This window comes from Seriola lalandi, unplaced genomic scaffold (genome assembly GCF_002814215.2).
Source record: "Seriola lalandi dorsalis isolate HSWRI2012SDOR001 ecotype SW California unplaced genomic scaffold, Sedor1 jcf7180002054216, whole genome shotgun sequence".
Lineage (NCBI taxonomy): Eukaryota > Metazoa > Chordata > Actinopteri > Carangiformes > Carangidae > Seriola > Seriola lalandi.
This window is the reverse complement of record NW_019524769.1, coordinates 10,263-82,351: the sequence shown is the minus strand read 5'-3', so window position 1 is coordinate 82,351 and position 72,089 is coordinate 10,263. Positions and strand designations below refer to the sequence as shown.

Here is a 72,089-nt window from a genome sequence, read left to right as displayed (position 1 = left end):
AAGTGTTTTTTTTAAATATTGTTCATTTTTTTCTACGTACTGTATGTGTATGTGTCTCATTCTCTCTTTCTCACAAACTTCCTGTGAAAACATCCATAAACATTCCTCTGAATGACTCACATCCCCCCCCCCCTCTCTCTGCATCCCTCTCTTTCTTAATCCATGCCTTCTCTCGCTTGGCGTTCTTCACTTCCTTCCGATCTTGCTAACACACTGAGCAGAAAACACATGCTTGGTCTCCCTCACTCACAATAATCTTGTCGGCCTTTCTCCTCCCTAACTTGGTTGATTCATTGGCTCACCGTCTTAAAAACACTCACATGGTCAGTCAGTAGGTCAGACTACAGTACACGCTGACTCACCCTCAATCAAACAGGAAAAGAACTGTGTGTTCATCTAGAACCACATGTAAGCTATTAACACGATGTGTGTGTGTCCATGTCTGTGTGTGTGTGTGTGTGTGTGGGGTGTTTACAAAGACACACTGGGGTCTTTCACTCGCGCTGTGTAACAACCACTCTTTGTAGTCACCCTCTTATGCATCCTGAGTGAAACAGGGTAATACTGATTGGTATTCAGACCTTTAAGTATAAGGTTTAAGCAAATGTTGCACAGTCTACTTGTGTGTTTTTCTGTGTGTCCTATCTCAGCATGAAGGAGGAGTGAAGGAGGCCAACTTAATCCATCAGCGGCAAAGCTATGAAATTACAGCTGTTCCCACAGTTAGGCTTCCCCTAACCCGCTTCCCCTAACCCACTTCTCTCCGAGGACTCGCACAGACACACAACACCAGGATGCCTCACTTCTTTAACCGTGCGTTGTTGACGACAACAACAGACTCAAAGTGAAAATGAGGCAACACAATTAAGTAATAAGCAAAGTTCCTCATAGCGACTACCGTAAATACGGCCAGAAGAGCGTGTACTATCCAGTACAATATGTTTGTGCAGTATGTGCTAAATAATGAACAGGGCATTTAAATTCCTATATAATCCTACATGGATTTGGTGGAGATTTATTTTTAGTACAGATGAACATTTGTTACTTTTTTTTTGCGATGTTAACATGTTTTAATGGTAGTAAATGAGTTTTTAATGTTGAATTTGCACACTCTCTGTGTTTTAACTAAATGCTTAGTGATTGTGATTGTTATTTAACTGTTACTTAACTGTATGTATGTGTTGCACTTCAGCTAGTATTATTTCCCGTTTCACTGTGGACTTTCTATTTGTCTTTGCCTTTGTTTACTTCAGGTGTCTCCTCTCTATAGCGAATGTGATGTTAAGTTACCTTAAGCACACATAAAGTGATATTTGATATTTTTAGATTTTGGAGCTAATGTTTTATTTATTTTTATTCATGAATTTGTTAATTAGAGGAGATGTTTATGTTCACTACGCAACACAACACTGTACACTTGCATACTGTATTTTTATAGACCTAATCAGCATTTGCTCAGATGTTGGGACACTGTGGAAAATTCCAAACACCACCATAAAAATCCAACAGCTGATTAATGACAACATAAAGACGAAATTGCAAAATGGAGTGATATAATTTGATATGATCTTTGGTATTTAACTGACACTTACAAACACAGTGACAAAGGAGTTAGCAGATCAACAATCACATTTCATTTTCGTGGTGAAAAACTGCTCCTCTTTGACTAACCTGAAGCCAAACACTGTTAAAGAGGATATATGCTATACATGTGGCGAATCCCAGAGTGATGACTTGTTTATGGTGTGACTATAAAGGCGGGATTGAAAAACTCAGAATAAACTGTCTTCTTGGTGATAGAAACAAATTTTCTGTTTTACAACACCTTCAGCTCAAACTGTCAGAAGTCACTGAACTGTTTTCAGTAACTGATCAAGAGCTGAAAAGGGAACCTTTGCGCCTGTCATTGTATTTTCTTGGTGTATATAGCAGGGGACACATGTTACAAAAACACTTTCTCCTCTCTGACATCCCTGCCTACTCCTACTACATTTTCCCTCTTCTCTTGCCATCCCCTCGAGTTTTTTTTCCTTCCCTTCCTCCGTTCATTGCATTCCTGCTCACCAATCCTGCCTCTGTTCTCACTCCTATCCCCATCTGTGTGTGTGTGTGTGTGTGTGTGTGTGTGTGTGTGTGTGTGTGTGTGTGTGTGTGTGTTTGTGTGTGTGTGTCTGTGTGGCCACGTAGGACCCTGGAGTTTGGGGATTGGTCCGCCCACTCGCTCCACTGTTAACTATGTAGCTACTGGTTAGCTCCAGTGTACTACGAGCGGAAAACACAGCAAACCAGGAGAAAATAAATCTCTTTACTGACAAATAAACTTTTAACAGCCCAGTTACCATGGGAATGGTACCAAGACTGGAGTGAAATTTAATCATTTTACTAGAAGCGGAGTTGTGGACTTGATAAGTGAAACCCCCATTTTGCTTTTCCCTAGAGCGAGCTCAAATGCACTTAGCACCTTATATACAAAGCCAGTAATAGAGTGGGGGCTCTATAACAACAGAGAAAGTGTGTACAACTTAAACAAACATCCATCCTTAAAGAAACACCCCCACTCCCTTTTGGTATGTGCCACATAACACTCCCAAATCCTTACATTTGCTGCCGCTTTAGTGTTTGTACTTTTAAACTAACTCAGTTTATAGTTGGGTTTAAAACCTAAACTGTGAGATGGATGAGAATTGTGGGATTTGGAGGCTCTATTGAAACAGATGTATCAGATTAAAGTGTTTCTTCATCAACAGTCACCACCAGTCTTGTTCCAAATGTATTCATTTGAATTTGTTTTAAAGTGGATGTCATCTAACAAAAATGGATATTGTTACAATACAATCGATCTGTCAGCATTGAGGTAAGTTTGTTTTAGCTTGCAATACTACAAGTGCCAGAAGCTAAATAATTCAACCTTTTTTCCATTACTTTTAGCTAATTAGTTCAACTGTTTATTCATTACTTTTAGCTAGCCTATATCTATTTCAACCATTCATCTATCGCTTGTAGCTGACTGTTTCCACTTAGTTTTCAACATCGGGTATTTACGTTACACTTGAGTCAGTAGAATGTTAAATATATATCCATCTCTTAAGTCAATTTATTTATTTTTTTTAATTTTCAACCTACTCCAAATTTTATTTTAAAAAAAAGTACCTACAAACAAGTGCAGAAGTAGCCCCTGGGGTATTATTAGCACTGTTTGGGCACGTAACAAAACCAGGAGGTGTTTCTATAACAAAGCAAATGGCATTTTAACATCAGTCTCTGCTAATATAATAACTGAATGGCTCTGATTATAATCCAAAGTAAAATACAGGGGCTTTTTGGATATGATGCAATTTCACTGAGCTTTCTTTGGCGAAATGGACCCGAGCCCTTTTTTTCCACTGCATGGTTAACCAACATAAACATTTGACAATCCTTGTTGCCATGGAATCATATGAAGGTTCAGCTCCTCACTATTAACCATAGCAACTCTGACTGATAGGCCGACTAAGTGGCTGGATGAATATCTGACAAGCTGCCTGGCAGCAACGACCGGCTGACTTCTTGTAGCGTGTTTAAAGGGATTATATGAATGAGAAAATAGCTCATTATGAAGTCCCCGTTGAACAAACTCCATGCGGTTTTATTAATAGCTGAAATATGCATCCATGAAAGGAGAGAGAGAAAAAGAGAGACTGATATATAGGAAATAATGTGACAAATGAAAATATGAATTATGATGAGTCAGAACAAAATGAGACACATGGAAATAAAAAGGCAAGAAAGAAAAAGGCAAAGATCAAGCGAGGAAGGTGAAAGAAAAAAAGGAGTAAAACCCAAGCCACGTGCTCCTCGTCTTTGTCAGTGAACAGGGTTATCCCAGTTCCCGCTCTGCTCCCTGACCGGCTAAAGCTGCCTCTCCAGTTACACTGTTTAGCAGCACGTGCTCCACATTTCGCTGTCTAAATGAGCCCAATGTGTCTCCATCAGTGAACCGACTGTAAATTAATCTCTTTGTTGTCTAACAGCCGAGGCAGGGACGGGGTCCGGACAATGAAAAGGAGGAACGACTGTGGAAGAACGTCATCTTTAGAGACGAGTGAGGAATGTGCGTCCGAAACTGTGAAATAAAATCATTAATTTCTCATTTACACATGTACAACCTGGAATACCTGTGATCTGACCACAATGACTCTCCGGTCTCACTATAAAGAAACAACAGATACCGTCACCATGCGCCCATTTCTTCTTGGACTCTTTGTGACCCTGTTAAAGCAGACTCACAATACACCATCAGTGCATTAAAGCATGCATGACTGAAAGACTGAGTGGATAAGTGACTGAAGGCAAGATGGGGGAATGAATGAATGAATCTACATTTAGAAAGAGAAATACCTGTCCTTGAAATTTCAGATTGTCTCCTATTGATCGCTGGGATCGATAAGATTATAAATAAGATCTAAAAAGACACGTATTTCCAAACCACTTTGATTGTCTTCTGTTGAATTATAAAAAACTCATACTCGAGCACAGGACTGCAAAGTTTTTCCCCTGAACGCATTTAGTCATACTTTTTTTGGACTCCACACAGCGTTGATGCATAGCATATTAATCCATTATTGGCAGACAATCAAAGCAGACTGATTTTAAAATCCTCTGCAGGCCGTTTAATCACCTCTGCTGGCATCTGAGTCTCTGTTGTATCCCTGCTACTTTATTATCAGCATCTCACGGGATATCCCACCAACTGCCATAAAAACCTCAATGAAATTAGCATAGAAAGTTAGGAGAGACAAATGTGGGAGAGACTATGATCTAGTTTTCTTACACCACATGATAAGAGAGGTATCAGTTTTTAGCCTCACACTCTTTGTGAACTGTGGATTGGAATAATATCTGGTTACACTTCAGTCACAGTCTGTCAGTGGATTGGATTTTAAACTTTCAGGTGTAAACGTGGAGACAAGCAGACCCCTGAAGACTCTCACACAGTAAATTTGCATTACTTTTTTACGCTGTAGCTACAAAAAAACAAAACAAACTTTATTCAAGTAAAACCCTGTTGTGAGTATGTGTGATTGTGCTTCCAGCGACCAGCCTCCTTCGCGCCCCGTCTTTTCTCTCCATTAGCCTACTAGGAATTCTCCAAACCTGTTAAGTCGTTGTATTCCTCACGCTAGGAATAGAATGTGGGTCAATGCCAGCTCAGTAGACTCCACATGAGCTTACCTACTACTGACGGCAGCAGCTACACCACAGCTGCCGCCAGGTTACATTATAACTGCACGGCCCCCCATGTGTCACCATGACCAGGGGTTTGATGTGTGATGGTGCAGAGGGACTCTAAAGTTAGCTACACCACACCTGGTGGTAATGCACAGTCATCGCTGCAGCCAGGGGGTTCAGGCCTGACAAGATGTATGACTGGACCCCCTACCCAGATGCATCAGTCTCACCCCATTTGTCTCCTGTGTGCCCCCCACCACCCCTGCCCGATGACAGTGACTCACTCACCCTCACTCAGCTTTTTCTTTATTTAAAAGTTTGCAAGTAAGAGAGAGAGGAAAGTTGGGAGGGGGCAAGCAACAAGGGTCCCATAAACCAAAGACACAAACAGACACAAGTCTCTTGATTTTCTTTAAATTTCTACATTACATTATTACTATTTTATTAATAAAAAAAGTGATTCTGCTATTTTTCTAACCAAAACAGCTCTCAAACAGCAGCTAAACAAAGTCTTTTACGACTAAAGTATGACATAAGTGTTAATTTCCAGTCAGCCATTAATATTGGATTAGATTCATTCACAGGTGTGCTTTAAAACAGCTTCAGCCAATCAGAGCACAGAGCTTAGGCTGTCCATTTCATGATTAGGCTATAAAGCTGCAAATGCTACATTTAGCCTACCTGTGAGTGGAGGACTGAAGTTTAACCACAAGGCTTTAATCTAACTGATGTAAATGTCTGACATTATTTCATCACTTCATCACTTAGTATTCACGTTGTTTCCTAATTTTCTGCGCTCACTAGCTGATCTACTTGCATATGGCCCGAATACTATAGGCTATAGAAGAAGCGAAGCTAGGCCAAAAGCACCGACAAAGGGCCCATTAATGTTTCTTTGTCAAGTTTGATTTAGGACTAGACACAAAGACGAGCCCCAGAGCTGATAAACTGACTTATTAGACTATACTGTAGAGCCCTATTACTTAGCACAGCCGCCTAATCAATACGTTCGATCGGTTTCGAGGCCGGTTATTGTTAGGATCTTTACCTCACAGTCGTAGAGGTCCGTTAGCTGGTCGATAATCCACTCCTCCAGGTTCAGTCTCTTCCTCAGCTCCTTACGGTCGTATTTGACGGTAACGCGTCCCTGCTTCCGAACGGGTGTCTCCGGCTCCTCCGTGGTGCCGGCCGGCGTCTGGAAATATACCCGGGGTTGAGGGCTCGTCTCCGGGCTTGTTACAGCAGCCATGGTCGCTCGGATTGTTGGGGGGGGGGGAAACCCCGGAGGTGTGGAAGTGTGAAAGGGGCGACGGAAAGGAGGCGACAAGAGGTCTGTGGATGTGCGGCTGCTCGCTTTTCCGCACTGAAAAATCCCGACTGATAAATGTGTGACTTGAAATCCCCCGAAGAAACAACGTTGGACCTGATGCTTTTGTTGTCCAAAATCGCTCAAAGCGACATTGGCAGTGATCGGCTGCTTCCACAACACAAAAGGGAACGACGGGTACGGCGAAACGTAAAGTGTAACCGGCTTATTGTGCTATTTACAGCATGCAAAACTCTGCTTATATAAAAAGCGAAGACAGCAGCAGTAGCGGTGGAGCCGGCCTCAACTCTTCATTCAGTACAAAGAGAAATCACACGTCTCTTTCTCTCTTTCTCTCTGTCCCCACGAGAGGTGCGTGCGTGCTCTCTGACTGGGCTTGAGCGCATCCGACGTAGAGCGACTGAAAAAAAGAAAAAACACAGTTGATTTTCCCCCCACTTTAAAAACCAGTTGACCGACTGTTATCCGTTTTCTTTTCACATTTCATTTCCCCTAGTCTCTCAGCTTTCAGATGTGACCCCCCCCCCGTTCACCGTTCTCATTTTAACACGGTTCAACACTCTTTCAGACCATGCTCTACTATATAAATAACAAAGACAGACATTTGATTTAGTCTTTGTGCTCCTTCCCCACTTTAAATTCAGTATCCACACTGACTTATTCAGACTTAGTCAATGGCTTAACCTCTGACAAACTTTCTGACTTTCTGATAGCCTATTATTTGTCATTGCAGTATTAACCCACCAGAGGCAAACCATTACAAAGTGAAGACCCATTAGGCCGCAGTGCATTGTGCCGCACTTTGTCCTTGCACAGTATTTAAACAAATATCCAGTTTGCCCAGGGGCCTAACTGCTTGAAACGCTATTTGAATGCTCATTTGACTAGTTCCCAAAAGTCTCCACAGGAATGTATGAAATATTTACAGGCAGAATTTCACACCTACATTTCACGCTTTATGAAAAGACTATTTTATACAAGCCTACATTTTGCAAGATAGAAAAAACAATTATTGTTCAGTATGAAGTATGCATAGTATGCATCCCATATTTGTAAAATTTAATTAAACTCTTAAGATAAGCCTATAGAATGTAACCTATAAGTGGAAAGCAGCTGGAGCACCTGGATTTTCTAGTATGGGATTGGTTTGGGAATTTAACATTTATGCTAGCCTACATCCTCCAGGCTTTGGCATGGATGAAACCACTGAAGGTGTTGCATTAACAGGAAACCTGTCACATTTTTTCACAGTGTGTCTATTGTGCTGTAACAGCAGGGAACCACACACCCCGGCCAGGCTGGTTAATAACAAGAGTTTTAATAATAATAGGAGAGTGAAGTGAAGGGGGAGGTTAAGACAGGGAGAGCGAATTCATAATGTCTCTCCCTCCTTTGGGGTGTTCACGGGGGTGTTGACATCTGTCAACATGCACATATTGGTGTGTGTGTGTGTGCGTGTGTGTGTGTGTGCGTATCATACCACTTCATGGATAACCGTGGCAACAAGACGTAAAAACCTGAATTATTCAGTGGGCATGTCTGAAACTTACAGTTGAGTAAGCACAGACAGACCAACACACATTCATACACTCATACTTATACACACACTGTAACTTAAACATTCATGTGTGCTTTCATATAAAAATACTCCGTCACACACAACACAGATAGCCATGCAGTTACTATTACACAAAAACCACTCCACACAGACCTAATGTGTCACCAAATAAGAGAAAAAAATGCACATGCAAAGTAGCTGTGTGCATCTGTATCACTACACCAGCTGAGTGACTTCTTTCAACGTCATGTCAGACACATACCTCTGGAGAGGAAGGTCAGTGTAATGTTAGCATGTAATATTAAAACTGTGGCGGCCTTAGAGACAGTGAAGTATATGGTATGGTATGTGTGTGAGGAAATATCATGTCATGAGCTCAAATAATCTCACTAACTTGCAAATAGCTGGAAGACTGAGCTTATTAGAAGCTATATGAGAATAAAGACTGGACATTGTTGCTTGCGTGTGTGTCAGCATGTTGCATAGTGTAAGAAGTTCATTAGGAAGACTTAAGCACCGTGGGAGGCCTACACATGACACAGATCTGACACAGACTTGTTGCTGTTACGTAGCTGTATTATGCACAGTGGTCCCGTCCGGCCCACAAGTCCATGATGAAATGGGTTTTCCGCTGTGAGAATTGTGTCAGATTGTGTAAGCTTAACTTCAGTAAAGTCTAAAGATCCCCCCGACATTAAGTATGAGTCTGACATTTCCAGACCCGCAAAAGTGAGTTAGAGAAGATACAAAGTTCTCTCCTTGCTCTAACATTGTGATGTTTGTACAGTTTTTTACTTACTAAGTATTTCCATTTTCTGCTCTTTTATGTTATTCATGTATTTTTACATCTTTGCATTGGTACTTTGACTCATCTAAAGGATCTGAGTACTTCCTCTGCCACTGGGTAAGATACACAAGAACACAAACATTAGGGGAAGGGACAGATCCTGTTGTCGAATCTCAGTCTCTACTTCCCCCTCCAGTATAAACATACGTCACCACCTCAAGCTCAACCTTGGCCTGACTTTATAAGAGTGGCTTTATAGTCTATTTATATATATGTATGTAGGCTACTTACACACACAGCCTGATGGATTCTTTGTAGAATTGCTCTCAGAAAGACAGACCTCAAGGAGACTGGAGTTTTCTTTCCACATGGGGGAGCTGTTGAGCTGTTTCCCTGTGCCGTCAGTCAGCTTTGTGAGATCATGCAGAGAAGAACAACCCGAGGGGGATGCTTTAGTCTCAGTACATATGATATACAATATATTGTATTCCCTTTGTGTGATCATGAACCAGTCTCTGAAACCAGGGCCGGCTCTAGGCACAGGCCACCTACGCTGTTGCCTAGGACACCACCATCTTTAGGGGCGCCAAAGAGGAGGAGTACTTTGTAAATGCTCCTGATCTCCTTTTAAAAGTTCGTTTCTGATGTCCTGTGCGCCCCTTCCATTGTTTAAACAAAAACTGCTCACCTTCACCTGATAGGTAGATATCAGCTATAAATCCAGATGTTTGCTCCTGGAGAGTGAGTGACCCGCTGAGCCACACAATATGTAAAAGCAGTGGTTAGTTTCAGTTTTAGTTGTATATCTTAACAGCAGTTGTTGTGCATCTATTACAGTGATATTTAGCAGGTGAGCACACCTCTGGGGTGCTGCTGTTAGTCTGCCATTTTGTTAAAGCTGAGGTTAATGAGCGTCTGTTTAAATCTTATACAGACCTTCCTGCTGCAAAAGATGTACACTGACATCCTGTCTCTTGGAGTAGGCCTACAGTGTGCACTGAAAGTTGTATAATTAAAGAAAAAGCCAGAAGTGAAAGTTTCATATTCAAACACCTGCTCCTTAGTACAAAAACAACAGAGACTGTAACGTAGAGGCATCACAGACACAGAAGCCTAATGTTAAAATTATACAGCGATATAAATAATCACGTTATGTTCCATACAATATCCTGAAATTTTTTTAAACCAGGATAATACAGTTAAGCTACATTTGAAATAATAAAGTATTATACAATTATTAGAAATACCATGAAATCCTATAATGAAAAAAATCAGAAGCAGACGTCTCGCCTAGGGCACCAAAATGTCCAGAGATGCCCCTGATTGAAAACCATGAAATATTCAATAAAATAAACTATATTCTATTTCACACATTGATTGCCATGATTTCAGGCTGGACTCCAAAACACGTTCTCTTTCTGCATGGTTGTCTTCCCTCAGGGCAATAAATCAGTTTGTGCCTCAGAGCCTTGGGGTACCCTATACTGTTCATATAGCATGCTGTTGTATATGTAAGGGTTTTATTCTGATTCATTTGTGAAAATGCACTCACACTTAACACAAATCACTGCAACTGATAGGCGTACACACACACACACACACACATACACACACACACACACACACACACACACACACACAGGTAAGACAGACCCCCAGTGTGCTCACAGCAGAGGACAACTGCAGCAGAGGGGAAACTTGTAAGTCCACATTCCTGACTGTTGCACAATCAGACCCACTGTGTGGAGGGGGAGGGCAGTGGCACCATGTAACCACTAGATAGCAGTATAGGATTCTGATGCAGCCATGTAGAGGCGATGCAACGCATTTTAAGCATTTAGAGGCAGTAGATGAAAGGATAACCAGCTGCAGCTAAATTCATTTGGACAAAGTGGATTGTAATGGATGGATCTCATGAAAGTAAATTTTACTTTTTAGTGATATCCATCTGCATCGTCTGTGAACGCCTCTTCTGGGGAAAACTGTAACCAGCGCTTCGCCTACACGCCCACATGATAGCTTTTCTTCAAAACACATCAAAAATAACCCTGCAATGTTATGGAGACGAATGTGTCCAGTCTTCAATGATCTGTCAGTGATTTCAGGCCAAAATCTCAACAGGGGTGTGGAGAGTAATCTGATCAGGTTTTTATGGCTACTGTTGACTGAGTCAGGCCTTTCCCATTAAAACTAGTGTGTGTGTGTGTGTGTGTGTGTGTGTGTGTGTGCGTGTGTGTGTGCGTGTGTGTGCGTGTGTGTGCGTGTGTGTGCGTGTATGTGTGTTTGTGTGTGTGTGTGTATGTGTGGAGAGGGCGCAGTGTGTGGACCGATAGTGAATATGCCTGTGTGTCCATATACAATGTGTCTTTGTGAGTCCCTGGCTTTGCGTTGGAGAAAAAGATCTGGCTGTTACTAGAGAGAGAGAGAGAGAGAGAGAGACAGAGAGAGAGAGAGAGAGAGAGAGAGAGACACAGAGAGAGAGAGAGAGAGAGAGAGAGAGATAGTGGTTGGGGGTCTTCCCTTTCTCCACAACATCTTTTCCATGTGTCTCTGTCCCTTGCTTTGTTCCAATTTTAACCTCTCTTTTGCCCCTTTTGTCTCTTTTCTTATCAACAGGCCATTATAAGTCCTCCTTTTTTCTGAGTGTACTCTTATCTCTTCCTCCCTCCCGATACCTCATCTTTCTTTCTTGCTTTCTTACTTAGGCACATTGTTTCAAACACTTAGATCACTGCATATGAAACAGATAGAACAAATAATTACATTAACTTCCTTGAACACACGATGTTGATTAGATCTCACATTCATTCCAGTTAATTTTATTTTCCCATGAATGTAAACTATCTCTGTTCCTTTCATTCTCTTCTACCTATCTTTTTGTGTATCTTTTTGTTATTATTAAACGATACTTCCTTTAGCTCTGCTAGTCCTCTTTTGCTCCCTTTCTTCTCTCAGCTTTGTCTCCTTCTTTTGTGGTCCTATGAAAGGGGGAAGTGGGCGGGTAAACTCATGATATTAAAATGCAATCGGCAATAAGTAACATGCAATGTTCTGCTAGCAGCTCTGTGATGCTGCATTTGTTATGCACAGCGGTGCTTTGAGCTAAATGCTAACATCAGCATGTTTAGCAGGCATAATGTTTATCATGTTCCCCCTCTTAGTTTAGCATGTTAGCATGCTAACTATTTTGCTACATTTGCTAAAAAGCACTAAACACAAAGTAAAGCTAAGGCTGATGGGAATGGTTTTCAGTACATATGACTAAAATCAGAAATGTTGACCTGCTGCTGACGCTACAGAAAAAGCAATCTTCAAGCTGATTAAAGTTCATCCTCCGGAAATCATGAATCTCTTTACATCAAGTGGATGTTGATAAAATTAAATCAAGTGGATGTTGATAAAATCAAATCAAGTGGATGATGAGATTTTTCTCAGATTAAGTGAAATCTTTGAACTGCTAACTGCTGGTGGCGCTAGAGAATCACAAAAGTCATGTAGGTTCATTCTCTTGGGACCATGATTGTCTGTACAAAATGTCATGGCAATCCATCCAGTAATCATTCAGTCTGGACCAAAGTGGTGAACCGACCGACTGACATTGTTATCCACAGAGCCATTCTGTTATCATGACTAAAACCCCCCGTCATGCAAACACAGACATACACAGTAACTAAGTTTTGACGTGAACGCAGCTGTGATAGATCTCCGGTCATAAAACACAGGACCAAAGCATCCTCATGAGATCTTGATCTTATTCTGTTACAGTTACAAAACCAACATCTGCAAGCACGAGAGACCTGACTGGACTGTTGTCAGAAATGCACTGGGAAGCCAAACCATTCGATAAAAATATGAAGTTGATTCTGAGGGGAGAGACAAACCGAGAGCAGCCTGCTGATCTACATTTACTGCCGTTGCAGAATAGAAAATCTTTTGTTGCCCGACTGCACATTTATTCGGATGAGCAACCATGTACTATAGGTCCCAGTGACCAATGGGAGCAGGACACCTGTTGGAATGAGAGATGAGGAAGGGAGGGAGTGTGTTTAAATGCAATGGAGAGAAAAATAGAGAGACGTAAAGAATGAATGTATTTGTAAAAACAGAGAGAGAGAGAGAGAGAGAGAGAGAGCAGGAGGAAACAAAGAGTGGGGTGAGTGGAGGGCAGAGGCGGTCTATTGACACCACAGGTGCCTGCACTTCACATACAGCGTTCCACACAACATTGCCTGTCTAAAAAAAGAAGTTTATTTGTGCGTTTGAGGGAAGGAGAGATAGTGTGTGTGATCGGTGTGGATCTTATTATGCACCAGAGAAACACAATATCCCAGCTTATGCATGCGTGCTGCGCTGCTGAAAGAATGCATATGCATGTGTCCATCTTGTTTTTGTTTGTCGTCATCTGAGAGGTTGGATTTGTGTGTCTGTGCGTGTGGTGGTTCACGATCAGATTAATCAACAGGTTTACCTGACCACAAACACACACACACCAATGCCAACCTGTCTAGCTGCTGAATTGTTAAACAACGTCTGTCTTCCTCTTGAGGGTCATGTATCACTGACACCAGCACTTTCTACACACAAATATGAGCTTGCGTGTTCATGATAGATTATTTCTGATCGATACTCATGGGCTTGTTTTTTTTTTTTTGACTTCCTCCTCCGCTCTTTGGTTGTGGTCAAGGAAAAACACACCAACAGTAAGTCACTCCATCACTCAGTCAGCAGGCTGCAGCATAGCAGACATTCCTGCTGGGTGTAGTTAGGGAGTTGGAGAACGAGAATGGTTGCCAAAAAATCTGTTGCTCCATAATGTTTTTTTTTTTTAATGAGGAACCCAAGTTGTAATGTTGCCTGGCAGCGGGATTTGGACGTAACTGTGCAGCCTCCTTTGCTCTCATGCTTCCTAAAACATGATACGATGCCACTGATCTGGAGGAGGCAGGGGAAAGTTACCTGATGACTCACAGTGGCTCCAATTGCCGTAGATCCACATCCTCTAAATTATTTCCTGTTTATGTAATGCAGATTTAACATCATGATTCATAAAATATATCTTTAATCTCACAATCTGACTGCCGGAGTAGCACTGCCACTTATCCCCTGGTGCTTTAAAAATGAACTCTAAGCTGATTACTGGTTTCCAATAACTGTGATAACTTCTAACATGTTTTTAATAAAATTACTGATCACATTAGAAATCTGTCACTGTCAGCACCAAGGAAAATGATTTAAAGCAATTAAATGCTAATTCCAAGAATCAAGAGAGCTCTTTGCAGCTAAAACTAGTCGATAGGGAACGTGTTTCCTGTGATATTAAACAGAGATGGACCTTACATTTTTATTTATGATACGCTTCAGTGGCTCCCAACATTTTATATCTTATATCTGTCTGTTTTTTGCACTTTTTGCACAGATTAAACAAACAAGATACAAAGTAAACATGCTCAACAAATCCTTTCCTTTTTATCATCTTATGCCCCATAGATTAGTCTGCGCTCTCTTGAGGGCACAACGGCTTTCTGTGTGGTTTTATACTAACACTGAGCTGCACTTTATGACAGGTTTGTCATTGCACCGAAAACATTCGAGTTTCACTCCTGTTCTGCTGAAGGCTGTGGTGCTCAAGTACTCATCAAAGAGGCAATACACAGATTTTACACATCAAAGTCAGATTATGGTTGATGGGGAGCGTTACTCAGCATGTAAAAACAGTTGTATAAGGACTTCTGTAGCTCTTAAGGAAGATTTTCAAAGTTTAAAAAAATGACCCTCGTGATGTCATCAGGGTTATCATAGCTTGAGCTTGGAGAATACAAATTTTTGATGGAAAAACCCACTTTACAGACTGGTAGAAGATGTGGGTATTTTTATCCACAAGTAGGGGTTTAATGAAAGATGCCATAAAGTTGCATTATGGGCGGTGTAGGATCCAGCATTTTTTAGGGCTTGACCTCATGCTAGGGACCAAGAAGTCAGAATATCTCGACCTCTGCTGCTTTGATTTCAACGATTCTGTTTTAAATCTGTTCTTGGTAAATCCCTTAACTTTATGTAAATAAAATTTGAAATCACTGGACTGAACCTTTAAGTTCAAGAAGAAAAATTGGAGTGCATTTGGAGAGATCTGGAGAAGTAAACACAAAGGGTGTTGAGCAATGGTCACTACAGAGAAATTATTTCAGAAAGAGAAAGTATATGCACACTGCAGGATCACGTTCATATAACTTGCCATTTGCTGTAAATTTGGACAGGCAAACAAGCAGGCAGGGAGAGGAACTAAATTAAAACACACCCCTTTCACACTGACCCCCCCCCCCCCATTTCTCATTCACTCAGCTCTATCTGACGCCGTCCTTCTCCCTCTGCCTCTCCTCTTGGAATCTTCTCTTTTTTCCCCAACAGAAAACATGCAGGGAGGAGAGGAGGAGGAGAAAAGAAGCAACGCGTCGGAGGAGACAAGACAGAGAGGAAGCAGAGAAAGTTGGTAGAGGAGCGAGAGGGCGAGAGGAGAGGAGAGGGGTCGACCAGATGGGAGGAAGGAAGGAAGGAAATGATTTCTATGCGCGCTCAAGTGCGAGATTAAAGGATTCTGCATAAATAAACAAATATATGAATCAAAGCATATAATAAAAGGGGGAATTATAGGCGCGCCACCGCGTTGCGTGGACGCGGACAAGACAGCGGCGGTGCGCGCTGAAACAGCCAAGTCCTGTCTTTCTCTCTCTCTGGATTTTACTCCTCATGTTCCTCAAACTCTCGGTGAGGTTCACTAACTTCTGAAGTCAGTGCCTGAAAAACTTTCCCTCGCCTCGGCCTTCCACCCAGCTTTCTCCCCGGCAAAGAAAAAAGAATCTCCGGGGTGGAAGTGGAGGAAGGAAGAGCGTTTTGTTCCTTCCGAGGAGTCCAGTTCGCCGCAGCCGGGGTTTAGGCGTTGGCACCCGGGCAGGCAGTCCCTCGCCATGGCCGGGGCCAAGCCGGGAGTCCACGCGCTGCAGCTCAAACCCGTGTCCGTCCACGAAGCGCTGAAGAAGGGGGGCAAATTCATCAAATGGGACGAGGTGAGAATGAAATGTTTGAAACTTGGCTTCAGCCCATGCACACAGCTTTCCGACTGCTACATGTGTCGCTGTAACAGCCTGTAAAAGAAAGTGTTCCTGATGTGATCAACTCAAGACGAGGGACAGACAACATGAGACATGACAGCCTGTTTTTTGACAGTAGGCCCAGTGTTGTGAAGTGACACATGAAACTGAAGTGTGTGTGTGTGTGTGTGTGTGTGTGTGTGTGTGTGTGTGTGTGTGTGTGTGTGTGGGGGGGTGTTTGTGTGTTAGTAAGGTACAGACACTAGATCATGTGTGTATGCAGTGTGCAGGTGTGTGCACGCCGTCACAGTCCCGCAGTGAACACAGAAACCCACTAAAGGTGCGTGTGCGTGTGAATCAGAGAATCTAGTAAAAAATTCCCCTGCATTCGCCAGCAGGCAGGCAGTGCTTGAATGTGTGTGTTGTGCTTTTTGTTGTGTGAATTCTTGTCAAGCCGGTTTCCTTCGGGCTCATGTTCAGTTCAGACGCCCTTCTACACCCTCTTCTCTCCTCTGGCGCTCTGAGCTTCTCCCTCTGCTCCCCGGCGGCTTACAGCAGAGAGCACCTGTCCAGCTGGGAATCGGGAGAAGTTGCCTCTGTTTGAAGGGATTTGGGAGCTTTGAGTGCACATAAAGCCGCAAAGCACGCACAGAAATGTCACCTTGATGTATACATTCTTTAACTCATTAACGTGTTTGTTTTACGTTTGTTTTTAAGTCTCTAATTCCCGTCTGCAGAGGTTTTAATTGTTTCTCCTGCTCTATTTTTCCTGTATAGCAACCCTGGTATGAACTTGCCTGTGTCATTGACCATAATTACTGTGTGTGTGAGTGAGAGAGAGAGAGGGAGAGATAGTGTGTGTGTGTGACAGGGTGTAGGGCCATTCTGTAATCTTCTCCACAGAGAAAGTAGGTGTGTGTGTCCATGTGTCTGAGCGGCCATCAATGATTAACTGAGAGGTTGACTGATCCACTCTGACTGCAGGCCTGTGTCTTCCACTTGGAAACCCCTGTCTTGGATTCTCAGCAGAATTGCATACAAGCTGTGTGTGTCAGTGTGCAGATATGAGGTCAGATGTGGTGTTGACACTTGTACATACAAGGGCTAAGGGCCATTAAAAAGAAAAAAAAAAGGACAACATAAGCAGTTGAAAGTAAACAAGTTATCAGCAACAGAGCCTCACACACACTGTAATAATGACGTGATGTGCCTGCGTGTGAACTGGTGTGTATGTCTGGCCTCCGAATAAGGGTCTTGTCACGCAAACAGTGAATGCCATGTCCTTTTGATTTCCTTTTTTTTCTTTTCTCTTTCTTTCTCTCTCTCTATCTCTCTCTCAAACACACACACACACACACACACACTAACTCTCTCCGTCTCCCTCCATCTCAAAGGGAATTCCCAGGAAATGGTTATGCTGGTGATTAAGTGTGTGAACACTCGAAAACATATGCAAGTTTTCTTCTTGTCTGTCTTTCATCCATTCTTCCCCTCTATTTGCCACTTCCCCTTAGAATCAACAAATGTGCTATGGAGAAGAAATGGAGAGAGAAGGCGTTCGTGGGGAAAAAGAGCTAGTCTTTAATATGCAGCGTTCCTAAAATAATTAGAGGAACGCTTTTGTGCATGGACTTGATGCTCCATTGTTAAACATCAGTATCATAAATTAGACCATGGTTGAGGCTAAACATGTTTGATCTCCAACTACTCCTCAAATTAACTCCAGGAGCCGTCTCATAATTTAGGATTATGAAGACTGAAACTGAGCAAAATCCCAGGACCCCTTTTAAATCTTTAACAGAAACACTCAACTAAAGTATAAAGTCCTGTTTATTCGGTGCAGTTTTTCAGCCAATGCAGTAATCCTGCTTCATGAGATGGGGTTGTCATCTTACATAAACTCTGATAGCGACTGTTGCCAAAATGATGCTTTGTACGTGGCCTGAACTTAGAAGAAACTAAGGCACATAAAAGTCTGCTCACTTTACCATATTTACGTGCCAGATTTCTCTGTTGACTTGGGAAAAAACACTATATTGTTATTAAGTTGATAACAAGTTGTCGTCTGGACTCTGGCATTGTCTCTGTACACCCAGGTAGTGCTGAAAGAATTAATTAATAACTTAAGGAATTAAATTTATCATCAACAACTTTTATAATTGATTAATCATTTAAGATATTTATCAAAGTGCAATGCTAAACAGACTCTGGTTCCAGTCTCACAAATGTGAGAATCAGCTGCGTTTCAGTTCTCTGAATATCTTTGAGTTTTGCGCTTTAAGCCGGGAAAACAAGCAAGCAACAAGCTCTGTTCTGACATTTATGGACTAAACAGTTAATTAAGTAACTTGGAAAGTGCTCTGCATCCACCATTAGTCCTCTTTCAACTGTCCCAAAAAAACCCCTGTTTGTCCCCAACGTGTCAGATGCTCATTCAAGAAACAGCATTTCTTCCCGTTTCATCCTGTAAGGCACCCGAGTGGATTTCCTGCCAAAATCACGATGTAAATATGGTGTTAAGGAGAGTTAATTAAGTATCAGTATTTTTTGCTCACTTTAATCATGATCATTCATTTAAAATCAACCAATCAATGACTGACTTGTAGCTAAAGCAAGTACTTTTTAATTTAAAAGTAGATCTTTTGCTGCTGGGGTCCGTCCAAACACTTAAGCATACCATTATCTCAGTAATGAGAAAGCTTGTTGCAGTGAAACAGCGAAATGTTGTGGTTATTTTTCTTTTATTTAACCTTCATTTAAACAAAAAGAAGGACCTGTCGAGCAGTTATCATACAGAGACGTAAGAAATTAATTTACAACTTTCACATGTGAAGCAGAGAGCTGAAACAGTCAGATTCTCCAGGAAGCAGCTTTTGAATGTGACTGGTATGAAGGCAGTGTTTCCAAATGAAGTTTGTTTTGTAAATTATTCCAAATCTGTGGTGTGTAGCACGAAAATATGTTTTTTTTCCCCAACTTCAGAAAAGACTCTGGGGACACTGAAGGTTATCCTTTTCAAATTAAGCATGACTCAGTCTGGCTCTGTTGTGCAGGAAACGAATACAATTCAGCCAAATTGTGCTACAAAAATAATTAAACAACTAGTAGCAGTTGGTTTTGTTTCCACAGGGAGTTGTTTAGATGTTATTGAGGTTACTATTTCAGATCTTTTGATTACCTGGCCGTATGATATATCCAGCTGTGATCTAACTCGTCGACTCAGAGCAGTGTTTGTGGAAGTTTGAAGTTGGATCTGAGAATTGAATGGTCTAATGGGGACAGAGTGGTTATTTTAGTGTCTGTCTGCGCTCTATTAGGAAAGTTGACCAATGGGCTACTGTCCCAAAAACTTGGCGTTTTCCTTTAAGGACTTAGCGAAGTGAGAAAAGAATTAGGACAGACACACACAGACCAGAAAGTGCCCGAGGGCAGTGCAGTTTGTTTACATGAAAACCCCACTTTTGACCCCATCCCTCTTTTTCCCCCTCCTCCTCATCACTGTGTCCTTCTTTCCCACATGGCTCACATCTTCATCTTTTCTATATCCCTAGTGCCACTTCAATCTTTTGGTCTCACAACAAAACCTCTGTTTCTCAATGGCTTTGGGAATTCTACTGTAGGCCCATCAAATGACACGCACACACACACTTACACACACACTTACACACACACACACACACACACACACACACACACACACACTGACTCATGCAGGGGGGAGGAGGAGGAATGCATTCCAAATTGACCCTCTTTCGTCTGCGCTTCGGCTTGTGTACACATGTGCGCTCCTATGCGTGTGTGCGTGTGTGGTTGTTTTGTTCTGGGTGTGTGTTTCACGTTGAATGACTTCCTGTTCGAGCTTGTTGTAAGGCTCCAGAGCCAAGCCATTTTCCTTCTCTCTCCCTCTCTCTGCCTTTGCCTCAGCCGCTGCTGCTGCTCCGCCCTCTGCAGCCCGGCCACAATTCAATTTAGACAAATTCCAACTGGAATTCAGTTAAAATTCCTCCTAAACAACCAATTAAACAAACACAGACAGACAGTTTGTCTACAGAGCAGCTTGGCTCTCTTTCAGCGTGCCATGGAGCGCCTTGATATAGATCTTAAAAGTACACAGAGGTCAAATAAATAATCATCTCAACACATAACACTATCTTTTGCCTCCTTTTGTGGAGTGGTTGCAGGTTTCATTCCACTGGATTATATCATTATATGTAAACCTGGTATTCAAATACACTTCTGCTGCACCGCTTCCCTGTACGTTATGTGCCTGGGCATGTATATTCTTTCAAACCAAGCACTGTATGTGCACCTGTTTTTGAATTTAGAAATACAAAAGGAGACTTAATCTCAGTGTGCAAAAACTCCTATGTGTTTTCTTTGGTCAGAGCCGTGTGAGAAAGGTGCACATTTCTTTCCAAACTTCTTTTGTTTATATTCACATTCACAAGAAAACCAGGGCTTGCAAACAAAGTCGCATGGGATCACAAGTGGTCCATAAATTGGACAGAGTTTCGGGAATGTGACATCCTTTTGAGATTAGGGGTTTTGGGTCCACTTCAAATCCCTGTAACTTGAGCAAAACATGATGGGCCGTAAAATGTTGCATTTCAGGGTTTGTTTCCTGCAATTTGGCAGGGATTATTTTTGTAAGATCCTATGGGCTGCGCGGCAGTTCTCGTAGAGGAGCTCACAACTTAAAATCTTGGCAACAGCTGAGGACAGTTTAAAACTGTTATTGTTTATCTGTGCTGTGTTGTCAAACCAGACTGACAGCAGACACTTGTTCCCCACTCATATGTATCCTGACAAGGCACTTTTGGATCTGTTTTAATCATCCCCATCTAATCTGAGGATGAAGTGTGTTCATGTGTTGACTGACAGCTGTGAGTTCCCACCCAGAACTTTGACCTTCTCTGATGGCGAGGCTCGTTGAAAAACTTTAGAAGAGAATATCTCTGCGCTGCTGCCAGGCCGTCACAGCGGCCTCTGACAGCACCTCTCCACATGAAGATATGTTTTGGAGCATATTTCAACTGAAAAACTGTGGATGCCTGCGTGATGGATTTTGAATGATCCACGCCTTAAAGTTTAAAACACCTGAAAGTATAAAACAGCCAAATGTCTATAACTTTCAGACACCTTAGATGTTGGTTTTCAGGCTGTCTTGGACTAGAGATAGATGAGAAAATTGATACGACTCAGATTAGCATAAATACAAAAAGACACAGGCCTGAGAGAAGTGGCTAAACCACCAGTGAAATTTTCAAGGCCGATAACTTTAAGTGTCTTATTCTCATTAAGCTGGAGAATAAGTTTTTCCATCCAGCATTTGATATCCTTAAGACAACTTAAAAGAAACTAAAGCCTTTAATGCTCTCATTTGCTTTCTTGCCAACAATTTGATGGGAAGATTGATACCACTTTCGGCTTTATATGCTAAATACAAAGCCACAGCCAGCAGCCTGTTAGCTTAGCAGCACCTGGATATGAGGGAACAGCTAAGCCGGCTCCGTCCCAAAGGTAACAAAAATCTGCCTACCAACACTTCTAAAGCTCACTACTTAATCTGATGTATCTTGTTTGTTTGGTCTGCTTTAAAACCCAAGTGTAAAACCTGTGGAGTGCTGCAGGAGGGAGTCCTAAAAACTGGAAATTAGCATTTTAGCACCTCCAGTTCCCTCGTCCTGAAGTTAATGGGTTTTTAGTTGAAAATGAGCGCAAAACATAAAATAAGTCAGCTTTCACGTCTCTTAAACAGGTTGATTGCTAAAAAGTGGCTAAATGAGACTACAGAGGTTGCTGGGGAAGTTATATGCCTCAGCGAAAATGGAAATATCCCATTAGCATTTTGTCGAGGGAACCAGGGTGATACCAACTTCCATGTTGGCCTACAAAAATACGTCACCCCTGCAGCAAACTATTACCACTAAAGTGCGTTATCGATGTGATCAAAATTTTGGTGAGAAGCAAGAAGAATTTCTTTCAGTTAATAAATTCAGTACTGATTTAAATTTTATTCTAAAGCTTGTTTGTGATTATTTTTTTATTCTGTATAATTTCAGAATAAAAGCATATGTTGCTGTGATTTTAAGTAATTACATTGCTTGGGATGACAAGATTTTTTTTTTTTGATAATTAAGTTCTCAACAAAATTAGTGACTCTATTAGTGCGGGAATTGTTTCAAAATGACTTTCTACCATTTGTATCATAGTTATCCTTGAACTCTCATCACTCCATGAAACAGCAAAAATGTATTTAGGAGTTGACTGAAAACATCTTTTCAGAGCAAAACACATATCAGTTGAATCCTCTTCCTCCTGTATACTTTTATCCCCAGCATGTTGGGACTCGTAGAGCAGCTCCTTTTGTTGTCTTATGTTGTTCTCCTGCTTGGCTTTGGGTTCTTATGATGCCACAGCTCTGAGGAAAAAGATCCACTGTAGCGGCCTTGACCAATCATTGCGCCTCCTAAATGAGATAAATGAGAGAGATATTTTCAGAACATCCTAACCAACTGTGTGCTGTTCATGTGTCAGCATTTACTGCTCACAAAACACGCACTACATTTGATATACGAGAGTCCTAACACGAGGCAAGAAGATTTCAAAACAGCTTGGAAAGCGTTTTACACTTGAAATGTGACAGCCTATTTTTCAAAATGAAAATGTTTCTCTTCTTAAAAAATAGAACTTACAGGAAAACACAATAGGCTCTACTTTCCCTCCAATTGCTCCTGTGTGTCATGTTTCATCAGAAAGTAGATATGTTGGTTCAGCATTAGATATATACACGGAAGCAACAAGCCACAAACTGTTGTTATAAGATTAGTGAAGGGGAAGATGTTTAGGAGATGAGAGCGGGGAAAGAGGAGGAGGAAACGCAGGCTTGTGTGAAGTTGTGACGCCGTGCTGAGAAACACCGCTGACATCCTGGCAGAGTGGTGAGAAACGAGGGATGGATGGACAGAGGGGAGAGAGATGGAGAGTAAGGAGAGGAGAGGGGTGGAAGGTCAACCACAGCCACATGTGAAGTGTGGGCCTGACATCTGGACTGCTCCATCTCTACGCCCCCTCTCTCACTCTGTTCATACTTTTACCTCCATTCGCTACACAAGCACGCATGCAGCGACAGCGTGGCATCTCTGTAGCTTACATGTGATCCTTTGTCATCCCTCCATCACTTTCTCTTCCTCCTTTTGTTTGTCTCTGTCTGCTTCCTGTCTTTTTTGTTTTGTTCCCTCATTGGCTTTTACTTTTGTTTCGCCTGCGTCCTCTACTTTCTTCCCGTCTTTCTATCTTGTCTCCACTTCTGATGACTGCCTGGTCTGGCTTGCTCTGACCTGCTCTTTGTGGCTGTACTGTGGGGGGGAAAGTATCTAGCTAGTTTCTGTGAGAAAACAACCCTTGTTTTTTAGGATGCGGAAAGATGAGATCTTGATCACAGTGAGAGCTTCAAAATAAGGTGCAGCAACATTTTTTCATAAAGCGCTTCTTCGTTGGAGTAAAACTGTTTCAGTTTATACTTGGCAGATGCACAGACATTCTGTCGCCTCTGTTTTCATTCATTTCATTTCCTCATAACATAGAAAATGTAGGAGAATTTTATCAAAACATGAAGAACCAGTTCAAATCAAAATCAAAGTTTCAGCTTTTGTTAGACCAGCAACTATTTATTTACTCTCATTCATTCTTAACAGTCAATTTTATTACACTATCCAGTTATCCTTAAAATGTCATTTGAAATTCAAAGCAGGTAAATGTGTTTCTTTTCTTTTTCTTTTTGCCCTATTGTGACTTTGGACACTCATCAGAAATCCATGTATTGCTGTAAGAAATGGGATCAAAAGGAGATTTTGAATTGCTGAACTCAATTTGCTTCAGACAAAGTGCTCGTCACAACATCTAACACTGGTTGAAATCTGCTTTGAATCCAACAATGTTTGCAACTTTTTGAAATTGACAATGCGATATTCATGCCCACACTGAGTGACTGGACAGGTGTGCTGAGGTTAGACAGTATTTGAACTCCAAGGAGAGGCTGTCTGATAGTGTGGCCAGTTATCCTGAATTATATGATTCATTACATCTGACTTCTTTCTATGACAGTTTTTTGGCTCGAGTGTTTGGAGCAGCTACAAGAACTTTTAGATGTGGTCAGACGGCACTTTGTACAAATTAGTTTGTTTAAATCTCAAATGTCACTTGTACTAATCAATTCTCTGCAGACAAAATGCTAGTCCTATACTGGAATTGGAGACATCATGCTTGGGGTAGTAGTAGAAAAAGAAGTGGCTGGTGAAGCCACATACCAGCTAACTACAGTAATCTTTAGGCCGGCAGTGGAGTGCAATATGGCATTCCCAAGACAGATAAAGCAGGGGGAAAAGATCTTGACATAAACTGCATGTATATATACTGGGGTATTGTTCAGTAGGAAGAACATGGCTCTATCACTGGCAGGGTTGGTGGTCTGATCAGAAGAAAGTTAAATAACACCTGTGGAGAAATTAAAGTGCAGGATAAGAATAGGACACATAACACGTACTTAGGGTAATACAATTAAATCATACTCCATAAAAAATCTTGCCCTCAAATGCTGAACATGTTTACACTTAACGATGTAATACTGAATATGATCCTGACCGACCTGCTAGTTTCATTTTTTCTGTATTATATTTTATAGCTCTTTTCCCTCTCTGGCCCTGCTCCTCCCTCTTTGCTCTCCTCACCGCGGAGTCCAAAGGTTACCTACTGTCATCAACTTTAACCATGTTGCCAAAGCAGCAGCTCAAACACACACTGAGTGTGCACTGGCCCTCTTTCTCACACCACTCCTGCAAGCTGCCGCTGAGCACACACACAGTGTGGCCGAGCAAAGGTGCACTTGGAGCAGCCACTTTTATCAGTTTCTCACTAATGGCTTTCTCCTGACTGATATTACACAACACACACACACACACACACACACACACACACACACACACACACGCACACAGACGCACACATACATGCGCACACAGATACACACACACACACACACACACACACACACACACACACACACACACACACACACACACACAAAGTATGGTGAGGACAGAAGAGAGACAGAATAGCTGTGTGTTAGCCAGTGTATGCCCTTACAGGGGCTCATTAGCTGGTGCCTGTCTGACCTCAGCTTCAGAGGGTGGTCCATCCACTTTGTGTGTGTGTGTGTGTGTGTGTGTGTGTGTGTGTGTGTGTGTGTGTGTTTGAGTTTGAGTTTGACATTACGGTCAGTTAATGAAGGTGTTTGTCAGAGAGTCAGGGCGTCTGGAGGGGGTCTGGAGAGAGAGACGTGATCTTTAATCAATTAAGGAAGAAAATGGAGGATGGATAGAGTGTCGTGAAGTGATGATTGACACAGAGAGAAAGACACAGGCATGAAAGAATGAAAAAGAGAAGAAGGAAGTGAGACTTCAGAAGGTTTTTACAACATATGGTGGTTAATTAGGGAGAGGGGTGAGGTCCAATTACAGACCTTACCCACTCTCACACAGAAAACACACTGTAGGGTGCATGTTTATGGTAAACAATGTGTCTTGTGTGTGTGTGTGTGTGTGTGTGTGTGTGTGTGTGTGTGTGTGTGTGTGTGTGTGTGTGTGTGTGGAGGGTGGGCACTAATGATTTCCTGGTTAGGTTTCTAACATTTTACCCTCAATTTCAACTGGAAACTGGTGTGTTCTCAGAAAGACACTCAAACACAGCAGTCAGCACTTTGAACAGAACAATGAAACACAATGAAAAGAGTAAGTGGAGGATTATTTTCATCATCTATTAAACTGTTGATTATCTCTGATTAATTGTTTGGTAAAATAGTTTTTTTTTTTTGTCTGATCAGTTTAAAAAAAAAAAACCCAAAGATATCCAAATTTAGAGTGAAAGCATCAGTTCCTCACTCAGCAAATGTTTTGTTGGTTTAAGTATTTAATCAATTGTAACTGAACAAAAGAATGAGGCCAGCAAATTGAAAGAGTGGATTACATGTAAGAAACAGGATAGAAAGACAGAGGTGAATATAACCTAGACATCTGTGTGTCTCGGTGGAAGGCAGCACTCGAAAGCAACTGGCAGGTATGTAAAACTCAGCAGGCATGCAAATGAATCGGATCACAATGGTGTGTGTGTGTTCATCCCTGCAGCCAGTGCCAGCTAGAAAGCTGTATGGGAGAAGTTGTTATATTACTGGTCACATGAGCCCATAGATCACATTCCTCTGGGTGAATGTATGTGAGGATGTTTGTGAGTCTGGTCCCATTGGAATTCCCCATCTACGGCGAAGTGTGTATTGACACTGGATGTACCCAGTCGATTTATAGGAGAAGGGGGAAAGGAAACAAAGGTAGAAAGAGGAGGGGAAATAGGGACAGGAACTGAGCCTGTTGTACAGAGGTTAATATGCACTGTTAAGTGTGTCATCCAAATAAACAAAATCAACAAGAAAGGAGTTAAGACTTAAGAGTCCAATCAAACACTGAGGATATATAAAACATTGTACTTGCATGTACCAACCAGTACCACTCTCATTTAGCAGAAACTAAGGATAGCTTTTAGCCTATTTTAGCCAATTTCCAGTCCCATGTGTTGCAACCCCACAGCTCAACCAAGCCATATCTGACAACCGTATTACACCAGTCATAGCAAACACTACATGACAGCTGCCAATGTCAACACTCTGGGATTATCTCCATGACTTATTTTCATATGCTCTTGCACACCAACACAACCAATATAAATTCATAAAGAATACTGACACTCTTTTGATGTGTACTTTATCTGTTGCTAATGCATTTTGTCGTGAACATCAAATATAGGATAGAAGTAGTATTGTAGAAGTACTGGGTTCTGGAAAAGATGTCGAGACCACAGTGTGTAATTCTCTGTTTAGGTTTTACTGAAATAAAACTGATTTGATGTGATCAGATTATTATTGTGGGTTTACAATAGCAGAACAAAATGTGTGATGACTTCTTGTAACCATAAATTGTGCTCTTATCACCCTAAAATAAACTTGAACATGAATCTCTAGTGAGGCCTCAATATTGTCGCAGCCAGTTTTAGACTGGGTTTAGTTATAGGATATAGCAGTTACAGAGGCTGGTCTTGGCAGTGACCGGGTATTTACCTATGACCAAATGTCTGGTATGAATGGGTCAAACTCAGGTTGAAAACATAGTCATTATCACAAAGTTAACACAGGGTTTATGTTATGTTTTTTTCTGCACAACATGACGTTAAGACCTTGATGGATGTTCTTCTCTCCCTTGTTCTCTGTTCCTACTGTTTCCTCTCTATAGTTTGTTTACATCGACTGTACAGCTAGGCACCACATACAGCAATCAATTTTACTTCACATATAAGAATGGTTTGCTGCAAAGTAGCAATGCGTCCGTAATGTATATTCATCCCCAATGATAACAATCAGTTTTTATATATTTTAATGTTGCTCAGCACAAGTAATGGAGCATGAAACAGCTGTAAAAATGTAATGTGAGGGGCGTCGTGTAGCGTAGTGGTCTAAGCAGGCGCCCCATGTGTAGAGGCTACAGTCCTCGCTGCAGTTGGCCCCGGTTCGAATCCCGCATCGGACGGCCTTTCGCTGCATGTCATTCCCCCTCTCTGCCTCCCTGTTTCCTGTCTCTCTCCACTATACTATCAAATAAAGGCATAAAAAGCCCAAAAAATATACTTTAAAAAAAAAAAAAAAATGTAATGTGAGATTGCTCATGCTGTTCTACTCTCAAGCTGTCATCGTAATTTTAAATTAAAGTCAGCGAAGTTAATGGAAAGTTTGGAAAAAAACTTTAATCTGACTGACGTCTTTTCAAGTAGAGTGGAGCACTTTCTGAAATGGATTAAAGTTAAATTTACCAGAGGAATGTGTGTAATGTGGCCCATATCTTTTTGCGCATGTTGAGGAGCTGCAGCATGGAGTACCTAGGAATTTTAAACAATAGGCTCATTTGCCTCCAATACCCATGCCAGGTGTTTTGATTTGCAAATATTTTGCTGTACACGCTTTTGATCGAAAGCACAGTTATCTCTGCTTATAAGGTTTCTAGTTGGGTATGTTTGTAGTACTTTGGAAGTGGGAACATCTGGGTTGTTTGCCGTTTGTACTGTATTCAGTTCTGTTGTCTCAGTGAATTAAACCTAGCAGACAAAAGATAAACAAACGAGCCATTATGGCTTCAGATTTGCAAGATCAGATTTCACTGCAAGTTAAAGAACGGTTCAGTGCTGACATTTGCAAAAGAGCATCTGACATCAGGTCACAGCCGTGAGATAATCACAGCATGAAATTGGAGTTGTACAGTTTTCCACAGGTTCCAGTGAGTAAACACACGTCACAAGTTCAGCAATTTACTGTCCACAGTCAGCTACATGTTTGAAGTTAAATTCAAATATGAAAGCATTGTAACAACACCTGGTAACTTCACTGCTGTTGATGCTTCAGAGTGACATGTCTTGTATCAAAGTAATCTCATAATTACTTAACTCTTAAGGACGTACACTTTATAAAGACTAAATATACTGTTCTTTTATTAAGGCCTCATGATGAGGTTGAACACTTGACTTTAATTGCATGCTCTCTTCTTCTATTCCTGACCTTTTGTTTCTTTTTCTTTTTCAACCCTCACCCTTTCCTCTAACCCCATTCCTGCCCGTTTTCGTCCCATCCTTTCCTTTTTTAACCATCTCTTTTTTTCCTCTTTCTTTCTCTTTCCTCGTCCCAATCCAAACTTCTACCTCACCCGCTAACCCTTTCTGCGTTAGCCAACCTTGGAGCCTAAACTTAAGGTATGTTCAGCTTTTCCCAGGAAATGGGCCAAAAGTTAAAACTACAGACTTCTTTAAGTAATAGTTTGACATTTTTGGACATATGTTTATTTGTTTTCTTGTTGAGAAATATATGTGTTTCATGTGTGCGTTAACATTAGCATAAAGACTTGTAAGCAAGGAAATGGCTAGCCTGTCTCACTAGCAAACAAATGACCAAATTATATATTTTTCTTTTTACAATTAGTTTTTCGTAAGAATGAAACAAGTGAGATATAACGTGTTAGCTTTAGAGGTGCTGTAGGCACATTTTGTTATCTTTAGACAGAAACAAGTTAGCGCTTTCACCTTGTTTTCAGTGTTTATGCAGTTTCTTTTAAGCTAACCGACTGTAGTTTATAATTAACATACAGGCCTGAGTGATTAGGAGCCTCTTATTTAATTCTCAGCAAGAAAGCAATTAAGTGTATTTCCCAAAATATCAAATGAATAGTAAAGTATTAATCTCTTTAACAAGATGTATTAAACATCAAATAATTTCAGTTTCATAGTTAGGTGTAATTATTTTTTACTTTTACTATTTACTTGAAATTTTAACTGTGTTATAAAACTAAGTTCACAGCATGCTTTTTTGTTTGCTTTATAGGCTACTAGTTTTATAACTACTGAGGGGTTATCCCTCCATTTATGATTATTAAATGAATATAGGCTAGTCTTCTATGAAGTCCTGTAGAATTTGTTTGTCCCTTTAGTATCTGTTTACTGAAGTAACTGTGAAATTGATTTGCATAAATTATTTTATGCTATTATTATCTCTTTTATGCAGATGATTATTCAAATGTTCAACGTTCAGCCTTTCAGTTCATGTTTGCACATTTATGTGTTAAAACATGAAACTATGGCCATACTACATCTTCAGCTTTGTGTGAATCATGCTGTAGGCATTTTATTTGTTAATACCCCACATTACAAAATACCTTCTGTATGTGGTCAGTGGTAAACTGTTTGCGTGATGCGTTGATGCAAGCCTATTTCCTCTGATAGTATGTTTGTGGCAAAGTTTTCTGTGGGTTCCCACGCTGACCTTTCTCACTTTTCCCATCTGATGGTGATGATGATGATGATGCTCATGACGACATGTGTACATGAGTCATCTGTCACTGTAATAACAAACAATCTGGATCATCATCGTCGTTTCCCAGGATGTCTGGACGATGTGTTTGTTGGAGAAGAATATAACCACTTACCACTGTAATTACAGAGCCAGTAGCTATGTGTGTGTGTGTGTGTGTATGTATATGTGTGTGCACGGTCATGGTATCTTGCGTATGGCTCCATAATGATGATGCTAATGACATGTTGATGCAGGCTCCTGTGCCATCATTATGCTGCACATGAATGAGAACTTCATGTTGGCCAAACTGTGTGGTTTCCAGCGTCAAAACAGCTGTTGCACAACACGTGCGCACAAACACAATATCTATCTCTGTCTTTCTGTCCGTCCACAATAATGGCAAGGCACCATAAAGCAGCAGGTGTAGCCGCTGCTGCCATAAAGGGCTTATTTCACACCACTCAGTCTTTCTATAGTCATGAGATTTAAAGATAATAACTGCACCAGAGAGTAGGTTGAGATTTCAAAAGACAAAGGGCCTGTGTCTTTTTGGGGCTCCTCAATGAACTTGCTGCACATGAAGATTACATTTCATTTTCATTTTAAAGCTCTAAAGCAGAAGTGAGCCCACCGATTGAGAAACCTAATCTGTAGTAAAGAGATTCAGTGCTCATAATAAAATTATGGTTTCATACAATGTGGGTCTTATTTTAGTTTTACTAATTACTAATATTAATGCCAGTAGTGTCACTTTAAAATGAAATAGAAACCTTTTCGAATTGATTAAAACACGTGATTCTTTGATTTACTTGAAGTGCAGCCAACATGATCTTAATCCTAACGTCTGCTGTAGATTGACTGACATGCCAACATAACTGAATGTTCTTCTCAGATGGTTTGGTGTCTTTCTTATCCCCTCAGAGCACCTTCCATAGTTTTCTCCATTTAGCATCAGCACAGAGAACAACAACAGGCTGCTCTACTGATAAGACAACAGTGCTTTTTGCTTCTGAAGTTCCATGAACGGCCTGTTGTGCTTGAACAAATAATTACATATTATTATTACATTTTGAATAAAGTTCTACATTGTATTCAATAAGTTAACTGCTAAAGTGTGGGAACACAGCAACATTGCTTAAAACAAAAAAAAAAGTAGACAGTCTGGAAAGAAGCATGAGCAGTCAGACGATCAGCCAGGATCATATTTGGAAGAGAGAACAAAAGTGAACGATAAGATTTTTACCCAAACCGTCTGTTGCAAACATCCATCGCACTTCACTTCTTGGTCCAACTGTAACCTGCCTTACTTACTGAAGTTTGTGTGCACACTGTTTTCTTGTACACTCGTACAATGGTTTATTACTGATATTTCTAGTGTGCTCCCTCTTCAGTTTTACTTCCCAATGGAGTATTGTCTGTTTCCTGCCTCATCTGTCCTTGTCATAGTAATGTTGCTGTGTTTCCAGATCTCAACAGTAACTTTGGGTTGACTGTTATCATAACCGATGTAAATGACCCCCAAATAAGACCCATTTTGTAATAAACAGATTATCCTTTAAGTGCTCAGTGGCTTCTGGTTATGGAGCTCACTTTATCTCTTCACATTCATCTGTGTGTGTGTGTGTGTGTGTGTGTATGTATGCGTGTGTGTGTGTATGCGTGTGTGAGAGAGTGAGAAATGTATATTGTGTGTGTCCTTCTAACAGCTCTATTTCTGTTGTTGTCTAGGAGCCCAACAGTGGGCCTCCCACACTGGTAACCCTGAAAGTTGACCCAGATGGCTTCTTCCTCTACTGGACTGGAGGTTCCAACCTGGTAAGACACATACACACGCACGCACGCATGCACACACACACACACACACACACACACACACACACACACACACACACACACACACACGCTGCTTGGTCTCAAAGTAGGCCAAATACACTGTCTCTTATCTCACAGAGTAGAGAAGATCAAATACAAATGGGCCGCTCTAAAGCAGACCACAATGGATTTTTAATGTGCCAACATAAGTGCAAATGTGGATTACTTTAACTCTACCACATACCAACACTCCCTCTTAGTTCATTTTAACTGTCTTTTTAAATAGTCCTTTCTTCCTCCTCTCTCTTTGTGTCCCTTGGTCTCTTATTGTGGTTTTATTCAGTCCATTAGTTCAGCCAGAATGGCTTTCATCAATTTGCCTCATCTTGTTTTTCTCGTCCTCTTGTTCCTCCTTCTCCCTGTTGTCTTTGTGGTCTTCATCCTTTTAGTCCTCCAGCTCTTTCACTCCGTCCATACATGTGTCATTTCCAGCAACCATCCTCTCCTCCTTATCCTTTCTTCCTGTGCTTAAACCATTAGTTAAATAATATTGGATGTAACATTTTAAGCATTTAGGTGACATAATTAGCCAAAAGGAACAGTGAGTCAGCAGGATGTAGCATTTTGAGAATTACATTGTGGCTCTGTGGTGCAAATTTCCATAAACAAATCCCACACACAAAGCAACGTTCATCTACCCTTTGTTCTTTCTGTTTCATCTCCACCTTTACCTTTTTATCTGTGGTTATCTCTCTGTTCTCCTTCCACTCATCTACCATATGTTTATATATAGTATACAGTGGAGTCCCAAAGTCTGAAACCACTTTCGCCAATCACTTGAATGGGAAAGTGGTAAGTGTGTGTATACATATATCAGTGTGATGTTGGTCCTAGTCAGATCGAATGACATTACAGAGCAGCTCAATTAACCCCCCCCCCCCCCCCACCCCCCCCATCATAATCTCTGTCTATGTTTTTCCCTTTCTCTCTCCCTTACACACACCATCTCTCTCTTTATTTCTGGCTGTCTATTTATCCAAGAGGCACGTAAGGAATGACCTGTTGATAGCCAATATTATCACTGTGTTGTGTCCGCATGTTTTGCAGTGTGTGCGCGGTGCAAGTGTCTCAGTGTCTGCATATCTGGGCCAGAGCACACGTCATCCTGTCCGTCTGCACGTGTGTCAGAATGTGTTCATGCATTCACATAATACACAGTCTTTAAATACTCATTTTATCCTGATGTCTTGCTTTGTGCATGTGCCTGCATACATATATGTATGTGTATGTGGGTGTGTGTGTGTGTGTGTTGGTGTGTGTGTGTGTGTGGGGGGGTATTAAGATAATAGGCCATTTGTTGCCTGAGGTGCAGTAGTGACACTGTTTAGCAAAGAGTCAGATCGTCTTTCCAACATGATGGTAAAACCTCTCTACACTCCGCCTGCGATCAGTTTTATTGAGGCACACAACTAGAAACAAAATGTTGTTCGGTTGTCACATCACATCATCCTGAAAAGAGTACTCCACCACCTGAACACTAATCTCTTCTCACACTGTTCACTCTCAATTCACAGCTCAGACCAGATATGCTTTATTTTTTTATTACACGTGTCCTTGTTCCTTGTCAAAACCTGGCGCCTACATTCCCCACAATTCAACACAACCAGTTCAGTCAGCTATTTGGGCGTGTTTGTAGTGACTAATGTAGCCTCGAGCCACAAACAGAGTGCCACAAAAGACTTTATACAACAGTTTTCACATATGCAGTGGTGATGCCTATGACCTGTAAACAGGCTTTGATGTGTAAAACTGGAGGAGTTCCCCTCTAAGTCATCATTCAGTGGTAAACTGTAAAACCTGCCTGGTTCTGTAGCAGGTTAGTCAGTCACCTTTGTTGTAAAGACGGCTTGCATGACCATATTCCTGCTGGCAGCATCACTATTTCAATAAATAGAACTCAGGAATCCCTGCTTTTAACTCTACTGTAGAGCTAATGTTTGATAACTGCATTTTACAAAGTCTGCAAACAGCCTCATCTTAATCCACGATTTTTCCATCACTGGTGTTGGATCTCCTAGCTTTATTTCTCATAAGGCTTTGTGTCATGGTCACTACTTTTCTCCATCTTATTTTGGTTTACTGATAAGGCGTCAGGGCATCTAATGGGTCACAACATGCCCCTCGTTCTGATTTTTGAATTATCTACATATTGAATAAGAGTCAGCAGAGACATTATAAGGGAGGAGCCAAACCTCTTATAGAAAAGTCGGTAACAGTCCGTGGCAGAAAGGAGCAGGTGCAGATGGATATAAACATCAGACGTGAACTCACTCTTGTGGGGTGAACTGGCTGTCGCGTCACAGCACTATTGATTGAGCTTGATTGATTGGGGCAAAGTTTTTACATCCTGGAGACCTTTGAAAGTAGAGTTATGGCCCCCTCCCAATCATTTATAGGAGGATAGGAGCCCGGTCTTGCAGCTGCCCGGGGCTGTTGCCGAGATGTCTTCCGAGTGGCGAGACCTGCCTATAAGGACACACATTGTATTCACCAAATGAATTTCTTCAACACTGCTAAAAGGAAGTCAGGTCTGAAACATGAGCAGTTAGTAATGTTTTAGTCAGACTAATCTAGAAAAGGAGACAAAGATGATATGATAGAGAAAAAGAAGTTGCTTTGACGCCACTTTACATGTGGTGGGGGTGGACAATAAATGGAATGAGAGACAGACTAGAAGGCAGCTTTGCCCTTTCTGGACCTCAGTGAGTGTGATTACAGGAATCTAGGAGTATCACCGGCTCCGATATGTTTAGTCACTTGGAATGAGCCATGTGAATGACTTATTTTCATACTAGCCTGTAAAGATTTTATCTTGAGACTCCCAATTCCTAAGGCAAAGCAACTTCCGCCTACCTTAATGCCACCTCATTTGCCTTATGCGCCATAATATTTGGCTTTCTTTTTCATGACTTACTTACTGCTTTTCATCTTTGTTAATGTTGGCATGACTGAGTTGGACTGTGGCCACTATTCTTACTTCAGTAGCAGGAACGCGGCTCGCTGCCGGTCACCGCCATAAAAAATGAAATGTGCCTCAAAACATCCAGACCTCTGAGGCCAATTACAGGGAAATATGGGTATTTAGAGATGAAAAAACAGACTGTCAGTAACTAATACTGGTTCATTTATCTTATTCAAATGCTCAGAAAGATTTACTGTATATTGCTGCTTTTTGGGAATATTTTTACTGTGGTGTTTTTGAACTGTACTTCCCAGAGATCACCTGTCAGTCAAACTGTGTGACCAGTGCCATGATGTCTGCTTCTTCAATTTTTCTCTGTATTAAGTTTCTACAGTGACGCAGGTTTAAATCTGGACAGTAGACATGGAAACATGCCCTCTGCTCCTCTGCAAACCTCCTTTTGGTCTAATGAGACTTCTCTGCACTGCTCTAAGGCGAACATGAGTGCACCCAAGTAGCCGTGGCTTTACAGAAGTCCCGTTTCAAAGTGACAGGATTTTGATTCCAGCGATCCCAGAGTGAAGCTTTAAATCAGCGTTGTGGCTCCCCAGGAGATTTTGAACCAGAGCTGAAAAGAAAGAGGACATGGCAACACAGATATCCAGCTATTATTAATGAGAGCAGTTAATACACTTTTACACAGATGACAAGGGTATTCTGGATGGAACCCATTTCTCTGAATAGAGGTACCCAAAATATTTGATCTCCAGTGCAGTTTTTATTTTTGCTGCTCTGCTCTTATTACTTCAGATGTCAAACCACTCAGAGTTTCAATTAAAGACACCTCCCACATTTAATTTGAAGAGGAAGACGCATTTGCTTTGTGAAATTCAGGGTGCCCTGTGGTCAGTGAGCAGAACTGGATCGCGCTCGCTAAAGTACCTCAGCAAAGACATGCAAGGACGTCCGAAAGTCTGCAACCCAAAAATGTCAGAAGCATTTTTCTAACAATATTCAACTTGAGAAAAGAGAATAGAAAGTACCACTCACCGTATGAAGGGGAGAAGGACGCAGCACCGACATTGCATTTTATATATAGAACGGACACACACATGCATTAAAGCTCAGCCCCTGTGGATTTGAGTTCAGAGGGACTCAGCACATGGACAACTTTTGAAACGCACACTCTTTTCCCCAACTGCACCTGTAGAGAAATCTGCATTGTATCGATCAGGAAACGGAGTATCATCAATAACTAGGATGCAATATAATTTCCAAAGAAGTAATAAAATGTTTGCCCTCAGGTTCTGCTGTAATCATACAGTAAACAAACGATGCACTTGCTGTATGGGACCGAGTTGAGTTCAATATTATTGCAGGAAGTTGTCGGCTGATTGGTTGGGTTGGTCCAGCTCCAGTCGTGATGCCATTTTCAACCAACCCCCTTGGATTTTTACCTATGTTTCGGCCTTTTCTCTTGCTCCATCTATCATTGGTCTATTCGCCTCATTTTATTCCCCTCTGACTTTATTTTGCTCACCTGTCTCCCTCCTTTCACCTTTTCTTTTACACTTGTTTCATAACTTTTCCTCCTTGAATCTGGTTTGTCTCACTCCCCCCCCCCCGTGTATATCAATCTGAACATACACCTTTCACCTTTTCTCATCCTCATTCATATCCTCCATCCATTTTCTTTCTGTTCACTTTTCTTCATCTGTTTCGTGTCACCTTCCCCCGAGGCCTCACTTTGTTTAACATTTTCCTTTAAATATCTCTTTACCTCTCCCTCCTTTTTTCCAGTGTGTCATTTGTCTATCTGTCCTTTTCTTAAGAGCACAATTTTCCCAACCTTTTCTTAAACAATATTCTTCCTGCTCTACCAGAGAGCTGATATTTTCTTGGTCCGTTCTTCTATCATAATCTTCCAAATCTCTCTCTCTCTCTTCCTCTCGCTCCTTCCTCCATCTTCACCTCCCCCGTTTTTTCTGTTGTTTCCCTCTCACTATCTTTCTGTAATGCTCAGAGGTTCTTACAAGACCTCTAACGTGTGTTTGTGTGTGTGTGCTCAGAGCCCAGAGTTTCCCATAATGCTTGAGTCAGTGGCGATAACGACCAACTGTCGCTGACAGACACACACACACACACAGTGGCTTGGCAGTGAGACAACCGAGACACACCCCACCACGCACCAGCCTTCACTGTTTTTCTTTCCCTTCCACTCTCTGTTCTTCTCTCTGTCATTCCCGACTCTTTGAATCCGTCCACTAGTTGCACTTTGAGATAAAGTTGTTATGAACACGATCACATCTTCGTTTGTCTAACTGAGGCGCAGCTACACTTGTGATTTACACGCGTTATTATGGGTGTTCTGCGAGCATAAATTGAGTCGGGTACACAGGGGTTACATTTTATAAAAATATTGAAACGTAACGACAGAAGGACTCAATAACAGAACATGCAGGCCAGGTCGGGTGTTAGTGTAACATGGCTGATAGTGTTTGATGTGGCGCCTTGGAGAGCTGCACTCCTTCACTGCTAATTTATGCAGTGCAAAGAGAGCTTTCTTCCAAGTGGTAGCTTTAATTAAACAGTGCATAATTCACCGGTTCCCAAACTTTTATGTCCAGGAGGAGCCCAGCGTAGACATGCATTAACCCATACACGCACCACTGTAGACCTTAACATGCAGTCTCTTACTGTGCTCATCAGCAGTAAAAATCCCTTTGTCTGGGACGTGTTGGTGGACGACTCCGACTGTGGCTAAAATGCTAAGAGCAAAGTGCCAGTGGCTGTGGGTTACACAAGTTCCACATGCACATCCAAACTCCACACATCTGTTACAACATATGCTTGCACCCTCCTGCTAATCCTGCTGTGTGTGTCCTCTCTCTGTCCTTGGGCCAAACTCTCTTCCACCTCCTTTTTACATTTGCAACCCAAATTAGCCATTTGAGGTGTTGCGTGGACGTGGCTGGGGTCTGAGGGATTAATGTCTTTGAATTAACATCATCAAAAAAACACCAAAATGAAGGAAAATCTTTTGGACGAATTGTGTTGCATCATGCATCACTAACACGTCCGTCCAAAAGCTCCTTTAGCTGTTCAGTGCAGCCTGTGAAGGCCAGGTTTATGTCATCTTTATACTCAGAGCCAATAAGTGACCCATCATGCCTTGTGAATGAGGGCATCTCTTCTTTTAGATCATCGCTTCTTGCCATCTTGTTCCAAACTGTGCGTAAACTGGGTCTGCTCAACATCTTAATACATATCAGAGAGCATGATGGGATGTTAATTGTGTAATGCAGCACTCCTGATTGATAGAAATATCTACATTTATAATGTTCCCACACATCTGTAGGGGCTTCCCTTTAATTTGTCGCCCATCTGTAGCTTTCCTGTGTAGTTTTCATTTAATATTTGTGGATTTTCTTCACGTGTTGTGACAGGAAAATATTGTAATGAAGTGGTTGCCTGTTCTGAGCCCCGTGTGGCCCTACCAGCTGTCAGACCTTGAGCACAGACAAGTTAATTAACAAAACATAACATTTATAAAAACACAAAATCAAAAAAAAAAGAAAAAGAAGAAGAAGGAAGGTCAACATCTTTTCAAAAAATCTTCCCTAGCTCCCTCAGCGTGTGGAGAGAGGGAATTTCAGTTTCATTACTGTCTGTTTTAACTGGCTCCCTATCGTAGATTATAGTGCTGCCTCAACGTGCTCGCAATGATTTGGGGGTTTCCAATTTGTTCTTGTCAGTCAAATTTCCATCTCCCACTTCCTTGACTGGGAATCAAATATCTGGGTTAGAGAGGATCGACACAGGATGTGAGAATGTGGTGGGATTTGATGATTCATGTGGTTTTTAAAAAACCAACACCATGTAAAGCCTGGTCTCCACTGCGCTGTCAAACAGTGCTAACCGGGCCAGATGTTATTCATGGCACCTTGTTTCCTTGTTTAAGAACATTTCTGCAATAATTATCCGCACTGTCGCTGCCAGCACAGATGATTTGTCAGCTAAACTGTAGTTTCCAATAAACGAAGTGGAGCGTTTGATTTAGTGGTGTCGAGCTGATCTTGGCGGATTGGGGCCTCGACTGCCACAGCGGGATGACTTGAAATGCACCTGGCACCACGGATAATCCTCCCCTGCGCTCTGTTTTACTTTGGCTATCGCCTCTTTCACACTTTCGCTATTTGCTGTTGCCGTGTTTCTATGTTGCTAATCCACCTTCAATTTGTCTTCCTCTCCCGCCTTTTCCTTCCCCGTGTCTCTCCGTTTCGGGTCAGCTGGTAGCCGTCAGAGAGATGAGGCAAAAGTAGTTCCTCTAATATAAACTGAAGGATGACATTTCCTCCCTCTCTGCTCTCCATCCTCTCTTACTCTTCTTCCACCTCTATCTCCTTCTCCGTCTCGCCCTTTCCCACCTCTCCCTCTCCCTCTGCCCTCATCCTCTTCCTCCTCTCCCTCGCATCAATGCCCTTTTTCACATGGTCCTTTCTCTCCAGAGTTATTGCTCCTTAATTTCTTGCAACAACAGTTGTAATCTCCTTCATTCTCTCTCTTGGCGTGGGAAAGTGGGCAGGAAGTTGCTCAGACTGAGAGATGGGGGTCTTGGGGAATTTCGTCGCCCCCTCTTCTCCCTCCTCCTACCACTCCTCCCAGTCCTCTTCCCCTTTTCCTTGAATACTGCTCTCTCCCTCTGACCTCCTTCCTGCCCCTCCCTCCTTCCCTTGAGGTGTGCAGGTCATGTCAATAGCACCTGTGCTTTTAGACACTTGCCCCCAGGGATGTAATTGAGTCGCCACACAACTGCAATTTAACCTCTAATGGTGTAGAATTGATTTCACATACCTTGGCCAGATTAAGACACACACACACACACACACACACACACACACACATGCACACGCACACCGCAAACACTTACTCTAGTGTGTGGAGATGTTAGCTGTGACATGATTTTAACAAACACCCCAGGGTGCTGCTCGGGTGTCACCACAGTTTCTGTAACTGGAGTTGCTTGAGGTGTGAAAGTGATTTGACCTGTGTCAATCCAATACGAGAAGAAGTGATTGTTGTGGGTTTTATACTGGGATTAAAGAACAGTTTTATTTGATTTTCTGTATTGATTAATGTGTACATTTATTTTCTGATTGATTGATTGAATAGCACCAAATCTAAATTCACTTTCTTGCTGAGGGCTAGAGGAGAGGGTCGATACCACTCTCAGATCTGTCTGTTGAATATGAAGCTGCTGTACAACGTGAAGGAAGCTAGCTTTGCCTTTGCGTGAAGAATGGAGGCAGAGGGGATGTTAGTCTCACCTCTAAAGCTAACTAATTAACATGTTATATCTCGTTAGTTTGTGTTATATCTCGTTAGTTCTCGTTAGCGTATCCAAAATCTGAAATGTGACTTGTGTTTTTAATGTAGTGTCGGCATCTTACTCTTCTTCTGATAGTCTGAACCGTGTGTGTTTTGTGTGTGTGTGTGTGTGTGTGTGTGTGTGTAAATAAGTCAGCTGAATTGTTAGGATGATTGTTGGCAGGTAGAAGTAGAGATCTACTAGAGATTATCTCCCTGGCTCAAGTCAAACATCCAGAAGGAATTAACTTGGAACAAGGGTTTACATAACACACATGCACACACACACACACGCAGGAGGTCATTCTTGCGCACACACCCAGGGAGCAGTTTGCAGGGGAAGTTGAGTGTGTCAGTCGATAATGTGACAGCTTCCTCCCTCTTTCTCCAAACTCCTTTTGGTTTCTTTACTTTCGCTTGGTCACGTTTTATTTTCTGTTGACATTATCTGTCAGTGCACATGGCAGAGCGGTCCTCATTTTCACTCTCTCTCTTCCTCACACATGCACGCACGCACGCACACACACACAAGCTCACACAAACAGCATGAAAATTCACTTCTTCACTGTATGATGAACTGAGACACACTGCATGGTATCGAATCCATTGTTTAAGCAGATGCTTCCTCCAAAATTTGTGTTTCTGTGTGGGTGTGTGCACAGTGTCCTGTTTTTATCTCTGCCTAGCTAATGAAGCTGCGACAATGTGTGTGTCAGTGGCATGGCTGAAAATTACACAACTTTAAAGTGTATTTCAGTTTTTTGACAACTTTGGTTTTATTTTCATAGTTTTGATGATAATTTCTGTCAAAACTAATAACAGGTCACTCACAAAGTTTACTGATGAGATCTGTATCATTGGTAACAATATAAAAAATGATTATGTAAATTATTAGGTGAACTTGGTATGTATCTGTTGTAAACATTAATCACAGTATACAGACCAAATTGGCTCAACATTGACAATCCTTACTAGCTGCAGTGTTTACATGCCACTCTTTGGTATCGCCTCAGCTCGCTTGGAACCGTGTTGGAGGTTCAACAAACAAACAAAAAAAAAAAAACAGCTACACCAGCTACTATCCACAACTTTTGCCCGATGGAAAACCAAAAAAGGCAAGTAGCCGGTACCATGCACTGGAGGGCTATATGTGTTCTGTCTGAATACACCAGAGCTCATTAATTGAGAAAATATATCTTGTTTTTTTCCTCCAAATTTGTACAAAAACCAAAGTGTAAAAACAACAAGTCATAGTTTCCACATGCTGCTGGGGCTGTTTCTCGCTGGGACAGTGACTTCTGGAGTCTTCTCGTCACTCGCTGCTTCCAGTGTCTGTGCTTAGCTAAGCTAGCTGGCTGCTATCTCCGGCTTCATATTCAGCTTGCGAGCATCAGTTTTCTCATCCGTCTCTAGGCAAGAAAGAAAATAAGCGTATTTCCTTAAATGCTGAGCTATTCCTTTTAACTTCACACACTCGCACATAGCTGTGCTTTCTTCCCGCCTTCTCTGACTACTTTTCATGTTTTGCTTTTGTGTGTGCGTCTGTGTGTGTCTGTGTATGTGTGTTAGTGGGCTGCAGGCAGCAGCACACTCAGGTTTGTGTAGTTACTTCACCCCTACTGATCTATGTGTGTTTGTGCTTTGTGAATGATTTATGATTCTTGCAACTATTTTTGGTGTGTGTGTGTGTGTGTGTGTGTGTGTGTGTGTGTGAGAGAGAGACCCAGTTCAGCTTGTATTTATTTGCATTTTAGACATTTGGAATGACTGTTTTGTTTATGTGTGTGCTCATTCTATTGATGTTCAACTTGTTTTTGCCTTTCTTCTCATAAATGGTGATGTTTTTCCATCCTCATATATTTAGATGTCACCTCTCTTTCATGTTTTATTGTCTCTCTCTCTCTGTCTTCTTCTCTGTGTAGACTCTAATATTTCACTGATTACAAATCACTCTGGGTCAGTTTGTCAAATAAGTGGTTAAAATGTGAACATTAATGTACTCTCACTTGTTCACTCTCTTCATTTTCGCTCTCTCCAGACCACAGAAGTATGAAACAACTGAGTGAGGAAGAGAGACAAAGAGCAAGAGAGAGAGATAAACAGATAAAGGAAGGAGCGATAGAGGAGGAGGGGCAGAGGGGGAGAGTGACATCCTATTGATATACACAGAGGAAATATTACAAGGTGACAGAGACAGAGTTATAGAGCTGTCCCATGCTTCACAGGGGTATTAAGTGTCTCCATCCTTCTCCTTCTCTAAACACCTTGCCAACTCTCCCATCGCAGCCATAAAACAGTTTGAAGTTCTCTTTGTTCTAGTTCTACGATGTTTCTGTGTTCTTTAAAGTCCTCTCCTCTCCTCTCCTCCCCTCCCCTCCTCCCCTCCCCTCCCCTCCCCTCTCCTCTCCTCTGCACTGATTGGCCGGTTGGGTCGCAGCCAAGTGGTACAGGGTGGAGACGTATGTTGTCCTGGCACCGTGTGTGTGTGTGTGTGTGTGTGTGTGTGTGTGTGTCTGTGTGTGTGTGTGTGTGTGTGTGTGTGTCTGTTCACAAGGATCAGTTTTCTGTATGCCGTCATCATGTGCCATTTGATAAGTGCCGTGATTGGTCATTCAAGACATATTTAGCTGTGGTCATCTTTCAAACACACACACACACACACACACACACACACACACACACTCACACTCACACTGGCGCGTCACAGGAAAGGAGTGGTGCTCTCTTGATTGTTTAGTTGCCCTTTCATATTTTTCTAATCTTGGGAAAATGAATGGAGTAGAGTGGCAGGGCAGGAGGGAGGAGGGGAAGTGGAAAGTCAATCAAAGAAATGAAGGAAGGAAAAGAGTTAGTGAGTGAAGGCCTAATCAAAGTGCAGTAACATTTACCGTACTTGTGTTTAGTGCCTAAATATAGACTAACCTAATAACAATTGCTGGATCAAAACCACCCATGCATGAAACTTTTGAACAACAACAAGTTAGATACTTTGGAAGATACCGTGTGAGCAATTGTTATCCAAAGCAACGGTCCAACATTTTGGGAAATACGCTTATTCACTTTCTTGTAGAGAGTGAAATGAGAGGATTCATCCGGATAAACATGAGGCTACAGCCAACAGCCGGTTAGCACAGTATCATGACTGGAGCACGTCTCAAGCTCACTCGCGACATTACATGTTACATATCTTGTTTATTTAATCCATATAAAAACCAAAGTGTAAAAATAAAGAGTTGCATTTTTACCAGGAGGGTATTTGTGGGACTATTTCTTGGCGGTGTGCAGTGACCTCTGGGAGGAAGGAAATCTCAACTTGCTGTTTTTACACTTTGATTTTTCTACGGATTAAACAAACAAGATAGTTTAGCGGAGAACTACAGGAATTTTTTTGGGTGAATTTTCGTTACCGTTAGAGCCAGGCTGTTTCCAGTCTTTATCCTATGCTAAGCTAATCGTCAGCTCCATATTTACTGCACAGACATCAGAGTAGTACCGATCGTCTCATCTAACTCAGTAAGAAAGGGAATAAGCATACCTGCCAAAATGTAAAGCTATTCCTTTGAGTGTCATGGTGGGATTAATGTTTCTAGAGGTTGGAGCATTTTATCTCTCGTCTGGCACTTTAAACGCTATTAAATATTAAATGTTCAGTGTGCTCATCTGGTATTTATTATTTAATTTCAGTGCAAATCAGTGAACGTCTGTACTCAAACTTATACGAGTGAGGGACACTGGGTGAATGTTGATTACTTGAAATGTCTTCATGTCATTAAGACTCAGTTCATTCTTATTCTTTGAAACAGCAATTGCAAAAACAGTCTGAGTGGATCAGAGGAGTGGTATATTTAAATAATTCAATAATGTAAAAACATCAGCAGTGATGGTTTTGATATCACATCCTGAGAATCAAAGAGGGAGACTGAACTTCTTCTGGACTCAGTAAGAGCTGAATGCTCTGCAGCAAGACGCACTTTGTTTCGAGCAAAGGGTGTGACTCAGCTTTTCTCAGCTGGAAAAACTCCTTTATCAGCTAACCTGTCCCTGTAATCCACAGCTTGGTGCAACAAGTTCACAACAATCTGCAAAAGGGGTGTGGGAGTGCATTCTGGGAAATGTAGGAAACCACTAACTGAGACAGAAGTCCACGAGGCATGCTGAGGGAAAGTTGGTCCACAAAAACAGTAAATTAAAGTAAATTATAGCACTTTATCACGACGTGACTCCTGGAAAACTCTCACCCAGACTCATTTGGAGCAATAATGAGCCTGCAGCCGAGTCTGAAGTGATAAATGGAGCGAGTTGTGTTTGGGCTTTGCACTGAGAGATGAATGGAGCGCTACAGCTGCCATGACTAGCTAAATATTACACAGTGAAACACACAGATACACACACGCTAACTGAGCAGAAGGCCGGAATATGTTAGGAATGTGCTCTCGGTGATGACCGACCTTCACACGGACACATGCACACACACCCTGTGCTCAGATACACAGCTATGTGCAAAAACACACACATTCCACTTCAAATTCACACACTTTTCTGATCACATGCTGACACATTTGTTCTCGTCTTGGGTGAAGATTTGCTCATGAAGAATTGCTCACACTTCTGTGTCACTATCTATTGTGCACTGACAAGGCTTTTACACACACACACACACACACACACACACACACACACACACACACACACACACACACACACACACACCCTATCTTGCTCAACGGGTCAGGATGTTTCACAAGTCAGGACCTGCATTTCGAGGATATGCCTGTGTGCATATTGCTGCATCTGTATGTGTCTGTGAGTACATTACTAGCCTCTGAGAAAATGTTAACTGTCAAACACACACACACAGGCCGCAGTCAAAGTTGTAGTCTCATTACTGTGGTCTCCAAGGAGTCACTATGGCAATAGCAGAATGAAACCACGGCCTGTGGGAGAGGAGGTGTGTGTGTGCGCACGCGTGTGTGTGTGTGTGTGCGTGCGTCCTTCAGACCCAGAAGCACTTTATTCCCCCAGGAAGTAAGTTACTCTCGATAGGCCAATCAAAGTACAGAGTTTAATGCAATTGGTCCAACACTTCTGACCTTTATTACTCGCCAACCCCAGGGGAGCAGAGCGCCTGCAGGGCGATGACGTCACGCCTAGAGTGAAATAACGAAAGAAGGAATGAGGAAGACGTGAATTGCAATACTTCAGCCAAGGAAAGTGACTTTATGAGTTTGTCTTTGTTGTTGTTTTTGGAAAGAAAATATGGGTAGAACATGGATAAAACAAGTTTGACAAAGTGACAAACAGTCACACTCAGATAAAGAATAACAGGAAGACGGGCGTAAACATTTAATGTTTTCTTTTTCATTAATGAAACATGTTATTATACATGAAAAAAAATCAATTATGTCCTAAAGATGCACTGAATCCCACAGCAAGGCCACACAGAGATGGAGAGGAAGATGAGGAGAGAAAGAAAATAGAAGATGAGTGATATGGATGAAGTAAGACAGCTCAGGGAGTGAGTGCAGGGCTAAACAAATATTTACAGTGCATCCTGCTCTGTGTTTATGGCTAGGTTTATGACCACACTCACCACACCTCCTGTCCATCCCTGCCATTTTCGTCTCTCTCTTCCTCTCTACTACCAGACAGCATTATCCTCACAGGTTGAACGGGCAGTTTTGTGTGTGTGTGTGTGTGTGTGTGTGTGTGTGTGTCTTTCTTTTTGGTCTGTTTGCATGTGTGAACATTTTTGTTGCAGCATCAGTCATGCAGATTTGCTCTCGTGTGTGCGCAGTGTTCTCCAAATGTTCTCTTTAAATATCAACTATTTCTCTGTCTGTTTTCAACTGTCTCACACAAACACACACACAGAGTTCATATGTCAGTGGTTGTGTTTTATGTCTAGAGAACCAGGGAAGTCTGATAAAAGATAAATAAAAGAGGATTTTATGGAGGGAGGAGAAAGGCTAGACAGAGCATTAGCTTTTAGCCTGAGGAATTAATTTCAACACAGACTTTTATTCAAGTTTTCTTCTTTTGCCCATCCATCTAAAAACAGACTCCACTGGCATTTTCTGCTTCTCACACAAATCAGCATAAAACTGGCATCTCACACCAGCATGCTGCATAAACATGCTTGCCCCCATTATAAGTCCTCTGTTCCTTTTTTTGTAAATGTTTCATAAATTATCTGAAGTTTGGAGCAAATAGCCTCCAGCTCAGTCTTTATCTCATACAAATAGATTAGACTCAAGCATCTACAGCCACGCTAGCAGCTCCATGAAGCTGTACATAGGCACAGTGTTGCCTTTGAGCTAAATGCTATCATACCTGTAAACTGCTCACTTGTTTCAGTGTCACTTTAATGATAATGGGAACATTAAAGAAGTTAGCATTTCAGGTCAGCAGTGCTTGGAGCAAAATGCCAACATCAGCATGCTAACATGTTCATAATGACAGTGCTAACCTGTTTAGCAGGCACTGTATACTGTTACCGCGGTGACTATCTTTACAAACGTGCCAATTAGTACTTGACATACTGCACACCTGAGGCCGGTGGGAATGCCCCTAGTTTTGTAGGTATTTGGTCAAATTTTCACCTGATGCTGATGCTATAAGTTTAGTGATCACCACAGTGACAATTCATCTTGAGCGGGACATGAAGGTCGGTGACAAATTTCATGGCAGTCAATCCAATAATTGTTGAGACATTTCACTTAAAACCATAAAATCAACCTCATAGTGGTGCGAAAAAGAGAAAAACCGGGATCACCAAAGTCTGAATAGTACCTGGTCTTGGAACCATGAATGTATGTAACTGAGATATTTATGTCAGGACCAAAGTGGTGGACCAACTGACTGACACTACCATCCCTACAGCAGCATGGCTAAAATATGGTGTACGTACAGTATGATTTTAAAAAGGAAATGAACCACTCTTCCCCTGAGCATACTCTCACTTCTTCCTCTTCCCTTTATTGTCACCCAGGGACATGAATAATACGCCCTAGTAACATATTCATATATTTAGAGATTACTAATGCTAATGGTGGTTTTCTGTCCTCCACAAACTCTTCTACTCCACAAGTGATAACATCTTCTGTCATCTGTCTTTTAGGAGGTGGAGATTCTGGACATCAGCAACATCAGAGACACCAGAACAGGAAAGTACGCCAAACAACCAAAGGTTGGTTGTGTGTGTGTGTGTGTGTGTGTGTGTGTGTGTGTGTGTGTGTGTGTGTGTGTGTGTGAGAGAGGGAGAGAGAGAGGGACGGAAGCTGTCACCTCCTGCTGTGGATAACTTTGTGCTCTGACCAGCAATGTAATGCTCAAGTGTCACTGTCACCAAAAGATGTGTGTGTGTCCACTGTATGTGTGTGTTTCCTCTCTCAGCTGATGGTGCAAAGGTGACAGAGTGCTAATGAGCCTGCTGACAGATGGACTGTCAGACAGGAAGTGATATAACCAGGGACTGTTGACGAGGAAGTCATTGTGTAAGAGCGTAGAACTGGCTGACAGGGACACTGATATAAAGCCGCGCATTAGTGGTAAACAGTTCAAACATGGATGTGTTGACATAGTGCAGGCTCGTGGATTTGTTTGGGAAAAGATATAACAAAGTGCTTTTACATTATTACTTTAATTACATTTTATGAATCTGTAATTAAAGGAATAAACACTAAAATCTTGTTTTGCTTTCAGTCAGCATATAAAAGGGTAGAAGCCTTTTATTATGTATGAAAAACTGCATGTTCAGGACTTTAGGTAGCGACTGTGTGACACTTAAGGGTGTTGTGTAAAAAGTGAAGTTTATGGCTGTAATATGGTGATGAAATGTTACTGAGTAAACGGCTGAGTAATGTTAAAAGGCAGCATTCAGGAGAGCTACGGCAAAAAAATTAAACATATTTACCCAAGTAAAAAAAAACCCTCACCTATCACTAGTGATATCTGGCTCTGCAGATCCCTTTGGTTTTGGTTTGCCCAGGTTATCAGATGAGATTTCTGCCTCCACCCAAATGCAACTTTTTCTATATTCACAGCATTAAAAAATAAGTTTTATGCTGCTATAATCAATATTTTTATGTTCACAATGGATCATAACAGTTATGTTGAGCCTTAGCTCTTTAACTCATTGTTTTGGTTGTATGGTGTGCAACTTCACCGCTCTCATTAGCATTGTTTAAAGCCACAGCTGAAAAAAGCTCTCATAAATTGACTGTATGCTGCCAGCCCAGCAGCAAACAGCAGACAGACACTGGCGATGAGCTGATGGAGGTAGTGGAGCATTTAGCAGCTAAAGAGCCAGACTTTTCCCTCAGGAGCCGGTAGAGATCAGAGTGAATATTGAGCAGAATTAATTTCTTATGTTGTTTCATAACTGCTGGTTGTGTAAATTAGCAAGTGTTCACTAAGTTCACCATGTCAGCTTTTGTAAGATGATGATATTTCATTGTTGTATTTTCAGCTCTTTGGTCTTCAGTCAGTTAATACAGGTTCAAAAAGTTCAAAAGCAACATTTACATCCAGAAGCAGGGGTTCCTGTCACTCTGGAAAATCCCAAGAACACTGTCAACAGTTTTACGAGGATGATTTGTTTGGTGGAAAGTAGTTCCAAAGAAAATTGTTCATAATGAAGCCTGTGGATTATCTTCAGTAACAGACATTTTCTGGAAAGACAGGTCGCTGTTGATGTTTTTAATTTTTTTTATTTAGTCATTTTGGGTAAACGGATCCTTTAAACTCTTGCTTGCTGTTTAATGACACTGTACATTTTGTACACTGCTCTGGCAGTCATCCATGTTAATTTATTTAATTGAAATGAAAGAGAGACATGATAGAGAGGGTGTGATGGAGAGAATGCATAATTGATAGGGAGACATTGAGTGTTCAAGCGACTTGGTGGTAGAGAGAGAGTCGTCTAAAAGGGAGGAAAGAGTCGTTTGGTTAATTAGATCAGAGTGCTACACCACATGCATCACATTTACTGTTCTCAGGAGACAGAGAGATGGGCGAAGATCGGATGTAGAATGAAGGATGTAGAATTCGTATGCATGAGTCAAACCAGGTTAAGGTCAATGAAGAGTGTGCGTCATGTTTAAATTCAGTGTAATAAAATGTCCCAAAACGTACATAAAAATACCGGTGTGTGTGTTTGTGTGTGTAAGGAACCGAAGCTGCGAGAGGTGCTGGGCTTTGGTAAGGGCGACAATGTAGAAGGGAAACTGGTAACCGTCGTCCATGGCAACGACCTGGTCAACATCTCCTTCCTCAACTTCCAGGCCATGCAGGAAGATACAGCCAAGGTAACCATGGAAGCCACTATTCTATAATCTACTCATTTTACTTATATTTGCATATTATATTTCTTCCTTTTTCTCTTCCTTCCTTATTTTCTTCCTTTCATGTCCTTTCTTCCTTGTTTCCCCCCTCTAGTTGACTTTCTTTCCTCAGGCCATATGCTGATTACTCCATTTACGATGTTGACACAGGGGCGTACATGTTTAGGAGTTGTAAAGAGGGATTATTTCCTCTGTGTGTGTGTGTGAGCATGTGTGTTGTATATTGTATATAGAAACTGTTTCACGTAGTTTTGACATCAGACGAACAGTCAAACAAGCCTGTTTTATCTTCTCATTCCTGCCTCTGTGTGTGTGTGTATGTGTGTATGTGTATGTGTTTGTGTGTGTGTTTCCAGATTTGGACTGATGAGCTGTTCACTTTGGCCACAAACATACTTTCCCAGAATGCATCACGGAACACCTTCCTCCTGAAAGCGTAAGACGTTGTGTGCCTTATCTTGACCTTAGGCAGCTGTTAGATTTGGGATCAGTATTTTTCTATGCTCACATTTTCTGTCTGTTTCAGATACACTAAGTTAAAGCTGCAGGTGAATCAGGATGGGAAGATTCCAGTGAAGAAGTGAGAAACACGCACACCAACCACTTATTAAACTCTATACATAATTTTAAACACCAGTGCCCTTCACTTCTGCTTTCTTTTCCTCTTCTCTGTCTCTCTTTCACTTTCTCTCGGCTCTTCTTAAGTTCACCTCTAATTTATCTCTGTTCACACTGTCTGACACTTGATGCTGACACATACAAATCTGATCCTCTCAGACTCTTCTGACCTGATTTTTATGATGAGATATCCTCAGCATGATGAGAGGTTTTAACTCTTACCCTTATCTCTCCAAACTCTCTCTGTCTTTCAGTATTCTCAAGATGTTTTCAGATAAAAAGAGAGTGGAGACGGCTCTGGAGCAGTGCATTCTCGTCAATAACAGGGTAATCATCAAAAGCAATCACTGACCACAGAGCTACTCAAGATATGTGTGTGTATTGTGTTGGTTCATTCATGACAACAACAGGTCGAAAAAGATGCAACCAAGTCTTTCACTCTAGGGTGTTACAGAGCATTCCTTGAATGCCTTTGCAAGAAAGGTAAAAAATAAAATAAAATGAGAAAATTGCATTTTAATTAACTGCCAACGAAAGTGACAAGTTTTGATTTTTGATTTTTGTGCACCTTAGTTCATGGGCTTTAGAGGCACTGGCTACCTTAAGACTGACAAAGGCTAAGCTAAGCTAAGCTAACTGTCTCCTGGCTGCAGCGTCACGATCACTGTGCAGACATGAATGTGATATCAGTCTTATCCTCTAACTTTTGGCAGGAAAGCAAAAATAAGCATATTTCACAAAATTTCATTCTATTCCTTCAAAGCTAGTTGTTGACTCTGAGATTGCATAAAAGCTAGTAAGCAAACAAGCAGAGAAGTTAACATTGTTAGCTAAAACTAATGAATGAATGAATGGATTTTTAGTTACTTAGAAGTAATTTATAAACATATTAGTTTAAAACAGCTGAAATTCAGAGTTTCAACTGTTTTTCTAAGCTAGTTTTAAGCTAGAAATGCACACTTGACTAAAGCAACTGAACACTGATACTGACATCAATACATATTTAATTGTATGAAACAAAAGGTAATAATATTATAACATCCACTTAAAAATCTGTTCAATTGAACACATTTGGAACATGAGAGATGGGCTCATCTGATAGGGATGTGGGATGTAAGACAAACTTATCTCCACTGATATCTGGCCTCACTGATACTTTTCATCAGGTTTATGTGTCAACAAGGGTCAGATATTTTTGTCTTGTCTGTCAAAGTTGAGGATCAGGGGAAAACAGTAAAATCTGGCTCCTTAAACAAGTTCATTGTTTAAACTGAGACTCCTGCAAGATGAATTTAATTAGTTTTAAGCACAAAAAAAGAAAATCAGAATGATCAATCAGTTTTTCAAAAGTTTTGACTTCCCAGAAAGAGCAAAGGTGGTTTATAACTTCATTCATTCTTTCAAACATGAGAGTCCAATGAAAATATTAGTTCTGTGCTCTACATCGTCTGCATTGTCAAAATCTTTGCTCGTGTTTGCAGTGTAAGGTACCACAGGCCTGTGGTTTGGTAGGTAAAACAAGGTTTCTTGTGTTTTGATCAGTCATTGCAATCTTTCCCAAAAATCAGTTTGGAGTCACAAGACATTTCTTTTAGAATAAGAGACCAGATTGTGCAAACTGCACTGTCAGCATTTCTCCATATAGTGTTCAGCTATTGCGCCCTCGGCTGGTTACATAGAAGAAGACATGCAGTGGGAAGAGAAGGATCTGAGCCACGACCTAAAATCATGGTGCTTTAGAAAGCAAATAGAGGCTATAGAGTTTACAATACTTAACAGTTTAGTGTACGTATGTCTTTTGTTTTTTTTTAAAACTTCCAGTTGGAGTAAGTTGGATGTCAGGGTGTAGTTGAAGGCAGATGGCTGCTGAGAGGCTGACTGACTGTCAACAGGATCTAACTGTCTCTGCAGCTACTATGCCTCTGTGTTAGTGTGTCGATCTCTTCACTGTCCCACAGAGACTTTAAATCTGTAAATCTAACAAAAATGAGAAGTCTATAAACGAAGACAGGAAATAGCAGCAAAATGCCCCTCTTGTTTTTGAGGAAATCCAGCAACAAAGCAGGGGTTTAATGTCTTTGGGATCAGCAGTGAAGACCTGAATTATTTTCACAGACACAGTGGCTTGTTGGATCCAACATTTACATGTGTTAAACTTTGCATTGTATCCTCAGTGTGGTTATTTTCTCTCTCCCTCCATTACCTTTGTACATGGCCCTCTATGTTCTCTTCCTGCAGTCAGAGGGAATAAAGCCAGATGATTTCTCATGGGAGGCCTTCCAGAAGTTTCTCGACAGCCTCTGTCTGCGGCCTGAGATACAAAGCATCTTTGAGGAAAGGTATGTGACACATAAATAACGCTTTAACAAACACATGCTGAGATTTTCCATTTAGGTTTTTTCCCCATTCCCTTTTGCCAGAATAAAATTTCGACTTCCACCTTCAGTCCTTTCATGATGACTTTTATTTTTCAGTTTCTCAGTGATACTTGCAGCCTATATACACACACACTCTTTTCAATACACTTCTCTCTTTGCTCCAGTGGCTCCAAAAGGAAACCGTTCATCTCTCTGGACCAGCTCATGGACTTCATCAACCGCAGGCAGCGAGACTCCAGACTGAACGAGGTGCTGTACCCCCCGCTGAAAAGAGAGCAGGTCCGACAGATCATGGAGAAATATGAGACCAACACCAGCCAGTTGGAGAGGGGTTAGTAACCGTGTGTGTGTGCGTTTTGCTTTAGAAAGTCATCTTTCTATTTACATTTCAGGCATTTATATGCTCATATCCACAGCAGTTTAAAACATGTGGATTTCATTTGCTGTGAATTATTGCAGAGAAGAATCAGTTTCTGGTTCTTTTGCCTTCATTGTGATCCCAAAAGATCATCCGGTTCTCTCTAAGGAAGTGACCAGGACCTCCTCAAATAACCTTAGCCTTAAGAAGACTCCAGACTAATTAAATCATGTCATTTTGCTAGATAAGAATAATTTTAAGTACGTGTTGCTGTGTCGTCTTGTCGATTGTATCTGTTTGTCCTGAAGTGAGGTTTATCAGCAGCAGCAGCAGTCCTTTAGATAATTACAGCTTTATAGCTATCATTAAATCCTTGACTTTTATTACAGCAACGAGGAGCAGAGGTCGCCCTCTTCCAAAAATCTAGGCCATGGACTGACCAAGGCTGTTTCCCACTTTGCATCCGTTGTAAAACATCCAGAATGTGGGAGTCATTCACAAATCTGATTAATTGTCCCTCTACATGTCATCTGTTGATAAAATGTACAAAACTTGGGGAGAATTGGAGTCATGGCAACCGTAGGCAACTCTGCGAGGACACAGTTAAGCCAAAATCTGTAAGATGATCCACTATCCAGGGCACAGACCCAACCTGAAGCTGCCCTCCGAGTCTGTTGACTGTCTGTCCTAAAAACAGGAGCTTTCTTCGGTTATAGGTAGTTTTACTGTCTGTTAGATCGGATGACGTAAATTCAAATCTTCCAGTCCTTGCCCTTCAAATCAAATCAGTCATTCAGCATATGGATGCTGGTCAGACCAATTGAACCAGCTGTCAGAAACCAGTTTGACTGATTTATTATTGAAGTATGTGAGCTCTGTCCCCTCCGTCTCTCCTGCAGACCAGATCAGTTTACAGGCTTTCAGTCGGTACCTGGGGGGAGAGGAAAACAGCATCGTTCCTCCGGAGAGGCTGGACATCATCGACGATATGAACCAACCGTTGTCTCACTACTTTATCAACTCCTCACACAACACATACCTCACAGGTAAAAGCACAGTCACACAACACACGTACATCACATCTAATGACACACATAGTGGTATCTAGCTTTATACTTAATCTTTCGGATGTGAAACCACATTTCCCTCCCGTTTGTGTTTCCGCTCTCAGTGGGTCAGCTGACTGGTCTATCCTCAGTGGAGATGTACAGGCAGGTGCTTCTGACCGGCTGTCGCTGCGTCGAGCTGGACTGCTGGAAGGGTCGACCGCAAGATGAGGAGCCCTACATCACCCACGGGTTCACCATGACCACAGAGATCCCCTTCAAGGTGGGAGTCACTACGTTTTGACGGTTTGATCAGGTTGAGTTTGTTTAGGTTCTTGCTCTGATGTAACATTTACTCTGGGTGTTTACTAAGGGTATGAAATGTTTATGTGAGTTTTCCCTTTATGTAAATGTCTTTTTATTTTTTTTATCTTATCTCTGGCACCATATAAAAATGATTCAATAAATCACAGATTTCATCTTATTTTTATGCCTACTCTTTAAATTTAGTTGATTGTTTATTGACTTTTATATACACATTAAAAAGCCCTGACAAGCAATTTCTCTGAAAATATAGAAATATATACAGAAATTTGCTGTGTGCTGCAAATTCTTTATGCAGAGATACTGGATGTGAAGGCAGCGACCACAGAGTGTTAAATTGAAACAAAACTCTGTGGAGTATGTTGCCGTTTTATTCAGATAATTACATTTCCACCGTCTATCACAGAAAGTTAACAACCCCTTGTTTTATAACTGTGAACAATGCAAAGTTCTGCTGATCAATTTTTAAGCTATGAGTTGGTATGTTTTGGTTATTGGCACTCATGAAGTGCCCAACAATCTGAGGAAATGTTCATTTCAATGAGAAATTTAGGTTAGTTTTTAATTGTCTGATTCTCTCCACGACCGCAGGAGGTGATTGAAGCGATAGCAGAGAGTGCGTTCAAGACCTCGCCGTACCCCGTCATCCTTTCCTTTGAAAACCACGTGGATTCGTAAGTCACGTCAGTGTGTATGTGCATGGATTCAGATCAACTAGTTTGCTCCAGACTCTTGTGTATTTTGGTTCATCCATTCTTTTTTACAGTTTGCAGTTTAGTCTGATGTACTGATAACCAGACCAGATGCTAAAATTCAAAGCTTTTGATGAAATGTTTTCTTGAAAACGTGATGTTAAAATGGCAGTTGATGAGTGTAGTTTAACTGACGTGTCTCATTTTGGCAGTTCAGAGAAAATCAGGAACTAACATGTGTGTTGTCCTGTCAGAGCCAAGCAGCAGGCCAAGATGGCAGAATACTGCAGGACCATCTTTGGAGACGCTCTGCTCATTGATCCACTGGAGAAATATCCGGTAAGACAGATCCTGTGTTATACTTCACTTTCAATATACTTTATACTTTATTAACATAAATACCATTTACAACTTTAGTCTGCATTACACGCATTGAGAGTGATTCTCACTGCCCTTGCTCAAAGAAGATTCACTACACACTAATGTCCTTTTACTCCACAGTCGTGGCGTTAACCAACTTACCACCATCAAATACGATCAAACTGCGTGTGATATGCAGATTGGCTTATGATCTTGATCCTTTTATACCAAAACACAACATGTGAAGCAAAGCGTTTCACCTCACAGCACAAAACAAAGTTCATGAAATAAAAGGCTCATCAAAACGACACCTGACCGATGACCCAGACTGAGTGTCGCGGCTCTGAGACAGTTTAATAGATACTTTAATTTGTACTGGTGACAGGGGATTGATGTTACATGTCATGATGTGACGGGACATATATGTTTCACTCTAGTGTTTAGAGCTTGGCTACACGGGCTAAATAGAGATTTGTGGGCACATGTACAAGATGTGCTGCTTTGTGTCTGAAGCAATTATATCTTTGTGTTTCAGGAGTCATCCTCCATGTGGGCGAGCGAGACGACTGTTAAACTAAACACAATCATTCACAGTTTTAAAAAAACAGCAAAGTTGTTGTTGATTTGGAATGAGTTTGGGTTGTGTTTATTTAGATTTATGAAACACTGTGGTTCTGTGAGTCCGGTGATGTCGCAGTATTAAATTTGGATAATATGTTGTGGCTGCTAGTCTACTGTGACCTTTATCACAGGGCCTCATGATTACTCACAGACCAAAACAAGTTGTTCCTCTGTCAGTCTGTGTTTTTTCTTTCATCCCTTGATCTCTTCTGTTCAAAGGTTTCTGATGTTCTTGTCACATTCCAGAGTTGCTGACCTGTCCCTGCTCAGCTCTCGCACCATTAAAGATCTACTTTATTTTTCCTCTTTTTCAAAATCTGTTTTCTACTGTATCTCCTACGTGGCTTTAGCTGGTCCCCGGTCAGGCTCTCCCATCACCTCAGGAGATGCTGGGGAAGATTCTCATTAAAAACAAGAAGAAGCACCACCACCACCGGCCCTCGAGTGGCGGCAGCATACGACGCAGAGAGCTGGAGGAGCAGTCGTCGCCCCACAACGGTAGGTTCAACTTCTCTGGTTGTAATAACTGGTAAAAATCAGCTTCTGTTTGGAGGAATGAAAATCTGTAAAGTTCGACTATATATAACTACTACACATCGATGTGCTGTGTTTGTTGTAGACTGTCCTCTGACAGACATTGAGGGGAGCCAGCTCCTGTCCAACGGGGAGGAGAAGCTAGCTGAAAGGATGGTCAAAGACTTGGAGCCTCGCAAATCCCTTGGTGGGTTGAAGAAGAAGAATGCACTGGATGGTTTACGGAGGCTGCAAGTGCACGGCTGATTTTGTATTATTTGTTTTTGTCACATCCATCCAGGAGGTGAGGGAGAAAGCGAGGAGGATGAGGAGGATGAACCAGTGACAGATCTGAAAAAGCCAAACACTGATGAGGTAAGATGCATCAGGAGCAGCACTGATAATGTTTGACTGGCTGATGGGCTGATTGATTGATCAGTAGTATATGCCTCCCTCAGGGTACAGCCAGCAGTGAGGTGAACGCCACCGAGGAGATGTCAACTCTCGTCAACTACATTGAACCTGTCAAATTCAAGAGCTTCGAGGTGGCAACCAGTAAGTGTGTGTGGGAGTGACGCAGAGAGAGACGGAGACCTTGCAGCCTTGTTAGCTTTAAATGACTCTCGTGTGGAGCTCATTAGTCGGACAGGTTGCCTGCATGGACTTGTTTGTGGTTAATGATCCATCTTGTCTCACATAAATGATCTTAATCAATCCCTGTACCTGTGTTGATCTCCACTCTTTCTTTTCTTCATTTTCTCTCTCCTCTCCCGTCCTCCAGAGAGGAAGAAGTTCTTTGAGATGTCGTCATTTGTGGAGACCAAAGGCATGGACACCCTGAAGAGCTCACCTATCGAGTTCGTCGAGTATCCTTGGAGGCTTGTGATTAATTGAGAACCTGAGGGATACAGCTTGTGTGTATGTGGATAATCAGGATGCAGGCTCTTGACCTCTTGAACTCTGACCTAAAAATCTGGAAAAGTGATGTTTGCCTTTTATCTACTGCAATTTCCAACTTGTAAGAAACCGCGTGGGCAGACACACGCCACCCTACATCTATGTGCAGCGCGATTCCTTAACAACACTCCTCTAGGTACAATAAGAACCAGCTGAGCCGAATCTACCCTAAAGGCACGAGGGTGGACAGCTCCAACTACATGCCTCAGCTCTTCTGGAACGTCGGTTGCCAGATGGTGGCGCTTAACTTTCAGACTCTTGGTAAGTCCTGTTATTTTATTCTCAGACAGCAAGGAACTAGACGGCCTCAGCAGTTTGGTGAACAGTGTAACTTTAAATATCCACAGGATCTTTTAAATGTTTGTGCTAAGTATAAATATTTCACTTGTCTGTGTTTTCCTTTTATATTTTCAGAACACTCCCACATTACATAAAATGATAAACAGACTTGTTCCACCGTGTTTCTCTTTCCACGTTTTCATTTTTAAATTGCTTTTAGATTAACTATCTGATTGAATTCCAAGACATAAACAGGGTCTTTATAATGAACAGTCTGGCTTTCTAAAGCTGGCAGATGCTGTGGTAAATAATGATAATATAAAGTCTCCTCAGCCTTATAAATAATTTAACACTCAGAGAGGCCAACTTAAAGCTTCTCAACTCATCTTTATCTCTCTAAATCCCTCCATTCCTCTTTTTTATTGGCGTTCTCGCACCGTCCTCTATCGTATTCTCATCCCTCTTTCTCCCCCTCTCTTCTTCATCCCTTCATTCCTCTCTCCCAGACCTTCCTATGCAGCTCAACGTGGGGGTGTTTGAGTACAACGGCCGCAGCGGCTACCTGCTGAAACCAGAGTTCATGAGGAGGACAGACAAACACTTTGACCCTTTTACGGAGAACATAGTGGACGGGATCGTCGCCAATACAGTCAAAATCAGGGTGAGAGCAAAGCGCGCTTGATGTGTGTAACTGTGTGTTTAAAGGGATCGTTTGGACGTTTGCAAAAGTTGCCATAATAAACATTTATCATTTAAATACCACCAGGTGATCTCAGGCCAGTTTCTGACAGACAAAAAGGTGGGCGTGTATGTGGAAGTGGACATATTCGGACTTCCCGCTGATACAAAGAGGAAGTACAGAACCAAAACATCCAATGGGAACTCTCTGGACCCCGTGTGGGATGATGAAATGTTTGTCTTCAATAAGGTAACTCTGTCTTTCTCACATCATTTTCTGTTGTTAAATGGACATAAATGTGGCGTGAACATTACCACCTCCCCCTACAGGTGGTCCTCCCCACCCTGGCCTCTCTGAGGATAGCAGTGTTTGAAGAAAACGGCAAGTTCATTGGCCACCGCATCCTCCCCGTGTCGGCTATTAGACCTGGTCAGTACACACACACAAACACTCATAAACACACTCATACTTTTAAGCATTTAGAGAGGTCCATTTTTTTTAAGTTGAAGAAGAACCAACCACTGATGCACTGCCTGTTAACACTCAGTGGAAACCTCCATTCATTTACATGCTGCTGTACCTAGTACCCAGCACCACTCTGCAGGAGTTATTCATTTATTTGTTTCTTCCTTCCTTCCAGGCTACCACTACATCAACCTGAAGACTGAGCTGAACCAGTCCCTGCTCCTGTCCTCCCTGCTGGTTTACACTGAGGCCCAGGACTACATCCCCAATGAACACCAGGGTAAGAACACCACATTAACAACAACACACGACCCACTCAGGCCGCTTTACGTAACTCAGTCTGGACTTACTGTAAACTTCCCACCATTACACAATAGTTTGGGAAATACTATTACTTTTATCTATCTATTTCAACTGCTTATCCGTTATGTTTTTTAATGTTTGATTATTTATTTATTTATTTAGTTTAAAAGTAATGGATAAACAGTTGAAATAATTTGCAGATTGGCTAAATGGAATCTTATGAAGCCAAGATCAATACCACGCTCATGTCTGTATGGTAAATATGAAACAGCCGGTTAGCTTAGCTTAGCACATAGACTGGGAACAGGGGGAAACGGCTAGCCTCTGTCCAGCAGTATTAACATTCACCTGCCAGTTCTTCTAAAGCTCATTAACACCATTAATCTACTTTGATTATTCGGCACATCTGTGTAAAAACAACAAGTTGCAGCCTCACCAACCAGCGCACTGCCATGAAAAGGCGAGCTGAAGGAGTCCCACACTTTCACTTTGCGATGTACTTGAATACTTGATGCTTGCTCTGACAGGCTCAAGGCTTCAATAGATGTGACTCTGGTCTTTACTAACACTGACAACTTGGTATGAAGTATGAACCTGATGGTATCCATGACATTAAGATACTATTTGTTTTGTTTTGTGTCTGTTTATTCTCAGAGTACGCAGAGGCTCTGACCAACCCCATTAAGCATATCAGTCAGCTGCACAAGAGAGAGACACAGCTGGCTGTTCTCCTCGAGGACAACAGTGAGGTGAGCCACATCTGTGACCCAAACGTTTCCCACACCCCCCCATTTTTGAAATATCTGTACCCCACTGAGTCAGTAGTTAGTTATTCACTATGCGTTGTCTGATGCTTTTGTTGCAGCATGTCCCCGACCAGCCCAACAATGGCGAGACCAAGAAAGAGAGTGACATCATTCCAGGAGTTCGACATCCCTCCCCCTTCCACAACCCCCCTCCCTACCCATTGGATGAAGCCAGTGAGATGAAATTAGCCCCACCAGGTAGACACATCCACAAGCTGCCACAAACATTGTCTTAATGTCTACGTGTAAGACGTGTGAATACTTTATGAATACCTACACCTGTCGTTTATCTGCATTAATCCTCACTTGTTATCCTAAATGAATACATAATCAGACACTTTGCAGTAACACTACTAGTTCATTTACTCTCTGACAGCACAGAAAACAGTCTGCTAGACTGTGTTAGTACTGTGTAAGACAACTCTCATCATCTGTTTTAGACTTGCAGTAGTGTGGTGGGTTGCCAGTTTGGTTACAGAGCAAGTTTAACAGTGAAAAAGTTGCTGCATTGTATGTCTGTCTCCCTCCCATGTGCAGTGTATTTGTACCAACCTGCTTCAAGGAGCTGCTAGCTAATGTAAAATGTCCATGTCTGTCATATTTTTAATGTAATGATTTTGTGCAGTGTGTGAAAACTATGAGCATTTTTTTTTTATATTTTTCACTAGAAACAAGTGACACAATATTCATCTCCCAAAATGTCAGGTTTTCATGAGGGATCTTAGTATTTCATTGAATTTTTTTAAATGTTCCTTCATTCATTTCATGCATACTGTCTGTGTGCTTATCCTACTGTATGTATTTGTGTGTGTGTGCGTGTGTGTGTGCGTGTGTGTAGCACAAAGTCAGAAGGAGGACCTAATAGCCACTGTTCTGACAGGTAAGGTCCCAGCGCATCTGTTTCCACACAGAAATGAGTGAAATGACTTGTGCGTCACATACAGTGTCGAGCTGCATGTAGAAAATGTCTTCTGTCATTCTTTTAAGTGGCTGGTTGACCTGAAGATTTGCACTGGCGATTTGCTATAATTCTGTCTGTGTGTGTGTGTCTGTCCCTCAGACGTCCAGGTCCACTCTATAGAGGAGCTGAAGCAGCAGAAGAGCTATATGAAGCTGCTGAAGAAACAGAGCAAAGAGCTCAAAGACATGCGCAAGAAACACCTCAAGAAGGTAGACACACACACACACACACACACACACACACACCCACAATATATGTCTAACAGAACGGAAACACTGATATTTAAAGCCATATATATTATATTATTATATATATTTAATTTTTCACTCCTTGCTTCAGATACAGAAAAATCACTTTCTTTTGCTTGTGTGCCGCAAAACAAATTTGTGTGTGTGTGTGTGTGTGTGTGTGTGTGTGTGTGTGTGTGTGTGTGTGTGTGTGTGTGTGTGTACACACAGGTGTGGCAGCTGAGTAAGGAGCAGAAGAATCGGAGTAGCCAGCTTCAATCTGACTCCCAGAGGAGACGCAGTAGGATGGAGAAACATCTCAAACTAAGCATCAAGAAAAAGTAAGGATGGATGGATATATGGGGAGTATAAATAAATGTAAATATCAATTAATGCGGGAGGAGGAAACGAGGAAAACTAATCTTATAAAATACCTGGATAGAATGATGATGATGGAAATAGGTAGACTAAGGTAATAGACTTCAGAAGAGGAAGAAAAAGCTGATGACAGAGGGCGAAAAGGTCTCTTAAATACACACTTGTGTTGAAGTTGCACCTGGCCTAATTATCTGTGTCATTGTGTGTGTGTGTGTGTGTGTGCGTGTGTGTGTGCTCAGCGAGCCCCAGGAGCCGGTGCAGCGCGAGCTGACAGCATTGGATCAGGAGCTGGAGAAGCAGACGGTCCAGCTGAGGGAATGGCAGATGCAAGAGCTGCTGAAACTTCGACAAGAGCTTCACTCACTGGAGAGAGAGAAGCAACAAACACACCTACAAGAGGTAACAACAACGCACACCCCAGTCTTTGCACACTTATGCACAGTCAAGGTGACACTTGGAACAACATTTGGCTTCCTCCTTTGAATTCTTAAATACACACACAACACACACACGCACACACACACACAAACACACACAAACATTAACACAGAGTTCATCTCTAAGTGATCTCCAAGAAACTTTGTGGGACCTCCGTACATCTGCACAGTGATTCTCTGACAGGTGGTCGTCTGCTGTGGTGTGTTTTTAGGCCTTCCAGAAGTTAAAGGAGACGGCCTATGAATGCCAAGCAGTTCAGCTGAAGAAGCTCAAGGAACTGTGTGAGAAGTAAGTGTGGCTGTTTCACCTTGCAATAGTTTGGAGAAGAGGAACTTGGACCCCAAAATGACTTTCTGCATTAGTTTATGTCACAGTGACGGTTCTATAGATTTTAAAACGGCCTTTGTCCCTTTTTTCCCAGACATTGAATTCACCACAAGCATCTGGGTTTTTTCAATAACATCTACAAAAATATAAAATGTTTCTCTAAATCTTGCTCTTTCTTTGGATGTAATGGTGATGTGTAACTGCATCTGCAGGGAGAAGAAAGAGCTCCAGAAGATCCTGGACAGGAAGCGACAAAACAGCATCAGCGAAGCCAAGACCCGCGACAAAGACAAGGCTGAAACGTAATAAACTCGTTTCTGTGTTCATGCACAGACGTTGATATGATTATTAGATATTTGGGCGGTCAGACCTTTTTTCTTCATCTTCCTGTCTCACTCTGTAGGGAGCTGAATGAGATCAACAGGAAACATATTCAAGATTCTGTCGCCTTAATCCGCGGGGTAAGAGTCCACATTAGCACATGCACTCTTATCACCAGCAGTCCTTGAGAATGTCCATTTATCTACTTTATAGTACATTTTTCTGCTGTTGTCATCAACTTTACTCCAATCTTCTCTCACATTATCTTCTTTTCCCTTCCTCTCTTACTTGCCTATCTTTTTGCCTCCTAATCCAATGTTGCCATCCTTCCTTCCCTCATCTGTATAATTTCTGTTTTTTTGCTGTTTTCACTTAAAACCCTCAATTCTTCTCTTCTTGCATTGTATTCCTTGTCCCTTATGTACTATCTTTTTCTTCTTCCCTGCTTTCCTCCTTCTTCCCCCACATTTTCATCAAATTTTCCTCCCATCCTCCCTTACCTCCTTCCCAAATCTTCCTCTCCTTTCACCTCTCTTTCCTCGCACCGCAGCTGGAGGAGGCTCAGAGCAGGAGACAGGAGAAGCTGATATTGAGGCAGCGGGAGTTGCTGCAGCACATAGACGAGGAACTTCCCCTGGTGAGGCAGCGCACACTGACTCACACACAAACTAACCCATTCAAGGGCAGAAACAGTTCTGTTGTACTCCACTCTGCCCTAAAGGAAAAACACACCACTGTTGCACTTACTGCTCTCTCTGTCAGCCAGCTGGAGCCACACCAAGCTAAAGCTAGCTGATGAGATAGCAACAGCCAGCCTCAGTAAAAAGTAAAACTAACTTTACTTTATGTATGTATGTATGTGTGTGTGTATGTATATATATATATATATATATATATGCTCGAAAAGGAGAAGTGAAAATTGGTACCACTCTCATGTCTGTACAATTATGTGTCTAACTCTTGGCAAGAAAACAAATGAAGTGAATTTCCTGAAATCGCCAACTGTTACTTGAACACTTGAACATTTCTTCATGTTTTCCTGGTGTTTCCTGTCCAGCTGAAGGCTCAGTTGGAGAAGGAACTGGAGGAAGAGCATCAGCGACTACCGGAAGAAATCTGCCAACACCTACAGTTGGAGCTCCAGAACAAAGGTCTCCGACAGGACGCCCTGTTCTCGCCCTTCTCCAATCACAGCAGCTCCAGCCCCAGCTCGGGGTCGGGCCCGCCGTCCAACTGCTCCACGCCCTCTTTCCCGTCAACGCCCAATCGGAGCACCTGGAACAGGAGCATGGACAATAGCATTGCCTCATTGGCTGATTCCACTTCCTCGTCCACTCCCGTCCTGTCAGAAGCAGAGATGTCGTTCAGTTAAAATTATTTCTTGTAAAAAGGAAAAAACATACATTCAACTGGGGTTTATAATGATTAATATGTGGGATAGTAATGATATAGATTATTTACTAATTTTATTCCTTTTTTTTATTACAGACTGTTTTGTTCATGTCTACAGAGCTATATTATTTTTTATTTTGCAGTTTTTGTCAGGTGACACATGATGATTTCATAAGAATCATAACCAAACATTTGTTTTTACATTTGTTTTTTTTACATTTTTTTGTCCTTTCATACCTTTTTCTTTGCATCTTTTTCATTTTGGTCTGGTCAGTAAGCTTTGGTACAGTCTTGTGACACCCCCAGCTTTCTGTTCACACCTACTTTCTGTTTGTAACAGCTTTATCCTCTTTTTTGATGCAAAGATTCAAACTGTAGGGAGATGAAGAGGGTCAGAAAAGGCCTTTGTCGAGGAAAGAAATATAATTCTCACGACAAATTTTTGATATTTTGTTTATAGCAACATTTGACCAGTGATTTTACTGTCTGTGCTACAATAAGTGCAATATATTCCACTTTCCACATGTATGTTCCAGAAATGAGCATCGAGAGGGAATATGGAGGAAAAGAGGACTCAATTGTTAACCTGATTTTAAAAAAGGTTTCAGATCTGAAGTTTTAACTGTAATGTCAGTAGCTGACCAGTAAGTGGTGCTGCAGCCTCACTGTTTTTTTTTTTTTTTTTTCCTGTTTGTGGTTTTTAGCTGCCCATTCATGTAGCCTGCTTATCTTCATATACTGCACCTCGACACACACACACACACACACACACACACACACACACACCTGCACCTGTCTCCAGGATTTGCATCATTGATTGGGATAAAGTTTCTGGCCTTTAACCTCCAGTCAGAATCCAATCAAGGTTGCAGAAGGGATGGTGAGCAGACATCCGTCTAGCTAGAAAACGTGTGTGTGTGTGTGTGTTTGTGTGTGTGTGTGTGTGTGTGTAGGTTTCAGTGTAAATGAGGAAGGGTTTAAGTGACATAACACACTCTTGATGCTCTATTTTGCACTGATTTAGCCATGGAAGATCTGCCTTCACACAACGACACAGACATACGAACAGACACGCACACAGTTTATTGGTTCAGAGGTCAAAAGCCTGTAAAATCCTCTTCCCATCCAATCTGCCTGATGTTTGAAAAGTAGAAAACACACAAACACAACCTTTAGGAAAGGACCTCAATCATTTCCCAAATATCTGTTTGTGTGTGTGGTTGTGCGTGTGTGTGGCCAGAAGTTAATCTCTTGATGAGACATCTGCTTTTAGTGGTTAAATGGAAACAGTCTACACACTGTGTGTGTGTGTGTGTGTGTGTGTGTGTGTGTGTGTGTGTGTGTGTGTGTGTGTGTGTGTGTCTCCATGCGTCCATGTGTGTTGGTGCAGATATTTTGCTACTTTGGCAGCCTACGGAGGGACACCACTGTAGGAGACAGTCTTCAGATGATGATGTACAGCTGCACTGTGACATTTTAATGTAAAAATGCCTTTTTAGTTTAAATCACCATTTGAAGAAAACACACCAGGGTTTTCCCTCCTCTTCTAATTGAAACACTGATTTACTCAATTTGAGAAATCATTATTGTGTATTTTTAGCTAAGTCTGCAGTTTTCTGATGCTTTAACTTCGCTGAAGTTTCAAAATCTAAAGCATTACCTCCTCTTGCCTTCATGTGTAGTTCAGTTCTCTGCTTTCCAGAATTGGCATCAGACAGGAACAGCTTACGTTTTATTTTACCTTTAAAACATCCCACACCGCATGTTAGATTGAAATACTGAATGTAGCATTTTGGTGCCCAAACTAAACGGTACTTTAATTTAAACAGCGTCTGCATCAAAGCTTCTTCGCTCTTTGTTTTCTTGCCGTTTTTTTTTTTTTTTTTAAACAGAAAAATGTTGATGTTTTTTTGTTCTTGTCTTGTCCACTTTGAGGGGTAAAATGTTGGCACTCTGTATGTTTATTCTGTGTATATGTTTAGCTGTACGTGAATTTTACTACTGACCACAAGTGCTGGAGAGACGGAGGACGGGAGAGGTTGAGGAAAGTCGAGAGCTGTAGTGAGTCCTTTCTCGTCCTCTCCTGTCTCCCTCCTTCGATGAGCACTGGCTGCCTGTCTGTCTGATTATCCCCCCTCACACACACACACACACACACACACATACACACATACACACATACACACACACACACGCGCACACACACACACACACACACGCCCATACACACCCACACCTTTGTAAACTATTATCTATTTAAATTGAATTTTAACAACTTTTTCTTTTGTGGTTATTTAATGTTGTGTTTATTGATGGATGAAGGTTCAGGCTGCTTTAACAGTTTGCAGAGTGTAAAAGGTTTTCGCCCTTGCAAGTTCAATGTGCATTTAGTATTTTGATGTGCCTGAAATCATCATGGAGATACATACAATACAACAGGGTATTTTAAGTTGGGCACCATAAGGAAAGAAGCTTGAATCCAATAACAATTATTAAATAGTTTAATTGGTCATTAAGAGGACAACAACGCCACCATACACTTGCTGGGTTCTGCACTTTCTTGAAATGAATACACTGACCTCTTGATTTCTGATGAAACAGCCATAGATTACCAGCCTGTTCACCTCTGGCTGTCCTGCTCCCACCGTGCCACGCTGCATACAGTATGTAAATGTTTTTGCTCACCTATCTCATTTTGGACACTAATGTATACACTGTGCTGCAGAGTCAGAGGATGAGCAGTGGACTCGGAGGTGAAACTGCCTCCAGTCTTCTCAAACCCAAAGGTTTATTTGCCAAAAAAAAGTCGACACATTCCTCACAGGCTGTCTGCGTTTAGGGTCGAGCTGGTCCAAGCCATTCCAGATCTAGTGGCAAGTATTCAAACTCACATATTCTGCTGTTTTTAAAGACGAGTTTGTTCGTTATTACCACGTACTTATTACCACAAGGGTTTTTTTTACTCTCATTTTTGAGGTGAAAGATCTTGTTTCATCTTTCAGTTTTAAATGTATTTTTAAATGCACTTGTACCACTAGTTGGTCACTAGAGGTCGAGTGCTTTTAGCAAGAGAGTCGTTGAGCGCATTTTAAATATTCAACAAGGCACAAGGAAGGTTTTTATTCTTTGCACTTTGAGCTTGGATTTTTTGGTTCTTGTTTCATTAGGGAAAGGTTTTTTTGATACTGGATGATGAGATAAATAGGATAAAACATCTTCGCCAAAACCTGTGGTAACCTCTCCATAAATTTAACTGTTTAACTAAACTACTAAGTACCCTACCCTTGTCCAATACAATAACTGCACCTATAGTACAGATAGCCAGTATAAGTGTTGTGTAGTGCATCAGTTTCAGACCATTTCCACAGGTGCTAATGTGATGAAAAGTCTGTTAGAAGACAAAAAGACGAACATGACCAACCTTTAGATAGTGTAATATATATATTGCATATGAAAAATACTCAAACCACATGTATTTCACATTTAAAAATGGCTTTTTCAAGTAACTCTTGACCTGTAGACTCTTACTCCACCATACAGGTATATATTCTTGGTTCTAGCTGTCAGTGGCTTTAAATGTAGACATACAGTCTTCGTAGGTCTGGAAAGAATAAAGGTGCCAGTACAGTTTACAGGTGGAACTGCTGGATATGTTCAGATGAACTGTATGTAGCCTACCAGAGGTACTTTGTGGTCACTTGGTGACGGTCTAATATTGTTTCATGTAAGTGGACTGCAATAACATTTTGGGAGTTTGACCTTTAAAATGACAGAACTGTTAATTAATATTAGACGTAAAACTGCACAAATCAATATCTCTATATTGATGATGGAACAAATGACTGTGTTATAATGAAAACCCCACAGAGAATTATCAACTTAATATGCAGACTTTGTCCTAATGAGTTGGTGGAGACCAAAACAGAGCTAAAAGATGAGTTACTATTCTGCTCACGTGTTGTGGCTGAAAACATGACTTCAAATGAATGCTAATGTCACTGTGTCTGTTGGATGTGGATATACAATATGCAATTGTTGCTGAGCAGGAAATATCACCGGGAAATTTGGAATAATAAGTTCTAGCTCTAGCATTACTTAAACTACATGCTAAATGGTTAGCATGTGCACTGATGTATTACTGTCCACCTGAGTTAATTCAAACTCCCAAAAGGTCAATATAGCCACTGAGGCAAAATTATTGGACATTAGCTTGTGAATCAATCTTTAATGATTTTCACTCCAAACCCATAACACTAATAAGGGCAGCTTTAGTTGTATTTCCTTGAGTGCATGTTCAGACGTTGGCCTGTGCTGCCATGGCACACAGAGAGAGGAGAGAGAAGTCGGTATGCTAACGCCGTTAGCTAGTTTCCTACCCACCAGAAGGAGCCTGGGGGTTGTTTCTTGTCAGCCATGAGCTTTAACCTCTGTTATTTCTGTCCTGTTTATGTTGAAAACACACATTTAAACAGCCACGCACAACATCATACTCTGACACAAACACAGCAGTGTACCATTAGACACCAGGCTCACTTCAGCATCATGCACACGAGCTCTCCTTGACTTTACTCTTATTAGACATTTGGTGTGACTAGTCTCCCCCGGGCCCACCCTGAGGCCTCTGGCTGTCATGTCTTCTCTCCCTCTTTTTTCTCCCTCTTTCTTCCCCACTGTCCCATTTCCTTGCCTCCAGTTTCACCCAATAATGAGCCCATCTTTTACTGTTGGACTAGTTAAATAAATAAAAAGCAGCAGCCGTGTTTGTACACTTCAGATAGTGAAGACAGCATGCAATATACATTAGAAAAGGTATGTAGTGACATTTGTTGACACTGTATCTGTAGAATATATGATTGTTGGATACAAAGGGAATACTATACAATGATCCAGATGTAATATTTTATTGTTCCTTCATAATTAATATAAGTATATGAGTGAAAATTCAGTAATAAACTTCCAACATCCTCTTTCAGTGCTGAAACTGCTGTTTTTTGTTTTTTCTTTTGTGATGATGACAGTTTGTTAAGTAGATCTTCTACATCTTTATCTTCAGGTTTATTTGTCAGGACTGTGCTTTCTGGGTAATATGTTGTTTTTTTTTTTTAGAGTTTCAGACTTTTTGAGTGGTTATCTCCCATTCATTTGTAATGAAAAGTGTCTATTATTTAACACTTTTTGCTATGTAATGTGTTTTGAGTTAACTAAATTTGACAGACTAGGTTTAAAGGCACAGCTTTGGCTTCACACTCTCTTTAATTCAGAGACATTTTTCACAGAAAGTAGAGAAACCAGGTTCGAGTTGCAAAACATCCTGCTTGCTGAAGTACCATTGAGCACGAAACAAGCCATTAATAGTATTTTAGTTTGTGTACAATAGTAATGTGTTCATCCTATTTTGTGAAATGTGTGAGTAAACAGGACTGAGATCATGAGTCGAACTCTCCCACCCCCTAAATACTAAGAAGGAAGTTGGATTTTTCATGTTATTTATGAAGTTAGCAGTTATATTTACTGCCAGTTTTATTTAAAAGAAACAGTGACAACAACCTCCAAGTTCACAGAACTAAACTCTAATTGAAATAACTGTCCCAGAACTTTGTTTTTTTTCCCCACTGTTGGCATAGTTGTTTCCATGAAACTGCAAATTAAGTGAAATTATTAGGAAGCTATAATGACAACAATAAAGTAGTAACAATTTCAAAGGCTTCTGCAAGTGCCAGGAATAAAATTGAAGTGGAGAAATGGTAATGGTTCTCTAGTTATGTATTTTTGTTGACCTAAAAGTAGTCAAATTTAAGTTTACTAAATCTAGAAGCACTGAAATCAGATATAAAAAAAGAAAGAAATATCCACCGTGTGTAAAGTTTGCTGCACAGATTGAAAGGATCTCCAGATTGTCAGAAAAAAACATAGAGGTAATAACCTCACTGTCCTCAGTGTTAGCTATGGCCCTGATATTAAATATAAATGTGCCATGACATAATCAATAAATAGTCTGGTCTGGTGATATTTTCATAATCACACATAAGACAATGAAACAGCAGCTGTTGTTCTCTAATTCAAATGTATGTTTAATAATAAGTTTGTGATAAAAATTAGCAAAAGATAAATCATAAATGTAAAAAGCATACACTGCATTGTGCACACTGGAGAGCAGCACTTATGATACTGTATGTGGTTCTCAGTTCATACTTGAAGAATGGAGAATACACTTGTTTGGACTTGGCTTCAGTTCAATCAGTGACTCACTTGAAAAAGGCTTAAAGAGCCATTAATAAATGCATTTATGTAGTTTATTTAAGATCTGCAGTATGTGAGGAGTGTTAGTGATTAGACCTGATAGTGCGTCATCATGCTATGAGCTTCATTAGAAACCACTCCTGGATGGAGTCTTGACACTGGAGATGGGATGAGAAGACGAAGAATAAGTCTGGCTGAAGATCTAGATGGACGCGATCTGGAGCGGGAACCCTGACGGACCAATCAGAGAGCCAGTTCAGATGAAAACCTGAGGTGAATGGAGTGGATCAGACGCTGAAATGACTGCTCACAACAGGTGAGAAAGGAACAGGTTTTGACAGGGACAAGATGAGTGTTTAAAGTAAAGTGTGAACGCTCAGCCGGCTTCAGCTGGAAAGGAAGTGAAAATAAATAGAGAAAAGATGGAGAGCTGGTCTTCCTGAGTGATTTTCGTTACAGTTTGTCTGCAGCTGCGCCTGACCTCTGACCTGTGAATAGAAAAGAGAAAAGACAAGACTAACTCGAGATTAATGTGAACCACCTGGTGGGCTTTAAGGAAGACAAAATATCAGTCATTACTCTCACTGCAATTGCCTGTCTTCACTCAAAATGACAAATGTTTTACTGCACTGATGTATCATCATGAGAAAGTAGCTCCAGGCCTTTTTCCCCTTAACCTGAGTCATTTTCTGTGTGGATCACACAGTGTGGCAGCAGCACTGGAGCGTGGAGTTGTTGCAGGGAATCAGTGCTGTGTGCATTCTACTGTACATTGCTACTGTTCTGTGTTGGACGTGTGTGTGTTCCCTCCTTGTCGATCTGTAGCTCCCGGGTGGCTTTGTGTTGTCAATCGATATGATGATGACTTACTTAGACACACACACTTGCACACATGCTCATGCTTTCATGCACACACACACACACACACACACACACACACACACATGCTGGAGAATGGACTCCTTCTGTGACACACACACCTTAAAGAAAGGAAGTGACACTATTAGCTGCTGTACTGCCCAACCAGCGGCTTATAAACCAGACTCCAGCTTTATCCTCACATTCTCATCCCTTCTTCGTCTCTTCCTCTTTTTCTCTCTCGTTTCCTCTCATCCCTCTCTCATCCCCTTGCTGCTGCTGCTGGACTGGCTCGGGAGGTTAGTTTGAGAATATAATCCATCACAGATCACTTATTACCTGCTGCAAATCCTCAGTAATCAGTGAGACAATAGAGTCTCTGAGGAGGCAATTGGTTTGGGAGATTATGTAGATTTAATCCAGTGCAGTGATTCAAAATGTCCATAACCCGAAATCTGTTCCAGTGTCTCCTTTCTTTTTCATAAAAGTCATTATTCTCTCCCTGATCACTGTCATCTCTCCAAATTGAGCTACTTCACTTCTCTTTCTTTTCCTGCATCTTTTTAATTCACATAAAACTAAATCATTGTTCTTCACCTCCTTATCCAAACTCTCTCCCTCCTCTTGCTCAAAACAGATTTAATCCCAGCAGGAAATATATTATATCATTTCACTCTCATCCTTCTCCCACTCATTCAACAGTCCCTTTTTTTCCATTTTTTCTGTCTTTCTTCCTCTTCCGTCCTCCCACTCAGTCTTAATTCCTCCCAAACTCCATCATCCCTCCTGGTTTCCTAAAGTCCACTGTGCCCTCCCTCAGTCACAGCCACTTCTGTCCACGCTCGGTTTTTGATTACATCTGTTTCTTTTTATCCCTCCCTCTCTCTGTCTTTCTTTATCCCCTCATCCTCTCACTCCAGTCTGTCTGTCTCAGTCTCTCTCTTTCCTTTTCTCTTTCCTTGGTGACATTGCTGTTTGTTTTTATCATTTCAAAATGCTCTGAACTGCACTGGCCATCTTCTTTCTTTCTCAAGCCATAAATCCTTCTTCTTAGTAAATCCGAAAATTATTTCTTCTGCCTTTTCTTTTCTTCTTCCTTTTCTTCTTATCTTTTTTCAAATCACACAAAGTTGGTAAATGTTAATATGGAAATATTTTGCAATTTTTT

At 41.4% G+C, this 72,089-nt stretch overlaps 2 protein-coding genes across 3 annotated transcripts in view; one reads left to right on the top strand and one right to left on the bottom strand.

Annotated features, from left to right (window-relative positions):
* ppp1r14bb (protein phosphatase 1, regulatory (inhibitor) subunit 14Bb) overlaps nucleotides 1-6,936 on the bottom strand; it is a 25,507-nt gene extending 18,571 nt beyond the window's left edge. Inside the window, exon 1 of the mRNA XM_023404087.2 lies at nucleotides 6,257-6,936. Coding sequence (XP_023259855.1) covers nucleotides 6,257-6,457 — 201 coding nt within the window. The 5' untranslated portion in view covers nucleotides 6,458-6,936. The remainder of the gene's footprint in view (nucleotides 1-6,256) is intronic.
* An 8,302-nt stretch (nucleotides 6,937-15,238) lies between these two features.
* plcb3 (phospholipase C, beta 3 (phosphatidylinositol-specific)) lies at nucleotides 15,239-68,804 on the top strand. 2 transcript variants are annotated; one of them, XM_023404091.2, is made up of 34 exons: nucleotides 15,239-15,941; nucleotides 31,627-31,713; nucleotides 47,157-47,225; nucleotides 49,207-49,344; nucleotides 49,737-49,816; nucleotides 49,907-49,960; nucleotides 50,253-50,325; nucleotides 52,237-52,337; nucleotides 52,541-52,707; nucleotides 53,634-53,780; nucleotides 53,906-54,063; nucleotides 54,696-54,778; nucleotides 55,051-55,135; nucleotides 56,128-56,275; nucleotides 56,397-56,498; nucleotides 56,592-56,665; nucleotides 56,749-56,845; nucleotides 57,072-57,156; nucleotides 57,384-57,508; nucleotides 58,033-58,187; nucleotides 58,293-58,454; nucleotides 58,535-58,634; nucleotides 58,846-58,950; nucleotides 59,628-59,722; nucleotides 59,839-59,977; nucleotides 60,618-60,659; nucleotides 60,840-60,949; nucleotides 61,208-61,308; nucleotides 61,585-61,744; nucleotides 61,995-62,071; nucleotides 62,323-62,412; nucleotides 62,514-62,571; nucleotides 62,982-63,068; nucleotides 63,489-68,804. In XM_023404091.2, the coding sequence occupies exons 1-34, from the start codon at nucleotides 15,843-15,845 to the stop codon at nucleotides 63,801-63,803; spliced, it is 3,768 nt and encodes a 1,255-aa protein (XP_023259859.1). In that variant the 5' UTR covers nucleotides 15,239-15,842; the 3' UTR covers nucleotides 63,804-68,804. The 2 variants fall into 2 exon arrangements, with proteins under 2 accessions (XP_023259859.1, XP_023259858.1); XM_023404090.2 differs by having other exon boundaries at nucleotides 61,199-61,308.
* Nucleotides 68,805-72,089: the final 3,285 nt, after the last annotated feature.

Excerpts from the sequence above, each read along its gene's own strand:
- plcb3 (XM_023404090.2), top strand. The coding sequence starts at position 15,843 with ATGGCCGGGGCCAAGCCGGGAGTCCACGCGCTGCAGCTCAAACCCGTG. Across the intron at positions 58,455-58,534 it reads AAATGTTTGTCTTCAATAAG|GTGGTCCTCCCCACCCTGGC; the intron begins GTAACTCTGTCT and ends CTCCCCCTACAG. Across the intron at positions 61,309-61,584 it reads AAACTAAGCATCAAGAAAAA|CGAGCCCCAGGAGCCGGTGC; the intron begins GTAAGGATGGAT and ends GTGTGTGCTCAG.